The 72,089-nt window shown below is 44.9% G+C and overlaps 1 protein-coding gene across 1 annotated transcript; it reads right to left on the reverse strand.

Annotated features, from left to right (window-relative positions):
* Nucleotides 1-47,606: 47,606 nt before the first annotated feature.
* On the reverse strand, nucleotides 47,607-49,106 carry LOC127330852 (gibberellin 3-beta-dioxygenase 1). The gene is made up of 3 exons (XM_051356929.2): nucleotides 48,530-49,106; nucleotides 48,288-48,446; nucleotides 47,607-48,189 (listed from the first exon to the last, which is right to left on the reverse strand). Exons 1-3 carry the CDS (start codon nucleotides 49,072-49,074, stop codon nucleotides 47,715-47,717), a joined length of 1,179 nt encoding a protein of 392 aa, XP_051212889.1. The 5' UTR covers nucleotides 49,075-49,106; the 3' UTR covers nucleotides 47,607-47,714.
* Nucleotides 49,107-72,089: the final 22,983 nt, after the last annotated feature.

The raw sequence follows: 72,089 nt of genomic DNA on the forward strand, positions 1-72,089 counted from the left end.
TTATTCCCCCGGTGAGTCCAATCGTGGTCCGGCCATGGAGAAGAGCGCAGGAGACGCGGCCACAAGGGAGGCGGTTGGGACTGCCGTGGTTCTTTGCCGGAGAGGCAGATCGGCGTTGTTGTGTCGTCAAGGACCCGTTCACGGAACGGCGGCCGGGGAAAGGGGGCCCTTCTGCAAAGTATACTGCGGTGTATACTGCAACTATGGTTTCTGACCATAGTATTTGTGTTGACCAACAATGTATGAGTCACTTATTCCATTTTGTCATTCCATTTGCTTTGGTATTTTCAAAATGCCGATGATTAAAATGTTTGGTCACCGTACACTTGGGGGTGGCGTAAGTGAGCCTGGTAAGATAGCACAAATATCGATCTCTTGTGCATCGGACTTGGTCTCACTTACGCCATCCCTGAATGTTAATATTTGTGTTGACCAACAATGTATGAGGCACTTATTCCATTTTGTCATTCCATTTGCTTTGGTATTTTCAAAATGCCGATGATTAAAATGTTTGGTCACCGTACACTTGGGGGTGGCGTAAGTGAGCCTGGTAAGATAGCACAAATATCAATCTCTTGTGCATCGGACTTGGTCTCACTTACGCCATCCTTGAATGTTAATATTTGTGTTGACCAACAATGTATGAGGCACTTATTCCATTTTGTCATTCCATTTGCTTTGGTATTTTCAAAATACCGATGATTAAAATGTTTGGTCACCGTACACTTGGGGGTGGCGTAAGTGAGCCTGGTAAGATAGCACATATATCAATCTCTTGTGCATCGAACTTGGTCTCACTTACGCCATCCCTGAATGTTAATATTTGTGTTGACCAACAATGTATGAGGCATTTATTCCATTTCTCTTGTGCATCGGACTTGTTGGTCTCACTTTCTTCCATTTTAATCCTAGTAGGAACTGGATGAAGACCCCGATGCAAGCGAGCCTGGTGGATAGAGAGGAGGGAGCAAAGGAGGAACCGGATGAAGACTACTTTGTATCTCGAAATTGTGAAATTTGTATGAATTAAGAGTTGTATGCAAAATATTTGACACTTGCCACTATATATGTAACTCGATCGGGCTCTAAGTACTGTGATGATGATGTATAATGTTGCTATGTTATATGTGTCAATATTATATCTGTCTATCTGTCTATATTATACCTGTATACTATGTACAAAACCTGTATAAAACCGGTATAATACACCAGGGAGCACAAAATCGAGTATACCTGTACATTGTTCTGTGGCGCACCAAAATAGAATTTAGTGGCGCACCTTTTTCTGTGGCGCAGCACGTCCATATGCGCCATAGAACAACTTAATTCCATGGCGCATGGTCAGGTGCGCCACAGAAACCCTATTTTTGTGGCGAAGTTTCTGTGGCGCACCGCCCGTGCGCCATAGAATCAAGATTTCGTGCGCCACTGATGAGGCTTTTCCTACCCTCTCTCTATCGGCGGCTAGCTTCCACCCTCTATGTATGCTAAATACCCAGTTTGCCACCTGATTCAGCAAGTTTGGTTTTTTGTATTATTCTTCACGCGCTAAAAATTATGAACTCTTTTAGTCATTACTTTTCACGCAAAAAATGATAAACCATCACCGATTTCTTGTAGCCATTACTTTTCACGCAAAAACTAGATTTCGGTGAATGCATTATTTGTCACCCCTCTAACAATTATCAACTCTCTTTAGCATTCCTTTTCTTTTAGGGAATATAGTTTGGGATATAGTTTTGGTTACTTGAAACTTCCCAAAAGTGGTATAATTTTGGTATAAACATGAGGCATACATATTTGAGGGATTTCGGTGAATGGATTATTTATCACCCCTCTAACAATTATCAACTATCTTTAGCATTCCTTTTCTTTTAGGGAATATAGTTTGGGATATAGTTTTGGTAATTTGAAACGGCCCAAAAGTGGTATAATTTTGGTATAAACATGAGGCATACATATTTGAGGGATTTTAGTGAATGGATTATTTTTCACACCTCTAACAATTATCAACTTTCTTTAGCATTCGATATAGTTTGGGATATAGTTTTGGTTATTTGAAAACCCAAAAGTGGTATAATTTTGGTATAAACATGAGACATACATATTTGTGGGATTTGGGATAATGCATTATTTGTCACCCCTCTAACAATTATGAACTATCTTTAGCATTCCTATATTCCCTAACACTTTTTTTGGTAATTTCGGTGAATGCACACACTAACTTTGAAAACAACTACAAGTACATGTAACTGGATAATGGATTTGTAACAAGGGATCCCTTGTAACAACTTCTAGCGCCAGATGAGCAATGAAAAGAATCCGGTCGCAATTATACAAGAAAAAAAACAACCAGCCATCAGATTAGCTTGCTTCTTCAACTCGATCAGCTGCCTTAACTGCTTGTTCATTTTCTGCAGTTCTCCCTTCACTTCCACCAGTTCTGCATTTGGAGCATTAGGCATAATCGGAACGGCTCCTCTCTCCACCGCATTCTCTACAGCAAGTCCCCCCCTCCCAAATTGCGCTCCCCAATAGCACCAATTGAAGCCTCTGAACGTACACATCGATCCACTCGAAATGCCTGCATTTCTTCAGGATTTGAAAACAACAACGTGAACCCTAAATCTCAAATTCGAGGGAATAACAAGAAAATCGAGAGAAAACAGAGCAATTGGAGTGAGATATAACCTTATCCCCCTCTCTATATGGAAGCTCTCGCATGCAAAGAACTCACGTCAACGGTTGCCGCTTTCGGCCGTCTTGCAGATCGACCACTTCAGAGGCTCCTGGTGTGGGCAGACATGGCATCTTGTCAAAGGCACGGGTCCATACTGCGGCCATCAAGAGTGGGAGGTTGAAGAGAAACTAGACATCACCCGCCTGCCGGAGAAGGGTTGCCGCTGGCGGAGAAGAAGAACAATGGGGCGCGGGGAAAGAAAGGGGAAGCAATGGCATGGGCAAGGGCGCGGGGCTGGCTCGGGCTCCCATTTTGCAACGTTCACCTGGGCAAGCTGTGGGTCCGGTGTGCTAACGTGGACAAGTTGTGGTCCCACGATGATCTGGATAAGTGGAGACGTGTCCACTTCGGGGCACCAACAGCGGCCGCACTAACGGTCAACTTAATGGGATTCCTCCCGTCCGAGCTTCTTGTGAGGGTTTCAGACAAGGGCTTGGGGAAAACTGAGGAAAAACTAAGCGGTGGGGAAAACTGAGCACAACTAAGGACCCAAGGGCACGGAAATAGAAATCCCTATATTGTTTTCCCATGATCTATTGTATCTATATGTTGATGGTTGAGTAGTGATTTGTTCGTTAATTGTGAGATAGGTTGTGTTGGTTGCATATAAGTATTTGTTATCTTCTATGATGATCTTTTGTACTGATATATGAGTGCACATATATTGGGGGACGCATAAGGTTGTCACCGTTGCAAGTGTTGATAGGATGAGGGACAGCTGGAGCCTAACAGAAACCATGTCCCCATTCTTAGATGCATGTTGTATTAATTCATGGTTAATCAACAATTCCTTTGTTTGCTCATACCTATGGCCTTAGGATCAATCACTAGTGTTGCATTTGCACATGTATATGGCTTCACCTATCTATGGCTCCTCTCTAGAAGAAACAACAAAAAGACTATATTTCTGCTTTCCTAATCATGATAACCACACAAATGAAGTAGGAATTTGCAATAACACTTACTCCCTTGAGTTACTCCACTCCACTTCATCTTACTTTACTTTATTGCACTTTACTTGTATTCCATTTTACTCATTGCATTTTAATTTCAGCATTTAAGTCTTATAGCAAAAACCTCTTCACACACATACACATTATATATCATAGCTTTGCATAGAAGGCCATATAAGTCGGTTATAGGGATTTAGAGAATTGGTTTAACTTGAGCTCCTCGTGGGTTTGACACTCAAATACTTATCGAATTATACTACGGTTATCCCCTACACTTGGGGGTTATCAAAACGCGCCCCTGTTTGTATATGCTAGAGGCAGCTGAGGGGCACGACACACGTGGTATCACCATTAAGTTCGTTGGCAGAGGTGGGTGACGGTCGCTCAGCAGGTGAGGCATCGCCATTAACATGTCGCAGATGATAACCTCCAAGTGCAAGGGATCACCGCAGTACAATTCGATAAGTATTTGAGTGTCGAACCCACGAGGAGCTGATGGTAAACTATCAATTCTCTAAGTCCCTATAATTTACTTATATGACCTTTTATGCAAATCTAGGATCTATGGTGTGTGTGTAGAGGTTTTACTAGAAACTATAAGTGCTGAAATTAAAATACAAAAATTAAAATGCAAGACAAGTAAAGTGCAATAAAGTAAAATGCAATGAGATGAAGGGAAGTGAAGTGGAGTAACTCAAGAGATCAAGTGTTCAGGAAAATTTCTATTTTATTTGTGTGGTTGACACAATTAGTGAAGCTCATTGTAGTCTTTTTAGTGTTTCTTCTAGAGAGGAGCCATAGATAGTTGTAGCCATTGATATGAGCAAATACACCCCTAGTGATTAATCCTAAGGCCATCAAAATGTGCAAACAAGGGAATTATTAAGACATGAAGTTCAACCACCGATGTAAGTTTAAAGGTCCCCATAATTGGACCCCCCGCTAACATGCATCTAAGAATCGGGACAAGGTTTCTGTCACTCCCGCTATCCCTCATCCTATCAATATGCAACGATGATAACCTTATGCATTCCCTTGACAGATGTGTGCACTCATATATCAATACAAAAGATCATCATAGAAGATAAAAAATAATTGTATGCAACCAACAACAAACTATATAACAATTGTCATGAACTATTCACTACTCAAACATCAACATAGAGATACAATAGATCATGGGAAAACAATATATTACATCATAAATCATGTTTGCCAAGATATTACAGAGGGGGATGATGAAGAGTTGATGTAGGTGTTGATGAAGATAACGAAGATGGTGTTGATGCCTTCATTGGAGGGGGGGTGGAGTCCACCGGAGGTGATTCCGGCGTCGGTGTCCTGTTGACTTTCTATTTCTGTGTTTTTGAGATATGCCGCCTTTGCCTCGACGAAACCCCCCGGGGTCATATATATAGTGGGTTTTAGGGCAAAACAAGTCGGTTCACGAAAAGTTGAGTCGAATTGGACGGACGAGGTGCGAACGCCACAGGGGCGCGCTGATGCATGTAAAATGCATACATGAACTTTATCCTTTATCATGTTGTATTCCCACATATTTGCAACATATATGATGATAATACCATGTTTTACATTAATTTATAGGGATTTACCAATGATCTACTTTATTTGGTTTATAACCCTGCAGAACAGGAAAACCCCGTTTCGCGTATTTTTCACTTTCAACGACCTATACAGAGTCAAATTGACCTGGAATTTTTGGAGCATCATTTTTTTTATCTCGAGGAACAGCATGGACCCTGGAATCTGACCTGGAGAGACCTGAGGGCCAAAAGAGACGAGGTGGCCTGGCCTGACTTCCTGGCCACGCACCCATGCTCTTTCATCCGTCGATCACCCGTTTGCCCTGATTCTTTCGCTAATCGACGTATTTTGCCCTAAAAATCACTATATAGATGGCCCCGAAGAGTTCTTAGGAGGAGAGCGCCGCAAAAAGACAGAAACACCAAAACATAGGCTGCTACAGAGAAGATTGAAGGGGGAAACTCCGCCAGGATCACCGCCGAAGGGATCTCCACCTTCTCCAATGTCTTCATCATCATCACCATGATCAAGAGGGAGTAGTCCACCTCTAGACTACGGGTCTGTGGGAGTAGCTTGATTTATTTCTCTCATGTTCTTAGTAGTTCTTAGTGCCATATGAGCTGCCTATCATGATTATGATCATATTTGTAAATCCTATGTGGTGGATCCTTATTCTATAATATTGTTTTATAAGATCTGATCTTATTATATTGTGAGATGTATTGATAGATGCATATTATGTGCCCTATTCTGAAGTTTATTTTCCTATCCAACATCTATGCAAGAGCGTGTGTGGGGTGATGTGTGTGTTAGATGGAGTAGCATGATTTTAGTGATTGGATAGTGACAATATGTTCATGATCTATTATGGCTTTGCCTTTCTTTTGCTACCTCACTCAGGTTAAAGTGAATGCATGTGCTATGTTCATCATGTGACAGCAATGATGATCTTGTTTGTCCAAGGTAGCATATTTAATATTCAAACTTCATGTCAAAATATTTATTGCTATGCTCTGTTAATTCTTAATACAAGATTGCTGAAGTTTCTTTCTTTTGGAGTATAAGAGGATGTGTTGCATCATCTCTATGTTAGGACGTGATGCCCATATTAATTCTGATATTACATATAATATTTTATATACCTTCATATATAATTGATGATTTTTTTGTCCACCACAACTTTAAGAGAGAATAGTCAAGTTAACCCATGAACCCCGGACCACTTTTTATCATACTATTTTCCGCACTATTTTAATCCAGAAATACAAAAATATTTACTTTTCTTATTTGCATTCAAAACATCAAAAATAATCAATCTCTTTAGAGTTTTTACTTAGTTATTTTATCTAGTTTAGGTTCTACTTATTTTATTACTACTTGTGTTATTTATTTACGCGAAACCTTGTGCTTGACAACCACACGGTTGAGTTGGGGACATAAGGCATTTACTTTACTTGCAGGATTGCTTGAAGAAGAGAGAGGAGTACACTCTTGCATCCAGTTCCCCGAGAGTTCGATATAAACCCCCGAATCACCCTTGTAGGGGAAGATACTACATTGATACAACAGTCTACACTTAGAGTCCTAACGTGTCAAGATATTTTTGGCATTGCTACTAGCCATCATCATACGCCCAGAGGAAGGGCGCGCCACCTGTACTCTTTCCCAGCTCTTTGATCCCTTGGGATCCCACTGTAACGCATTTTGATCGTCTCGAAAATTCCCAAGCATGGCCCCTGACCTTGCACTTTTTGAAGTCCCGTAGCTCCTGTAATGTGAAAAACACTAAAAAGTGGTGTTTCCTGCCAAACAGAATTAGAACCGGAGGAGGGGGGATTGTTTATAAAATCCCCTAAAAGATCATAAAACATGGGAATAACATTATATAAGATGCAAATATGTGGTAATATGTGGTAATAAAGTGCAAAGTTCATGTATGCATTTTACATGCATCAACAGACTGCCAAAGTGAGTCTCGTCGCCAATCTTGGCACCGCTAAGAAGACACATCGAGCCAGGGTCGCTGGCAGGCGGATCCGATGAAACGTCCACCCAGACGCGTGCGGTCACGCAGCGCGACCGCGCATCGACCGGATAGACGTATCCAAGGCGTACATTTGGGTTGTGTTTGCGTCTCCGTGGACAACCTGGGTGGAGATGCATTTTTCATCCGCACGGTAAAAAATGGTTGCTCGGCGTCCGTTCGCGTCGAGCCGTTAGAGATGCCCTAACGAGAACCAAATAATGCATGTGATGTGCGCTTCCTCCCACTCATGGTGCACAGGTCACCGGTTACCTAGACGGTATGAACATGACATCGCTCCATAAAGACCCGCTAAGTTAAACCGGAGGTTGTTGCCCTGCCTTAAATTAACTGGCAAAGTGATACAAGGCCAGCTAACAAGAAACAAAAACAACTAGCACACAAAGAAAAGAAAAGGAAATGAAGATCAGCTTGAGCTTCATGTCCATTGTCCAGCCTCGCAGTTCAACCGTAGAGAAAGTGAAGTTGGTGAAGAAGAAGACCATAGAAGGCTCTGTTTTTCCAAGAGCAACTAAGGTACCATCGATGACAGAACCGAAAAGGTCGACTGGCCGACCCGGAGTACACATAGGGTTAGTTTGGTTGCTCACAAATGCGTTTTTCACATGCGTTGGGTTAAGTTTATCTTGTTTGGTGTGACACAAGCTCCCTTGTTCGTGCATCGCACGGTTCTTCAAGCGGCCAAAAATTGCCTCCAAAGGTACGCTCGATTTGGGGGTTCTCGATGGGGCAGACGCTGGCGAGCACAAGATGGAAACATACTTGCTGGCATGGGTAAAAGAGGGGAGAAGTCGGCACACATCGAGAAGGCGCCATAAATCGTCTCACTGCCCTCTCTCCTCTCACTCCCTTTTCTCACCCTCAATCTCTGCTCGTCTTCTCTCCTTCCTCTCGCCGTTGGCTGTTCCACTCAGCCGTCGGTAGATCGATGAACACTACTACAGCCGCGTAGAAGCTGACACTTTAAGCGCTCATCACAGAGGACTTCATCAACTCCGACGCCAGCGCATTTTCGCTCCTTCCAGGGAGTGCTCGTCGAGGTTGTCAATGATTGCAAGTTGTCAAACCACTTTGATGTGCTTCAGACTGTGTAGATCTGTGTTACCCGAGCTTACTGCCATGCCTAATCGTTGCATGCACGCCAGATTTGTATTGTTTTTCTTTTGCCAATTTAGACGGTAAAGCTAGGTTTTGATCGTATAAGTTCAACTCTCCTATTCGTATGATATGTGATTACCAGATCTACATGTTTATACATGGCCGAATGGTATAATTTCACCCCACCATGGCCAAATTGTTTCTAGGGTTAGATCTGTTGAATATTTGGGAGGTTTTACTATACATGCCGATGACCGACATGTAGCACTTCATCATTAAGGGTTGTTCCTTCTCAACCTAGTGGATTGATCATCGACCTTGATTTGATGATCGCCTAGGTTTAGTAGGATAATCTCGTCCATCGATGTTGCGGGAGGGAAGGCATGTTTCTATCGAACCCAGTGCTATGATCAAAAAGCAGCATTTGATTTTGCCCTCGGATCACTAGATCATCTCTCCCTTCCATTTGAAGTTGTAATATGAGGCACCAAACTTTTTCTGAGCCAGATTTGTTTCAATCTCATTGAACTTGATTTTGTGCATTGGCCGATAATTATAGTGCGGCAAAATCCTAGGGTTACGGTAAGTGAACCATGTATATTTGTGCTAACATAAGTGGTTGTATTGTACTAGGTTCAATGACTCATGCCCTAAGATTATTATGGCCACTTCTATGAAATGAGGCCAGCTATTACTTGTGTATCATTGAGTCAATGATTAAAATGTCAATAAGATGATCTGTATCTATCTTGTGTTCTATCCAAGAACATTGCTTGTGCACCAACCTAGTAGACATATATTTATTTCGCTAACTATTGTATGAGGCCCTTGTATGTATCTTTATAGGCCAGTGATTAAAATTTGATCACTAATTGGTTGCCGGATGATCATTTCTAACCTTGAGGAATGTACATTTACTCAAACCTATGCATTGCAGTGGTGTGATGCTGTTGCTGGGGAAGCCCCCATCCTTAATTTTTTAACCACGCTAAGGTTTTTCAGCCATGCAGGAAAACGACAAAAGAGAGGCTACATATTGTGCTAGGGTCGGCACGGTTGATTTGCAGAGAATAATATATTTAGACGGTTTTACATCTTGATATATTTTCGTCCAAAACCACAAATAGTGGTTATTTTACGGGTTTGGCTGATATCTGGATCTGCTAGAGATGTTGTAGCATGGTTTCAACACTCATGTACTAATAATGTGAGACTAAATGTTGCACCCACAACTCTTACTGTAGTAATTTTCTAAGCATTATCATTGTTCTTTAACTTCAAGAAATAATATGCGTTTTTGAAGATTCTAAAAAGTAATATAGCCTCGGCTTGGCCGAAACCAATTACGACTTTATCGGTGTGATCGAAACCAAGTAGTACTGATCAGCCTGCCCAAAGCAGATTAGTCCGAGGCGTTTTGGTCTTTCCGGGCAGAAAAAAACACACGTGTCCGTATGGTAGCTGAGTCATATGTGGACCTTTTACATTTAGTAGGAAATTTTATAAGTTCTCATGGTTCACCAGCAAAATCGTCTAGATATCCTGGGTACGTGTGAGTCGTGAGTCCAGTTATATGTGGAGAGTAAAACAACATTTTTTAAGAAATTGGAAAAGTGGGTACTTTACAATCTAGATTCGTGGTCGACAGCTGAGTGTGAATATTCTGTAATTAGTTGTGTCCGCATCTCATTATTAAATGTCACACATTTGAGTTTTCAAAAAAACGTGAAATAAAACCGTGGACATGGGTTATGTTGTATCTTATGCATATACAAAATTTCGTTTCAGAATATAAACATATGTGACCGGTAGAAAAAACAAAAGACCAAACTGAATAGTATTTCAGAACTATTCACAATCACATATCAGTTGTCTTTTTTTGTGTAGACCAGAAATTCTTAAAAATTTCTGAATGAAACTTTCCAGATGTAATACACAACTTAATGTACATCGCAGATTTTTGTTTGGATTTTTCAAAAACTTGGAAATTTGACATCTGATAATAAGGTGTGGGTGTAAGAGCATCTTCACCTGCGCCCCCGATAGCACCCCCGATAGCATTTTGGTGGCCGGCATGGGAAATGAGCTCACACCGGGCGTCCCAAAAAGTGCCGGCACTTTTTCGAGCTCAATATAAGCGTCGGCAACCCCGTGCCGGCCCCTTCGCGAAAGGGGCGAATCGGGCAAGCTGGCAGGAGATGCGGGAGCAGCAGCAGCGGGAGGATCAAGTCTACGAGCGGCGGCGCTTGGTGAAGATGCAGCTACGGCCACAGAGCTAGGAGGTGGAGCACCGTCAGTGGCGGGAGGAGCTGGAGCAGCTGCTGCGTCAGGAGGCGGCGGCCGCGGATAGAGCGGCATACTTAACATTTGTGGCGGAGAGAGCAGCGGTCGGTCGTCCACCTCCAAAGAGCTGGGTGGCCTGTAGGTAGTTGGCTAGAGATAAAGCAGGTTTCACATGTCATCCGGGCTCGGCTTTGCCCTAAAACATTATTTATTTCTCGATCCTGAATGACATGAAAATGAAACAACAAATAAATATTTATTTTATCTTTAAAAAATTCTAACGGGCAGCCTCTTTGAGAGCACCGGTGTGAAAACAACGTTCCCAAATAGAGGATGCAGTCCCCCCCCCCCCCCCTACGTGGCAGCGCCTATTTTCAGGGGCACCGATGGAGATACTCTAACTTGTTGCAAATGAGAGAAAGCCCTAGAGTTCAAAGAATTAACAAAGTTAGGAGGGAAGGGGGAAGGTGCATAGGTAACGGTGACTCGGACAGATGCATCATGCATCAGCAATTCGTTGGATGGAGGTGTGATGCCATGCTGACCAGGCGTCCATCTTTTTTTTAAACAGAAGGTCGTAGCCCTGCCTTAAATTAATAAGACCGTTGCCGGAAAGAAGATACAAGATGCTGAAAACCAGCTAACAGGAACCGAAAACTACAAGCAAAACAAGAAAAAGGAGTGAAACACAGCTTGAGCTCCGAGACCATTGTCCAGTCTTGTGATCCGACTAGAGAGGCGTCGAAGCTGGTGAAGAACGCCGCCATTGAGGGAAACACACCATCGTCAACCTCCGAGGCCAAGCAAAGCCCAGGCACCATCCGTTTCCATCTCCAAAGAAAGCTCCCTGCTTTCTCGCCCCGGATCGGAGGGCACCGTACCTGTCGGAGGTAGATCGCTCTCCCTGAGCACGCATGGATAATGAGAGTTACCGCCATGAGGAAGACTCCGAGCACTCGCCTCGCCGCCACCCATGAACATCACAGCCACCCGCAGCACAAACCACCAAACCGAACCAAGCTGCCAGGAGTAAGCGAAGACAGTGCAAACCAGCCTCCACCGAGCTCATCCACCCAAACCCACAATCTCAAAACGCCGCCTCCAGCGAGGGAACGGCACCACCCGGGCGCCGCCACCGTCCAAGCTAAAGCTTTGGGTTTTCACCCGAGATAGATAGGCAGGGAGGGAGGGGGTTATCACCTCGATGTCGCCTTCAGGAAGGAGAACGGCGCCATCAGCGTCGTCGACGTCGCGGCCGCCACCGTCGGCCAAGGGTTTCCCCCGGTCTAGAGCCCACATCCGCCCACAATCCGCAGCCACCGGAGGCAGTCCGGGCCGGGGAGGTGCGACGAGCACCGCAAGGAGGGGAAGCCACCGTCTTCAGATCTGGCCAGAGGCCCAACGGGCGACCTCCACACCACGCCCACACCCGCCGCCCCTTCACCGCCCGCACGGCCGAAGGAAGCGGACCGCAGCATCAGCACCGGCCGCCCGCCGATAGGCCGGTGGTGCCCTACCGAGCGCCCAGGGCCGCCGCCCTGGAGTCCTGGCCCCAACCCGGACGACGGAGGCCTTCAAGCCCCGGCCACCACCTCCCAGTGCCGGCGAGGCCACGCCGGAGAGGGGGACGGGGGGATCGGGCCGACCTCGCCCAGCGGTGGAGGCCACCGCCGCGCGGCCGTCGTCCTCCCTACAGCAGCGCCGGGGGGGGCGGAGGAGAGATCCCCGCCACCCCCATCACCGGCGTCGCACGGCCTTGCCGGCGGCCGCCTCCGGGGGCGACGAGGGGAGAGGAGAGGGAGGGGGAAGGCGGCGGCGGCGGGATTAGTGTTTCCCCCCGGTCGCCTGGAGGGGCGACGCGAGGGAGAGGACGGGGCTCGGCCTTGTGACAAATTTTAGATTATGCGGCGTGGAGACTACGCTATCCACCAGGCGTCCATCTCACCAGGATGTCAGCACTTTCTTCCTACCTTGGCAATGTCATCGTCACTTTTACAACATCCGTCAGTACAACTCAACTCGAACACTTAATTAATAAACTGAAGAGTCGCTTTGGGCCCCTTTACCTTGCTATAAGTACTCGCCTGCCAAACCACACATATATCTCATCATCCATCATCTCCTTCCAGCCCTTGGCTTCAGTTCTGACCCAGCCGGCCACCTCTCCCTTCGCTTAAGTTTCCAATCGCTAGCTAATCAATGGATGTCAACAGCGACGCCGAGGTCTGTAATAGTTCTGGCGGCGGCGCAGAGCCGAGGCGGCCGCACTGGAGGCACCGGGACCGCTCAGGTACTGTGGTTTACCTCGTCCACCCAAACCAGTTCCGCGCCGTGGTGCATCAGCTCACCGGCGCCGCTCCTCCGCCCTCGCAACAACCTGTCCACGGCCGGCATATTGGTGGCAACGGAAATACAGATAAGGCGACACCAATGGCAGTGGAAGAGGCAAAGAGCAGGAGCAGCAGCAAAGAGCACCGCACACTTGCTCAGATGCGCCACGAATGCATTGCTTGGGCCGACGAATACTAGCGAAGCTTAGGTATAATATATGATGTGGCTTATTAGCACTAAAGCTGTGCGTAGGTGTAATCCCTGATGCGTAATATATCCTCTTTTACCTGCAAAAAAAAAAAAAAAAAAAAAAAAACAGCTGTGCGTAGGTGTTTGCATGGGGAGTTTTTCATAATCTTGTACAATGAAAATAATTGGATATAATAAGCATACTGAATATGGGAAATATTTCACCTGCGTAGGTGTTTTTTTTTTAAACAGCAGACCATAGCCCTGCGTTAAATTAATAACGCCACAACGGCAAGTACATGGTGCTGAACGAACAGAGGTTTCAAAGCTACAAGCAAGCAAAGAAATAAACAAGGAGTACAGATTGGGCTTCAAGGCCATTGACTGCTGACATGAACAGAGGGTGTAGACTATGCTGTGAAGACGAGCACACCGCCGGAAGAAGATCAGGCCTTTGTCACCTTCCACCGCGACACCGCCGATGTGGAATCCGTTTCCACCTCCGAAGAAGGCCCCTGCCTTCTCGCCCTGGCTCGTAGGGCGCCGCACCATCGAGAGGTAGAGACGCTCACCCGAGAGCACGGATGCACAACATGGGCCAAGTAGCCCGGGAAGAAAGACTAGAGCACGACCACCTCTGCACGCGAGCTTCCACCAACAGCTTCGCCGGCCACCACACCAAACAGCCGGCAAGACACAAGCTTTGGACCAGGTCACCACCGAAGACACGGCAAGAAGATCCACGCCACCGTAGCTCCTCTGTAGCTGCCGCAACAGGCAGACCAAACCGCACACAGGCACCGACCACCTTCCACATACCCAAGGCAGCGCCTCCAAGGAGGAGAACGACGCCAAAGCGCCGCCGCCGCCCAGTCCGAAGGACTTGGGGTTTTCACCCGGGTAAAGGAAAGAGGGGTAAGGGATGTACCTCGACGTAGCCCCCAAGGAGGAAAGCGGCGTCAAAGACGTCGCCGACGCCGCCGGCCGGGGATTTCTCCCGGACAGAGCCCCCGCCCCACCACCCCGAGAGAGCTCCATATCCGGGAGAATCGGAGCCAAGGGAGTGGGATCCACGCGTTGCGGAGGCGCCGTCTTCAGATCTGGCTGAGGTCAAATCGGGGTGACCCCCGCGCTGCAACCGCCGTCCACCATCCCCACGCCGCCCGCGCGACCCAGGAGGATGGTCAGCAGCACCGGCGAGCGCCTCCCGCCGCCAGGATCCGCGCCGCCCTCACCCGACGAGGCCGCCGCCCCAGGTGCCGAAGCGCTCCGCCCGAGAGCAGAGCCGCGAGATCCCTGCCGCCACCTTCCTTGGCAGCACGCGCCGGTTTCCGGCGGTCTCCTCTGGCGGCGGCAAGGGGAAGGAAGGCGGAGGAGGAGGGGCTTGGCGGCTAGGGTTTCGTCGCCGCCCGAGTCGCCCCAGAGCGGAGCGACGCGGGGGCCGAGCGAAGCGTTTCTCCAAAAAGGACTTGCTCCTACAAAAGATTGCAAGTGAAACATTGGCAAGGAGCAAAAGATGCGTGATACGTCAGCCAAGATACTAAATATCAAAGTTCATCCTCCTACAAAACTGCATTTGCATGCCAAACATTAGTAAAAGAATCTACACAAACAGAGTCATGGACACATCCAATGCACAGTTCACACAAATACATGTAAAATGCCAGTTTTGAATAATTCAGATGATCGGAAACAACATGTGCTTGGTTAGTAGGGCCGTGACAACCCCAACCCATCAGGAATTAAACCACGGGTTTAACACTTTGATTTCTTATAAAGGAGAAATTTTTCTTCAGTAGGAGGTGGCATTTTTATCGATAGCGAGGCATTTGTGGTGAGTTCGTCGATTTCAAAATCCGCCGAATCAGTTTTAGGCTCAATTTCTCGCAGATACTCATAGAGGTAACGTATACACGTGGCATTCATAGATATATGTGTTTATTCGTATTTATTAACATTTACATCTGTACTGTGTTTATAAAGAAATTTAGATGAACTCCATGCTGCAAAATTACAGTACATTGTCTGTACTGTGTTTATAAAAAAAAATCAGAAGAACTGCAAATTGCAAAATTACACTATAACGTTAACGAGGCATTTAACAACCTATGTTTGGGAGATCGCTGTCAGGCTAAAAAGAACGTGTTGCTAGATTAAAGTTGGCACCAACGGAAAGGAAATGTGGGAAGGAAGGGATGTTTTGGCTCTTGGATGTGTATGCTCCTTTTATTTTGAAATGTATCTTTGATACATTTTGAATTGTTAAAAGTTTCAAACGTAAAATTCACGTCACGAGGGTAGATTTTGTACACCCAAGCATGGTTGTGGGTATTTCCGTTACTGTCCATTGTGCTTTAAGATTCGGATAAAAAGAGAAGAGAGAAATAAATATTTCCATCTACCATAGCGGGCACAAATCTCGAGAAATAAATGGATGGTGACGGAAACACCCACACATATGCGTGGGTGTACAAAAATATTTCCTTTCACGTGTACACATTCACATGCTATATGTGCACAAAGTCTTTCCATGAAAAAATCGATTTGTCTTTGGGGTGCGTAAAAAGTACAAAATTTTGTGTTGAAAATAATGGTTTTTGTGAGACCTCTCTTGTCTTTTTTTTAAATCGATCATAAAAAATATGTTTTTTGTGGAACTGTACGAACGCACATGGATTGTGGAGATGTACATGCAAAAAAAAAATTGTTAGAATTTTTTACAATTATAAATATTTTTTCTGGGTGGAGGGAGCGTATTTACCATGGAGCCAAATTAAATTGCTAATATGAAAAATAATTTCTAATAGAAAAGGTGAACCCGTCACATGTTTATGAACACGTTTTGTAAAAAAAAGTTGAGGAAAAAGAGTAGAGAGAATCCTCTGTTTCAGCGTAGAACAGAGAAGGCTCCATAGGGAAAATTGCAGACATTCCACAATTTAATTTCCTTGTTCGTACAACAATCCGCGCACGATTATAAATTGTAAAATTGATGAGGCAACTAAAATCAAAGACCCAGAATCATGGCCCCCCAAGAATAAAGTTTGTGAGCAAGATTCAGGATGCATTCGCGATCGTACTGCCGCCGCCGCGTGTGGGCTAGTTTGAGACTTGAGAGCTGGCGCACCAACTGGGTGAGGTGAGAAAGAGGCAACAGCGACGGATTGAATCGAAGGAGAAGTTGCGCACGGGATCGGATTGAGACTAATTCGCGTCCGTTTTCTCGCCAGTGTGATCCCGCCGCACCGCAAGCATGACGAACGTATTGTCACCAAAGATGAGCAGAGCAAACGAAATACCCGGTGCTAATTTTACATGTATTTTTTCGTCAGAAATACACTTCTCGTCGGGCTTCTCGCACAAGCATCGGGGAAACACTACCGTGCTAATTTAACATCGGAGAGTATATAGTACAGTATATATTCTCCCACGATCATAATCGTACGTACGTTGACTCGTAGACGTTGCTCGATCTGCTGCAAGAAGGAAGAGCACAACTAATTTGGTCCCCAGCATACGAGGTGCATGACGTTCTCGGATTTCTCCGCCCTCCTGATCATCTTGGCCTTCTCCGTCGACTCGGTCAGGCCACCGGAGAGCCGCCTGGCTTGCGGACGGTGAGCGGCTCCTGACGCCGGCGGCTTCACAGCACCAGCAGCTGGCATGGCGGGCTTGGACGCCGCAGACGCCGCCGGCTGCAGCCTCGCCCTCATGACTGCCTGCCCCGCTCTCAGCAACGGCCTGCTCGCGTGTCTCAGGCTCATCGGTTGGAAAAATATCAAGGAACTGGATTGGGAACTTCTGAACTAAGTTGTGTGGGCTTCTGCATATATACCTCTGGTCGTATTTATATGGGAGCAAAGGACTGGAGAGCTGTATGAGAGTATCATAGCTCCAAAACCATCAAATATTTCAGCCTGGATTGGTTCGATCGACAATCGACATGTCCGTGTGTTTTCTCTTCCGGTGTGCCGCAGTTGTATATATTGTGCGATGTGGTGCTGGTTCCTCAACGACCAAACCAGTATTCCGTGCACTGGGGAATATGTTGTGCACTAGCTCCATGAGGTGTACTAATGTACTAGGAGGCATAGGATCCATCCGATCATGTATAGAGTGTTTAGATTGATGCGGGTGGACTGCATCCTACTAGGTTCAGTATATTCTGAAACCATCCTTACGAAACTCAGTCTTCTACCTTATGGAGCCTCTCCGTCCAGTTGGAAACAATATCCGGTCCATTTGTACAGATTCTCTAGTCTCTAGGTCCTGATTTTTGCCGTACGATAGCTGTGCGAGGAAAACAAAATCCCATCCGTTTGTATCTGCCACACATGCAGCTGGGCCAAGCATAATCACAGTCTAATAAGTTAGGAGCAGCTTAAGGCAGAGCTTTGGATTGATGGGTCACTGTTAGAATATGAGTCCACGTGGGAGGGACGTTTGTTAAATGTGTAGCTGTCGGAGGGGCTGTGTTTTAAATTTGCAAGCAAGTGTACGCCTAGTACCTCGTTTAAATCCAAAGGGTCTATTTCATATCCGATGGTACACATTGGCTAGTACATTAGTACACTTGATGTAGCTAGTGCACAACATATGCCCCCTGGTTTTCCAGTAACTCAAACGGACAGTTTGTGGGAAGCAGCTAGGTTTGTAAAAAAAATAGTCCGGGCTCCACAAACCGTTTAAGTTGGATATGGCCGACGTATTTTGGACACCATTTATATCAATATCTATAACTAATAATAAGGAAAATGCTTACGATCTGGCGACCGATCGCGCCGCACAAATCGGTCGTTCTCGCTCTTACGCGCGCGCTCTAGTCCAGCCGAGCTAGCTCACTGAGCTACTTTTTTTTCACGCTGCAGCTAAATGGGGTGCTCATATGGCTATATGTTCTCATCTTGCAACTTGCTTTTTTCACGTGTCTTGAACAGTTCCAACTGCTGCTTCTTTTTGTTACTCGTGTACTACTTACTACAGTACTTGCTGCATGCTAGCCCAGGGCCCTAGGGCCTGCAAAAGAAATATGGAATGAGAGGCTTCGATTATGACACTAGCTAGCTATCTACATATATTTTAGTAAGCGGCGACGAAAACAACAGTGATTAATTTTAGTGGCAAAATATAATTAGTTTTTTTGATTTTATGATTTTTGACAATCCGGTGTCTTGTATGTGCTTCGATGCAAACACACGACCGACAAGTGGGAATGGGACGGAGGTCGCGAGAGTTAGTGCCACCGGCCCTCTGACAAGTTGTATTCGTGGTTGCCTAGCAGAGTCGAAGAGTACATGGTTGTGATGGACACCATTTTGCATGCGAATATTACTAATGTTGGATTAGTTAATTTATTTAGGGGGGATAGTTATGGAATATTGTTGTAAATTACTTTCGGATATTGTTATCACCAGAATTTGACCGGATCAGAGGTGGGCCGCGATCAAGATTGGGCTTGAAGAATATACATGGAAGAAATACGTGAACCGGCCTTGTACACGAAGTTTGGGATAGTTTGCCCTTGTATCTGTAAATATAGTAGGATACGTGTCGGTTAGATAGAATTTGGCTCGTGCACGGTTGGGATTATTCCCACGTTAGAAAGTCTACGGACTATAAATATGTATCTAGGGTTATCGAGAAAAACAACAATCACGTTCACCACAAACCAATCTAGGCGCATCGCCAACCCCTTTGTTTCGAGGGTTTCTTCCGGGTAAGCATCATGCTGCCTAGATCGCATCTTGCGATCTAGGCAGTACACGTTTATTCGTCGTTCATGCGTTGCTCGTGCTGAAGCCTTGTTGATGGCGAGCAACGTAGTTATCGTAGATGTGTTAGGGTTAGCATTATTTTACCACGATACATGCTTTCGTCTATGCAAGCCTTAGACGTCTAGCCGCCCTTACACCTATCTTAGGTGTAGGGCGGCACCTTGCTTGATCCATGTTTAGTAGATCCGATCCGTTATGATTGCTCCTTGTTCTTCAAGGATTAGTTTAATATCTGCATAGTTAGGCCTTGCAAACGGGTTGAAGGATCCAGTAGCACGTAGGGTGTAGTTTGCTAGCCCTAGATGAGATGTTCCGGGGATCAACTTCATGTTGATTTTTAGGCCTTGTCTAGGGTTGGTTTATTATCACCGTGCGTGGCTGCCAGGCTCAATCACGCGTAGGATGTTCCGATTATGCGGTGAAAACCCTAAATCGTCGTAGGTCGTTTTAGCTACATATCGATCAAGCATGACCACCATGTGATCGTAGACCTCATACGAACCATGGGTGGATCGGCTCCTTGAGCCGATTCACAGGACAACCTAAGAGCCGATCGAGGCTCGTATTTAATTTTTACGTGTATGCCATGCAGGAAACTAAGCGAAGCAAATCCATCACCTTCCTGATCAGGTATAGATCAGGTGGCACGCCCTTGCACCAGCATCGGGACGTGTGTACCAGAAGCTTTGCGGGCCGTCGCTCGGAGGGACCAGGGCCAGCCGCAGCCCTAGGTTGTTCCCGGCTCTTCGTGTTGCCAGCCGTTGCTCGCCGGTGGGTTTCGGACGCCAACACATTCTGGCACGCCCGGTGGGACAGTCTTCAACATCAACTGCATCGCCATCTACATCTGAGATGGCGGAAGGCACTCCAGTCACGTACGAGGATCTGACCGAGGAGCTCAAGAAGAAGTATGACGAGGTCAAAGCCATCCTCGAAGCCGACCTCATCGGCTCTTTCCAGAGGACCCGCTCACACGGCATCAGGTGGAAAGGGTTCTCGCCTGAAGGCGCGCTCGATGGAGTGGACCTGTCTACCCCTTCAGAAGAACGCACCAGGTCTCTGCGTCTAGAGAATAATTTCATGGTAGCGCATTCGCTACACCACCATTCTGAGAACCTGGTGAACACTTTGGAGCGTGTCGCCCTTCGGGTGATCCAGGAAATCATGAGGCATCAGTGCTCTCCATCCGGACCTGCTCTAGGGACTCACCAAGGAGAGATACCACTCCAGTCCCGACCCCCGCTGCCGTTCACGTTGGCAGCACCAGAAGTGCCGAGCTCACCGGCATTCGTCGTCCACAATATCGGTGGTGACCCTAGTGATTACCAGTTCTTGTATGAGGCGCCTAAGGAGATCCCTCACGGATACACGTGCACATACGTGCCAGATTGCAGTAGCTGGGCACTCACGAACCAGACTACAACAGCAGGGACTTCTGGGACAGCAGGAGGAGCTTCTGGATCAGAACTTGAGAAGCAGACGTGGCTGGCTAAGTACGCCACTCCGACGAACCTCCAGAACTCAACTCCTGCATCTGGCTCAGATCGTGAGAAACAGACGTGGCTAGCCAAGTATGCCACGCCAACAAACCTCCAAAGCTCAACTCCTGCAGCTAGCTCAGAGCTTGAGAAGCAAGCGTGGCTGGCTAAGTACGCCACTATAGCGAATCTTCAGAGCTCGACTCCTGCAGCCAGCACCGCGGATCAGATCAGTACAATCTTGAGAGACCAGTTCGGCATGGTGCCGAAAAGGAGGGCAATCGGCTATTCCAAGCCGTACCCCAACGAGTACGATTTGATCCCACTACCACCCAAATATCGGCTCCCTGAGTTCTCCAAGTTTAGTGGGTCAGATGGCTCCAGTTCAATCGAGCATGTGAGCCAATATTTGGCGCAGCTGGGCACGATCTCAGCATCAGATGAACTACGTGTGAGGTTCTTTGCACAGTCCCTCACAGGATCGGCTTTCGGGTGGTACACCTCGCTGCCACCAGATTCAATCCAGGCTTGGAAGCAGATGGAAGAGCAGTTCCACATGCAATATCATTCAGAGGCTTCCGAGGCTGGCATTGCCGATCTAGCACAAGTACGTCAGAAGCGCGGAGAAACAGTGTCAGAGTACATCCAGCGCTTCAGGACCGTTAGGAACCGATGCTATTCGGCTCGTTTGACAGAAAAAGAAGCAGTCGAGTTGGCGGTGGTGGGTCTCGCATCGCCGATCAAGGATATGGATTCCCAAGCCGACTACCCTTCACTGGCGCATATGGTTCAGAAACTATCATTATATGAACAGCGCCACCCAGACTTGTACCAGGACAAATTCAAGCGTGCAGTAGTCCTGGTTGAGGCCGATGAAGATGAAGGCTCTGCGGGAGATCAAGAGGTAGCAGTGGCTGAATGGACTCGGGGGGCAAGCCCCGTGTCCTGCAAGTGGGTTAAGCCACAAGGGCCTCCAAGAGGGTTTGACTTCGACATGACCAAAGCTGAGCAAATTTTCGACCTCTTACTCAAGGAGAAGCAGCTAAAGTTACCCGAAGGCCTAAAAACCCCCACGGCACAGGAGTTGAACGGAAAGCCATATTGCAAATGGCATAACACGTTCACCCATACCACCAACGACTGCAGTGTGTGGCGTCAGCAGATCCAAATGGCGATAGAGCAAGGACGTCTAATCTTTAACCAGTACGCCATGAAAGTCGACACACACCCCTTCCCCGCCGTTAACATGGTGGAGTGCACTTACCCTGGGAGGTGCCAGCCAGGTTTCTCGTTCAGCATTAACATGGTAGGGCCTGGGCACCACTCTGGTAAGGACAGAGACGAGGGCAGCCGCTCTCGTAGCAAGGACAAGGAAGAAGCCGTTCCGCGTGATCGGCTCCGACACGATGGCAAGCGCTACATCACAGAGGGAGAAGTGAAGAATGTGCGATATCAACGACCTCTCTCTGATCATCTCCTCAACAAATATGTGAATCAGTACGACTAACGCCGACGATACAGCGACGATGATGAAAGAGATCGTCTGGCTAACAGGGACGCCAGGAGACATCGTCGGCAGGATCGAGACGAGGAGAGATATGAGCGCCGTACCAAGAACGCGTCAAGAGAGCAAGATGACGTGGACAAGCACTGGGACTGTCCTTTCTTCAAACACTGCTGGGATTCAGGAATGAGCCGATTGCCTACAATCGGCAGCGCGAGAATGTAGACGGAAGAAGAAGAGCACAGAGACGTGTCAGTGTTCAAGCGTCTGGGACCTCTCCCATCTCGGAACAAGCAAGCTGAGTCCGCTCGGGTGGAAGATCTCGAGGAGTTAGAAGATGACGATGAAGAAGAAGAAGATAAGTACCACCGGCCAAGGTGGTGCCCTGATGGACTCAGTCGTTCCCAAAAGCGTAGGGTTCAGCGACTACGTGGCTTGGAGGAAGCCGAAAGGTTATACCTGCACACGTTAAGGAAGGCGCGGCCCGATCTGGCCGCGAAAATTCAGCGAACTCTAGACGAAGAGGGTCGACCACAAAAGATGGAGTGGCGCCCCAAGCAAAGGAAAGCCGATGATGAGACATCGGCTGGTACAAACATGGTGTTCATCCTTCCAGAGGAGTTTTGTGCTCCAGGATTAGACGAAGCACCTGTGGCACAACTTGTCTATGGCCCACGGCCAGTTATCTTCGAGAAGCCACGAGAAAGAAGCTACAGACACCTTAAAGCCCTGTACTTACGGGGTTATATCAATGGGCAACCTGTCAACAAGATGCTGGTGGACACCGGAGCGGCAGTCAACATCATGACATACTCCATGCTACGTCGGTTGGGACGCTCTAGCTCGAATCTGATCAAGACCAACGTTACACTGAGCGATTTCAACGGCCAAGCATCTGAAGCACAAGGTGTTCTGAACGTGGATCTGACCGTAGGGAGGAAAACCATCCCTACGACATTCTTCATCGTCGACAGCAAAAGTACTTATGCTGTCCTGCTAGGCAGAGATTGGATCCACGCCAACTGTTGCATCCCATCTACAATGCACCAATGCTTGATACAGTGGGATGGAGATGAAGTCGAGGTCGTCCACGCAGATGACTCAGCCGAGATTTCAACGGCTGGCATGAACGTTTGGGAGACAGCAGGCCAAGAGCCACTCTCAGGCATCACTTTGGACGACTGCGAGCGCATCGACGTGACAAAAAACGGGGTGAGGCTGGTCTTATCCACCGGCCTGACCGTGTAACAAGAGCAAAAGCTATGGACGTACGTGGCAAGGCCGATCCTTGTGATCGGCCCCAAAAAATAAAAAGTAATGATCTTGTCTCAAGCATGTCACGTAGTCATAGTAAAGCAAGACCACGATGTAAACCTTCATTGAGCAATGCAACCAAAATGGGGGCCGATGCCGGCAATCGGCCCATATTATCCTTACCACACGTTTTCCTTGTGTTCAGTGTCGATCTAACAGGTGACGGAAAACTAGGGTATGGGTTTACATCGGCTTGTGAGCTCGAAGAAATCGGCATTGGTCATGTCCGCAGAGCCGATGTTCAGGTATAATTCTTTGGATAACTGCAGAGCCGATATCTGCAGTAACCTAACAGATTCGGCTCGGGGGGCACCTAATCAGAGGAACATGTGCGATACATGGGCAGTGAAATGTGAGGGGCCGATAGAAAAATCGGCCAGTAAAAAAAAAATTTGCATACAAGTTACAGCCGATGCGCAGACATCGACTTGAGAAATATGGATACCAGTATAGCCGATGCACGGACGTCGACTTTAGAATAATGAAAAAGCCGATGCGTTGCCATCGACTCTAGACAGAACAAGATCAATTGAGCAGGTTAACAGATCAGTTTCAAGCCAGAGCCCATGGCATTTGAGATGAATCTGTGCGATTGAAATTTGAGGATGGCGTGGACGCGGATGAGATCTGTTTGACCGTGCGAGTAGGCAACTGTTGGCCTTAAATTGTGTTTAGGGTGCAAGCCGATGCCCTGCCATCGGCTCTTTGTGCAGCAACTTCGTTTGACAATCGGCGAAATTGACGAGAAAGCAAAGTTAATGGGGAAATATTTTCTTCATTAATAAGAGGATTTCTTACAAGGAAAGAGCCGATTGCTCAAGGGAGGAAGAACAAAAGAAAGGCCTACTGGCCAATCTGCTACTACTACTAGACCTATACTAGTAGACCCTACTCTACGGGCCGTTGCTGCCCTCGTCGTCGGAGCTCTCGTCGGCGCTGCTGCCGGCGAGCTCCTCGTCGCTGCTCCCATAGCTCTCTATGGGAGCCTCCTCCTCTTCGTCATCGTCGTCGTCGTCATCATCCGATCCGGCGCGGAAGCGCTTCGCCGGCGGGTAGTCCTCGAGGGAGTCGTTGTCGTCTTCTTCTTCCTCCTCCTCGGAGGAAGTGTAGCCATCCCAGGAGAACGAGTCGTCCTCGCTCGTCGCTTCCAGCTCCCCATCGGCGAGGAACCGAAGGTCGTCGTCGCCACTGGTCAAGGACTTGTCGTCCTCGGACCAGACGTAGGGCTCGTGGTCCTCCTTGTCCCACTCCGATGCGGCGAGGATGTCGTGCGCCGCCAGCGAGCCCCACTCCGGCGTCGGCTCACGAGATGAGGAAGAATCGGAGAAGACTGACGAGGTGGAGGAGGATGAAGAGGAGAAGGACTGGGAAGAAAGATCCGACGAGGCGGAGGAGGAAGAAGAGGAAGACATGGCTACGGGAGATGGGGAATTTTTTGGGTGCCGATGGCCAGAACAGAGCAAGGGGATGAAGAGGCGAACTGTTCGGCGCGGTTAAATAAAAGGAGATATAGTGGAGATTCAATGCCACAACAGTTTCCGAGGAAGTGGTGCCCAAAGAAAAAAAAACAACAACGGTCAAATCACGCGGACAAGTTGAGAAGGCGAGGCATCATGATGAAGGATACTGCGACGGTTTTGCCCTGCCACGACATGACCCGACGAAGAAAAAGCAGCGTCATTTTGGAATTATCGATTCCAAAACCAGGGGGGCATGTGTTATCACCAGAATTTGACCGGATCAGAGGTGGGCCGCGATCAAGATTGGGCTTGAAGAATATACATAGAAGAAATACGTGAACCGGCCTTGTACACGAAGTTTGGGCTAGTTTGCCCTTGTATCTGTAAATATAGTAGGATACGTGTCGGTTAGATAGAATTTGGCTCGTGCACGGTTGGGATTATTCCCACGTTAGAAAGTCTACGGACTATAAATATGTATCTAGGGTTATCGAGAAAAACAACAATCACGTTCATCACAAACCAATCTAGGCGCATCGCCAACCCCTTTGTTTCGAGGGTTTCTTCCGGGTAAGCATCATGCTGCCTAGATCGCATCTTGCGATCTAGGCAGTACACATTTATTCGTCGTTCATGCGTTGCTCGTGCTGAAGCCTTGTTGATGGCGAGCAACGTAGTTATCGTAGATGTGTTAGGGTTAGCATTATTTTACCACGATACATGCTTTCATCCATGCAACCCTTAGACGTCTAGCCGCCCTTACACCTATCTTAAGTGTAGGGGCGGCACCTTGCTTGATCCATGTTTAGTAGATCCGATCCGTTATGATTGCTCCTTGTTCTTCAAGGATTAGTTTAATATCTGCATAGTTAGGCCTTGCAAACGGGTTGAAGGATCCAGTAGCACGTAGGGTGTAGTTTGCTAGCCCTAGATGAGATGTTCCGGGGATCAACTTCATGTTGGTTTTTAGGCCTATTCTAGGGTTGGTTTATTATCACCGTGCGTGGCTGCCAGGCTCAATCACGCGTAGGATGTTCCGATTATGCGGTGAAAACCCTAAATCGTCGTAGGTCGTTTTAGCTACATATCGATCAAGCAGGACCACCATGTGATCGTAGACCTCATACGAACCATGGGTGGATCGGCTCCTTGAGCCGATTCACAGGACAACCTGAGAGCCGATCGAGGCTCGTATTTAATGTTTACATGTATGCCATGCAGGAAACTAAGCGAAGCAAATCCATCACCTTCCTGATCAGGTATAGATCAGGTGGCACGCCCTTACACCAGCATCGGGACGTGTGTACCAGAAGCTTTGCGGGCCGTCGCTCGGAGGGACCAGGGCCAGCCGCAGCCCTAGGTTGTTCCCGGCTCTTCGTGTTGCCAGCCGTTGCTCGCTAGTGGGTTTCGGACGCCAACAGATATGTTGTGAAAACTTTCAGCCCACGAAGTTTTAACATAGTTGACTATTTTTGTGGACACCCAAAAAAAATGTTAGTTTACGTGGTAATTTTTGTTGTAAATATAATTGTGATTTGTTGTAAAGATATTTTGGCATGAGGATTGCTTTAGTGGAAATTGTTGTTGTACGTTACATTTTTTGTAGACTATTGGTGTAAACACCCAATTTTTTTGTTAGTTTTGTTGTTAATTATTATTGTAAATATGTTGATGATTTGTTGTAAAGATATTTCTGGCTTGGGGATAGAAATTGTTGTTTTTGTCAAAATCGTAGTTGACTATTGTGGTAAACACCCTAAATTTTGTTGATTTTGTTGTTAATTATTGTTGTCAATATATTGGTAATTTGTTGTACATATATATTTTTTGCATAGATAATTATTAGTGCTAAAACTGTTGCTTTTGTATTGATAATCAGTGTTGAATATTATTGTAAAACACTCTACTTTTTGTTAGATTACTTATTTTTGTTATATACTCTAAACATTTTTTTATGTGTAATTAAGTGTGGAGCTAGCTGAGTAGTAGCAAGCATGTAGCAAAGATGGAGCGTACCCAATTACCCATGTGAGCACTACCATGCATGCGCCAGGCATGCAAACAGCTAGCGGCCAGCTTAACTGGCATCACACACACGCATGAATGACAACAATCGCTGCAACACACAGCACACTTGACCAACTAGCAGACAAAAAGCATCTGACGCGTTTGTGGTGAAAGCGACATATCCAAAACCATGATTTTGGGGCATCCGATGCGAAGAACGGACGATGATCCAAGCAACCGATCCAGAGGTGGTATCGGTCACCCGACGCCTAGCACGGCCCTAATCTATACCTATACCTAATAATAAGGGGATTGCTGAGCGTCCCCCGGGGATTAGATTTCTAATCCCCGGGTGGACAGCCGTTGGATTAGCTCGTTTGGACCGTCCAGATCGTGACACGTGTCATAGTATACTGAAAGGACACGGATGTCGCCTAGAGGGGGGGGTGAATAGGCGATTTAAAACTGTTACGAGATGGGCTTAACAAATGTGGAATAAAACTAGCGTTTACTTTGTCAAACCCAAAGCCTATATACTATGGTTCACCTATGTGCACCAACAACTTATGCTAAGCAATACAAGTAACTTGTGTGATAGCAAGATATATAACTTTAAGCACGATGGCTATCACAAAGTAAAGTGCATAAGTAAAGAGCTCGGGTATAGGAATAACCGAAGTGACGCGGAGACAACGATGTATCCCGAAGTTCACACTTTTTGCGAGTGCTACTCTCCGTTGGAGCGGTGTGGAGGACAAGTCACTCCAAATGCACGAGGGCCACCGTATTCTCCTCGAGAATTCCCACCAAAAGGGATGTCCTCGAACCACTATGTAACCTTAGGGAGGTTACCGAACCCGCACAAAGCTTGGGGCTATCTCCACAACTTAATTGGAGGCTCCCAACAAATTGCCACAAAGGCCTTGCCCTTGAAGAATCTCCACAACTTAATTGGAGTCCCCAAGAACACCACTAAGATGCCACAAAGGCATTGCCCTTGAATATTCTCCACAACTTAATTGGAGTCCTCAAGAACACCACAAAGATGCCACAAAGGCCTTGCCCTTGAAGATTCTCCACAACTTAATTGGAGTATCCAAGAACACCACAAAGATGCCACAAAGGCCACTAAGCCGTCTAGGGTCCAAAGACCCAAGAGAAACAACCTTCTTGCTTTCACTTCCACGAATCACCGTGGAGAACTCAAACCGATGTACCAAATGCTCAAGTCCTTCTCTCTCAAATTCCAACAAAGCTATAAAAGCTATTGGGGGAATAAGAGAGAAAGAACAAAGGAACTCACAAAGAACACCAAGATCAAGATCTAGAGAGTTCCACTCACAAAGAGATGGATTTAATTGGTAGAAATGTAGATCTAGATCTCCTCTCTCTTTTCCCTCAAATGGGGGCAAGAATCGTGGAGGGATTGAGAGATAGAGCAAGCTTCTCTAGTTCAACAATGGAGGAGAGAGAGTAAGAGAAGCAACAGCCCAAGGAGGAAGAAGGGGGGTATTTATACCCCCAAGAAAATCCAGCCGTTGGGGAACTTTTGGGGAATTTCCGGTCCAAAGTCCGGCCAAAAATCCGGCCTCATGCCAGGGTATTACTGAGCCGCAACGCCTCAAGTCCTTAGCCAAATTTCAGGGGCCGGATATTTGGCAAATATCCGGCCTAGCAAACTTGTAAAATCAATATCTCAACATTGGTAGCTCCGAATGGAGTGAAACCAATTTTGTTGGAAAGAGGACGACAAGAGCTTACCCAACAAAAATATGGAAACTAGTGGGGGTGATTTTATATTATTTTTAGAGGTGCAACACCTCAACATGAGAAACTGAGAAAATCACCAAACTCGAAAACGCAACAAGTGATCTATGCAAAATCCGTTTTTGATGAACTAGAGCTTGTAATGAGAATAAGCACAAGCTCTAAAACATCACATGGACAAGATCCAAATAACAACCTAGAAAGATGATGAACCAAACTCGAAAACGCAACAAGTGATCTATGCGAAATCCGTTTTCGATGACCTAGAGCTTGTTATGAGAATAAGCACAAGCTCTAAAACATCACATGGATAGGGTCCAAATAAAAACCAAGAAAGATGATGCAAGGATGCAAGGGTTTGAGCTCTCTCCAAACGATACGATCGAGTTACTCACTCGAGAGCCCTTTTGATAGTACGGCAACAAAACTATAAACCGGTCTCCAACTACACTATGAGACCGGTGAGAAAGAAACCCTATCAAGAGCAAACCTTATACTTGTGCATTCCACTTGAGCTCGATGATGACGATCTTGACCTCAACAAGATGGAACGCCTTTCTTGATTGTGCCTTCTTGACGAAGTCTTGAGGATTGCTCCCCCATAAACCACCATGGGAGAGCTTCTTCTTTGACGCATCTTCGCATATCCATGACCACCATGTGGATTGCTCCCCCATAATCCACCATGGGAGAGCTTCTTCTTCGGCGCATCTTCACATATCCATGATCACCATATGGATGGCAAGACTCAAGCAAAGGATCTCTTCGAGATGGCTCATCTTGAACTTGCACTTCATTTCTTCATTCTTCATCATGTTGATGTCTTGAAGTAACTTGAGGGCTCACTTCATCTTCATCTTCAAGACATACTTGACACTTGATATCCTTCATCAATTTATTCTTCTTGCAACCTTGAAGCCAACATATGGTTCAAGCATTGCCTATGGACAACACCTACAAATATAACTCAATGCAAACATTAGTCCATAGGGATTGTCATTAATTACCAAAACCACACATGGGGGATCCATGCACTTTCATATACTTCAGTCCCACTTTTGCTAATATAATGTACCAAAGTAGCAAAAAATGGTTCGTTTGTAGAAAAATCAACCACATTGTAGCAAAAAACGGTTCACCCAAAATACACACAGATCTCGTCGGAGACCTCGCCGGAGACGATGTAGCAAACGTGTTGTACTATTGTAGCAAAACGATTCTGGTATTGTAGCAAAAACCGACCTCATCGGAGACCTCGCAAAAAAACTCGCCGGAGATGTCACTCGGGAACTCGCCGGAGGCATCGCCGGAAATCTCATTGGAGACATGGTAGCAAAAACAATAAGCTAAAGTAGCAAAAAAACACAAAAATTGTAGCAGCTTTTTTTTCTATTGTAGCAAAACCGATCTCGTCGAAGACTCGCCGGAGACCTCGCCAAAGAATTTGTAACAAAAAATGTATGCTATTATAGAAAAAACCAAGAACAAAAGTAGCAAAAGTGACTTTGTCAGAGCCTCTCGCCGAAAACCTAGGACCATAAATTTTATGCGAATATAGCAAAAACACATAATCAAATAGCAAGAAAAATATAGGTATGTAGCAAACAACTTAGTTTCATCGAAGACATGGTAGCAAACAATTTATACTATATTAGCTCAACTAGAAAAAGAATGTAGCAAAAAAATGTTATTGTAGCTATCATCAAACAAGGGTAGCATCCTGGCCTGTGTATGCAGCTATCACATACAAATAGAAAAAAAGATGGCCAGAGGCCTGGGAGCTGCAAGGTCGAGCACCTACAGAACTCCGGCCATCATTGGACGACAACACTCCGGCGACGAAGTTCAGGCTGGGAGGGGACAGAGTGGCCGCAGCGCGCCGGCGAGGAATACGGTGGCGCCGCCGCCGACTCGTAGTGGGTGCTAGAGAGCGGCGGCGGGATCCTCCTAGAGCATGACAACGGCGGGTGCTAGGGAGTTGTTGAGCGCGACAGCGGGTCGGTGGAGAGCAGCGGCGGCGCGGTCGACCTCGCCCATGGCTGCACAGCGAGCGGCAGCGGCCGCGCCACCATGAGTGCACGGGCAAAAGCGGCGGGCCTGCGCGGCGTCTGTGGGTACCGGCAGCTGCCGCGCGAGCAAAAGCGGCGGCGGCCGCAGCGCCGGCGTGGGTATCAGCAGCGGTTGCGCGTGGAATCGACAAGGGGCGCGGAGGATTCTGGAGAAATTGATACGTTAGCGGAGAGACGGATGAGATAATGTGGGCCCGCAGGGACACGCGTCGCGCACTGCATCCGGAGGAACGAGGACGCTGTTAGAGCAATATACTTCTTGTATTACCAGGGGGCCAAAGGCCACAATATATAGTACATGTACAGGTGCACATATGCAGAAAGCCCCCTAACATATGGGGAAACTACAGTAGACAGATATATACATCTAACACCCCCCCCCCCCCCCGCAAACTCATGGTGGATCCACAACACTGAGTTTGGAGAGTAAGAAATCAATGCTGCGCTCGAGTCTGTGCCTTCGTAAAGAAATCTGCCAACTGCAAATCTGAAGGCACATAATGAACCGCAACAACATCATCCTGTACCTGTGCACGTGTGTAAAAAGCATCAACACCGATATGCTTGGTCAGCTCATGCTTGACCGGATCACGTGCAATACTGATAGCACCTGTCTTGTCGGACCAAAGTGGAGTGGGTGTCGTAACAGAGACCCCAAAATCTGCAAGCAACCACCGTAACCAAGTCACCTCAGCAATCAACAAAGCCATAGCCCGCAACTCAGCCTCAACACTCGAACGGGAAACTGCGACCTGTTTCTTCGTCTTCCAAGCAACAAGCGAACCACCAAGAAACACACAGTAAGCAGAAAGCGAACGACGATCTGTAGGATCACTCGCCCATGTAGCATCCGAATAGCACTGGAGCTGGAGAGAGCTGGAACGGGGAAAGAAAAGGCGACGAGTGATCGTGCCACGAAGATAACGAAGAACACGGAGGAGATGACTATAGTGAACAGTAGTAGGAGCTGAGACAAACTGACTCAGAATATGAACATGATAAGAAATATCAGGACGAGTGACAGCAAGATAAACAAGACTCCCAACAAGATGGCGATAACGGGTGGGATCAGGAAGAGGATCACCATCAGTAGGACGAAGCTTAACATCAAGCTCCATAGGAGTATCGACTGTGCGCTCATCCCCAAGAGCAGCACGAGCAAGAAGATCCTGAATGTACTTTTCCTGAGAGATAGAAAAGCCATTAGAAGTGGAGGAAACCTCAATGCCAAGAAAATAGCGAAGAGGACCAAGATCAGTCATAAGAAACTGATCACGAAGACGAGCCTTGATGAAGGCAATATACTCAGGATCATCACCAGTAATGATCATATCATCAACATAGAGAAGAAGAAGAGTACGTCCACGAGGAGAAGTGTGAACGAAAAGTGCTGGATCATGAAGACTAGGAGAGAAACCAGCAGCAGTCACGACAGAGGCGAAGCGCTCAAACCAGGCACGAGGGGCCTGTTTGAGACCATGGAGAGAACGTCGAAGACGACAAACCATCCCATCGGGAACAGAATACCCAGGAGGAGGCTGCATATAAACCTCCTCACTCAACTCGCCATTAAGAGCATTCTGAACATCAAGCTGGGAGATAGACCAGCGGCGAACAGAAGCAACAGCAAGAAGGGTATGCACAGTAGTCATATGAGCCACAGGGGCAAAAGTCTCATCATATTCACGGCCGTGCTCCTGCTGAAAACCACGAGCCACAAGACGCACTTTATAGCGCTCAAGAGATCCATCAGAGCGAGTCTTAATTTTATAGACCCACTTACACGTGATGGGACGAACACCACAAGGGGGAGAAACAAGATCCGAAGTGCCAGTGCGCTCAAGCGCACCGATCTCCTCAGCCATGGCAAGCTACCATTCAGGATGACGCTCGACATCCCGATAAGAAGTCGGCTCGGAAACGACAGAGGGACCATACTGACTAGGAGAGTAACAAACTGGAGCACGACGCTGACGAACATGCCGGGAAGGGGGAAGCTCATCTGCAGAAGACAAGGCATCAGAAGAAGAGGAAGAAGGGACAGCATCGGAAGGAGACGAAGCCGGAGAACGAGGAGTACTAGGTGGACTAGACGAACGAGCGGATGTCGCCAAAGGGGGCGCATCAGAAGTAGGAGGGAGGGGAGGAGGGACAGCAGGGGGTGCATCCGGAAAAAGAAGAAAAGAGATATCACCCACCGGGTAAGTACCCGAGGTGGGGCGAGGATAGAAGGGACGCATCTCATCAAATGTAACGTCACGAGAGATGCGCATCCGACGACCAATGGGGTCCCAACAGCGATAGCCCTTATGCTCATCACTGTATCCGAGAAAAACACACTCAACAGACTGAGCGGTCAGTTTGGTGCGTTCGCGAGGAGGCATAAGGACATAGCAGACGCAACCAAATGAACGGAGAGTCGAGTAGTCTGGAGAAACACCAGAGAGACGCTCGAGAGGAATGCCACCCTGTAGAGCAGCGGAAGGCTGAATGTTAATGAGGTGGGCCGACGTAGCGACAGCCTCAGCCCAGAAATGTGGCGGAAGAGAAGAGGCAATCATCATAGCATGGGTGGTCTCAAGAAGATGACGATGCTTACGCTCGGCGACGCCATTTTGAGCATGCGCGCCGGGACAAGAAAACTGAGCGAGGGTGCCCTCCTCAGCAAGGACACCACGAAGGTGCTGAGAGATATACTCACCAGCAGAATCAGCATGGAACACGCGAATGGGTGAGGAATACTGAGTGCGGACTGATGACCCACAAGTATAGGGGATCGCAACAGTCTTCGCGAGAAGTAAAACCCAATTTATTGATTCGACACAAGGGGAGCCAAAGAATATTTGTAAGCCTTAACAGCGGAGTTGTCAATTCAGCTGCACCTGGAAACAGACTTGCTCGCAAGAGTTTATCAGTAGTAACAGTTTTATAGCAGTAGCAGTAGTGAAATATCAGCAGCAGTGTAACAAAGACAGCAGTAGTGATTATTGTAAACAGCAGGATTAAAATACTGTAGGCACAGGGATGGATGAACGGGCGCTGCATGGATGAGAGAAATCATGTAACAATCAAAGTAGGGCATTTGCAGATAGTAATAAAACAGTATCCAAGTACTAAACAATCCATAGGCATGTGTTCCATATTTAGTCGTACGTGCTCGCAATGAGAAACTTGCACAACATCTTTTGTCCTACCAGCCGGTGGCAGCCGGGCCTCTAGGGAATCTACTGGAAATTAAGGTACTCCTTTTAATAGAGCACCGGAGCAAATCATTAACACTCCGTGAACACATGTGATCCTCACATCACCGCCTTCCCCTCCGGTTGTCCCAATTTTTGTCACTTTGGGGCCTCGGGTTCCGGACAGCAATATGTGTATACAACTTGCAGGTAAGATCATAAAACAATGAATATCATCATGAAACAATAACATGTTCAGATCTGAGATCATGGCACTCGGGCCCTAGTGACAAGCATTAAGCATAACAAGTTGCAACAATATCATCAAAGTACCAATTACGGACACTAGGCACTATGCCCTACAATCTTATGCTATTACATGACCAATCTCATCAAATCCCTACCATCCCCTTCAGCCTACAGCGGGGGAATTACTCACACATGGATGGGGGAAACATGGCTGGTCGATGGAGAGGCGTCGGTGGTGATGATGGCGATGATCTCCTCCAATTCCCCGTCCCGGCGGAGTGCCAGAACGGAGTTTCTGGTCCCGAGACGGAGTTTCGCGATGGCGGCGGTGTTCTGGATGGCTTCTGGCGATTTCGTCTAACCCCCGTGCGTTTTTAGGTCGAAACCCTTAAGTAGTCCAGAGGGGGGCACCTGGGGCTGCCCGAGGCGCCACCACCACAGGCCGGCGCGGCCCAGGGGCCTGCCGCGCCGCCTGGTGGGGTGGCTACCTCGTGGCCCCCCTCCTTCTGGTCTTCTGGCTCCGTCCCTCTTCTATAAAAATAGGCCCATTGGAATAATCCCCGGGATTTTCCTGAAAGTTGAGTTTCTGCACAAAAACGAGACACCAGGGCAATTCTGCTGAAAACAGCGTTAGTCCGTGTTAGTTGTATCCAAAATACACAAATTAGAGGCAAAACAATAGCAAAAGTGTTCGGGAAAGTAGATACGTTTTGGACGTATCACGGACCATGGCCGCAAAACGCTGATAAATAGAGAGCACCTCACTGCGAGAGCGCATGAAAAACACCCAGGTGTACCGTGAAAAATCATCAATGAATAAGATATAGTATCGATGGCCCCCTTTCGAAGCGAAGGGAGCCAGACCCCAAACATCTGAATGGACTAAATCGAACGGTCGCTGAGAGACAGACACACTAGTAGGATAGGGAAGCTGAATCTGTTTGCCTAACCTACAACCCTGACAGTGTAACGACCCATTGATACGTCTCCGACGTATCGATAATTTCTTATGTTCCATGCCACATTATTGATGATATCTACATGTTTTATGCATACTTTATGTCATATTTATGCGTTTTCCGGAACTAACCTATTGACGAGATGCCGAAGGGCCAGTTCCTGTTTTTTGCTGTTTTTGGTTTCAGAAATCCTAGTAAGGAAATATTCTCGGAATTGAACGAAATCAACGCCCAGAGTCTTAGAATTGGACGAAGCTTCCAGAACACCCGAGATTCGCCAGAGAGGGGCCACAGGGCCACCAGATGATACCCTGGCGCGGCCAAGGGGGGCCCGCTGTAGGGATTTGTTGCATAGAAAACAAAAAATTTCCTACCGCGAGAACGCAATCCAACCCAAGATGCAATCTAGAAGACGGGAGCAACGAGAGGATGATCAAGACTAACCCTTGAAGATTTCCAAAGCCTATAAGAGTAGGCTCTTATTGCTGTGGTAGACGATCACTTGCTGCTTGCAAAAGCGCGTAGAAGATCTTGATTACGGTGCCACGATCGGGCAGCACCTCCGTACTCGGTCACACGTTCGGTGTTGATGAAGACGACGTCCTTCTCCCCGTTCCAGCGGGCAGCGGAAGTAGTAGCTCCTCCTTGAATCCGGCAGCACGACGGTGTGGTGGCGGTGGCGGTGGAGATCTCCGGCGGAGCTTCGCTAAGCGTGCGGGAGAAGAGGAGGAGAGAGGGGGCGGCTAGGGTTTGGGAGAGGGGGTGGCCGGCCACCTATGGGTGCGGCCAAGCTATGGGCTTGTGGTGGTCAGCCCCCTCTCCTATGCCCCTCATTATATAGGTGGAAGCCCCAAGTGTTGGACTACAAGTCTTCGAATAAGACCCGAACCAAAAACCTTCCATGTGTAGGGAAACCTACCCAAGGTGGGAATCCCACTTGGGGTGGGATTCCCCCCTTCCATGAGGGGGGTTGGCCGGCCACCCTTGGGGAGTCCACCTTGGACTCCTCCCCTTTAGGGTTGGCTGGCCATGCAAGGTGGAGTCCCTCCGGGACTCTACTTTCCATGGTGATTTCTTCCTGACTTTTCTAGAACCTTCTAGAACCTGCCATAAATGCACCGGATCATTTCCAAACTTGGAATATGACTTCCTATATATGAATCTTATTCTCCGGACCATTCCGGAACTCCTCGTGATGTCCGGGATCTCATCCGGGACTCCGAACAAATATTCGAACTCCATTCCATATTCAAGTTCTACCATTTCAACATCAAACCTTAAGTGTGTCACCCTACGGTTCGCGAACTATGCGGACATGGTTGAGTACTCACTCCGACCAATAACCAATAGCGGGATCTGGAGATCCATAATGGCTCCCACATATTCAACGATGACTTCAGTGATCGAATGAACCATTCACATACGATACCAATTCCCTTTGTCACGCGATATTTTACTTGTCCGAGGTTTGATCATCGGTATCACTCTATACCTTGTTCAACCTCGTCTCCTGACAAGTACTCTTTACTCGTACCGTGGTATGTGGTCTCTTTATGAACTTATTCATATGCTTGCAAGACATTAGACGACATTCCACCGAGAGGGCCCAGAGTATATCTGTCCGTCATCGGGATGGACAAATCCCACTGTTGATCCATATGCCTCAACTCATACTTTCCGGATACTTAATCCCACCTTTATAACCACCCATTTACGCAGTGGCATTTGATGTAACCAAAGTACCTTGCCGGTATAAGTGATTTACATGATCTCATGGTCATAAGGACTAGGTAACTATGTATCGTAAGCTTATAGCAAATAACTTAATGACGTGATCTTATGCTACACTTAATTGGGTGTGTCCATTACATCATTCATATAATGATATAACCTTGTTATTAATAACATCCAATGTTCATGATTATGAAACTAATCATCCGTTAATCAACAAGCTAGTTAAGAGGCATACTAGGGACTCTTTGTTGTTTACATATCACACATGTATCAATGTTTCGGTTAATACAATTATAGCATGGTATATAAACATTTATCATAAACATAAAGATATATAATAACCACTTTTATTATTGCCTCTTGGGCATATATCCTTCACCCGCGCCCCCCTGTTGTGTCGTCGCCTCGTTGACCTTCCGACTCCGCCTCTTCGCCTATATAAAGGTCCCTGACCTAAATCTTCGATACGGAAAAACCAAGGTACGAGAAACCTTCCAGAGCCGCCGCCATCGCGAAGCCAAGATCTGGGGGACAGGAGTCTCTGTTCCGGCACGCCGCCGGGATGGGGAAGTGCCCCCGGAAGGCTTCTCCATCGACACCGCTGCCATCTCCACCGCCATCTTCATCACCGCTGCTGTCTCCCATGAGGAGGGAGTAGTTCTCCATCGAGGCTCGGGGCTGTACCGGTAGCTATGTGGTTAATCTCTCTCCTATGTACTTCAATACAATAATATCATGAGCTGCCTTACATGATTGAGATTCATATGATGATGCTTGTAATCTAGATGTCATTATGCTAGTCAAGTGGATTTTACTTATGTGATCTCCGGAGACTCCTTGTCCCACGTGTGTAAAGGTGACAGTGTGTGCACCGTGTGGGTCTCTTAGGCTATATTTCACAGAATACTTATTCATTGTTATGAATGGCATAGTGAAGTGCTTATTTATATCTCTTTATGATTGCAATGTGTTTTGTATCACAATTTATCTGTGTGCTACTCTAGTGATGTTATTAAAGTAGTCTATTCCTCCTGCACGGTGTAATGGTGACAGTGTGTGCATCGTGTAGTACTTGGTGTAGGTTATGATTGTGATCTCTTGTAGATTATGAAGTTAACTATTGCTATGATAGTATTGATGTGATCTATTCCTCCTTTCGTAGCGTGAAGGTGACAGTGTGCATGCTATGTTAGTACTTGGTTTGGTTGTGTTGATCTGTCGTGCACTCTAAGGTTATTTAATATAAACATCGAATATTGTGGAGCTTGTTAACTCCAGCATTGAGGGTTCGTGTAATCCTACACAGTTAGTGGTGTTCATCATCCAACAAGAGAGTGTAGAGTCTAGCATCTATCTATTTATTCTGTTATGTGATCAATGTTGAGAGTGTCCACTAGTGAAAGTATGATCCCTAGGCCTTGTTCCTAAATATCGCTATCGCTGCTTGTTTCTTGTTCTCTTGCATCTGTCTTGTCCGCAATATTACCACCATCAACCACACGCCGATCCACAGGCAGCGAAGCACTTTTCTGGCGCCGTTACTACTGCTCATACTTATTCATACCACCTGTATTTCACTATCTCTTCGCCGAACTAGTGCACCGATTAGGTGTGTTGGGGACACAAGAGACTTCTTGCTTTGTGGTTGCAGGGTTGCATGAGAGGGATATCTTTGACCTCTTCCTCCCTGAGATCGATAAACCTTGGGTGATCCACTTAAGGGAAACTTGCTGCTGTTCTACAAACCTCTGCTCTTGGAGGCCCAACACTGTCTACAAGAATAGAAGCACCCGTAGACATCAAGCACTTTTCTGGCGCCGTTGCCGGGGAGGAAAGGTAAAAGGTACTCACACTCCGGATCTCGGCTACTAAGCTATTTTCCGGCGCCGTTGTAAGTACTCGAAGCTATTTCCTTTAGATCCTGCAATTGCATCTTTTTGTTTCTTGTTTATACTAGTTAGGCATAATGGAAAACAACAAAAATATGAGAGATCTTTATGAACTTTATCTTGAATTAGGACATGACGTGTTTGAAGAGAGAATTAAAAAACCCATGGAACTTTATATGCATGCTAATGGGAATGTTATTAATATGAATGCTTTGAACACTATTGTTGCTAATGCTATGGAAAATTCTAAGCTTGGGGAAGCTGGCTTTGATGAGCATGATCTTTTTAGTCCCCCAAGCATTGAGGAGAAAATTTACTTTGATGATACTTTACCTCCTATTTATGATGATTATAATGATAGTGGTCTTTTGGTGCACTTTGTTATGGAGGATAAATTTGATTATGATTACAATATGCCTCCTATATTTGATGATGAGAATAATAATGATAGCTACTTTGTTGAATTTGCTCCCACTACAACTAATAAAATTGATTATGCTTATGTGGAGAGTAATAATTTTATGCATGAGACTCATGATAAGAATGCTTTATGTGATAGTTATATTGTTGAGTTTGCTCATGATACTACTAAAAGTTATTATGAGAGAGGAAAATATGGTTGTAGAAATTTTCATGTTACTAAAACACCTCTCTATATGCTTAAAATCTTGAAGCTGCACTTGTTTTATCTTTCTATGCTTGTTGCATTATGCTTCATGAATTTGTTTATTTACAAGATTCCTATGCATAGGAAGCATGTTAGACTTAAATGTGTTTTGAATTTGCTTCTTGATGCTCTCTTTTGCTTCAACTCTCATCTTTATGAGTGCATCATTAAAACTGTTGAGCCCATCTTAATGGCTATAAAGAAAGAACTTCTTGGGAGATAACCCATGTGTTTATTTTACTACAGCAACTTTGTTTTATATTTGAGTCTTGGAAGTTGTTACTACTGTAGCAACCTCTCCTTATCTTATTTTGTTGCACTGTTGTGCCAAGTAAAGTCGTTGATAGTAAGGTTCATACTAGATTTGGATTACTGCACAGAAACAGATTTCTTGCTGTAACGAATCTGGGCCTAATTCTCTGTAGGTAACTCATAAAATTATGCCAATTTACGTGAGTGATCCTAAGATATGTACGCAACATTCATTCAATTTGAGAATTTTCATTTGAGCAAGTCTGGTGCCTCTTAGAAATTCGTCTTTACGAACTGTTCTGTTTTGACAGATTCTGCCTTTTATTTCGCATTGCCTATTTTGCTATGCTTGATGGATTTTTCGATTCCATTAACTTTCAGTAGCTTTGTGCAATGTCCAGAAGTGTTAAGAATGATTGTGTCACCTCTGAACATGTAAATTTTAATTGTGCACTAACCCTCTAATGAGTTGTTTTAAGTTTGGTGTGGAGGAAGTTTTCAAGGATCAAGAGAGGAAGATGATACAATATGATCAAGGAGAGTGAAAGCTCTAAGCTTGGGGATGCCCCGGTGGTTCACCCCTGCATATTTCAAGAAGACTCAAGCGTCTAAGCTTGGGGATGCCTAAGGCATCCCCTTCTTCATCGACAACATTATCAGGTTCCTCTAGTGAAACTATATTTTTATTCCATCACATCTTATGCACTTTGCTTGGAGCGTCGGTTTGTTTTTGTTTTTGTTTTGTTTGAATAAAATGGATCCTAGCATTCATTGTGTGGGAGAGAGACACGCTCCGCTGTTGCATATGGACAAATATGTCCTTAGGCTTTACTCATAATATTCATGGCGAAGGTTGAATCTTCTTCGTTAAATTGTTATATGGTTGGAATCGGGAAATGCTACATGTAGTAATTGCTATAATGTCTTGGATAATGTGATACTTGGCAATTGTTGTGCTCATGTTTAAGCTCTTGCATCATATACTTTGCACCTATTAATGAAGAAATACATAGAGCTTGCTAAAATTTGGTTTGCATAATTGGTCTCTCTAAGGTCTAGATAATTTCTAGTAAAGAGTTTGAACAACAAGGAAGACGGTGTAGAGTCTTATAATGTTTACAATATGTCTTTTATGTGAGTTTTGCTGCACCAGTTCATCCTTGTGTTGTTTCAAATAACCTTGCTAGCCTAAGCCTTGTATCGAGAGGGAATACTTCTCATGCATCCAAAATCCTTGAGCCAAACACTATGCCACTTGTGTCCACCATACCTACCTACTACAGGGTATTTCTCCGCCATTCCAAAGTAAATTGCTTGAGTGCTACCTTTAAAATTTCTATCCTCTACCTTTGCAATATATAGCTCATGGGACAAATAGCCTAAAAACTATTGTGGTATTGAATATGTACTTATGCACTTTATCTCTTACTAGCAAAAATACCCGTGCGTTGCACCGGGATCCACTCTTAATCATCCGTGTTGAAATTTCTTCACTTTCACCATCATCCATGGTGGTCATGATTTCTCCTAATCATTATGAACATAACCAAATTTTAAGAAGACTATAGATTACAAGCCCCTCACTGCATCGACTTATAAATATGAATTCAAACAAATTCAAAGCTACTACACATTGAATATTCTACAAACCATTCCACAATTTTGTACATTGTGCCAACTGCATCACCAGTTGTCCGGCAACATGCCACTGCTACCCTTTGGTGCATTAGAAATCAACACTGGGCTACCGCAGGAGTCCGTAGGAGGCTCTCCAGGTGTCCTGCTGGGAGGGAGGAGGAGCAGGTCACGCCGATGCCCAGGTGTGCGTGCTCGCCGGTCTACCAATGTAGCTAGGCACCGAGGCAAATAAATTATGGATTCCAACTTTTGAGCAGACAACAATCTACGATTGAAGATTTAGACAAAATAAGCATATGGTTGAATTACAAAAAAATTCTATCGCCTCGTGGAAAAATGTATAATTAAGAGCAGCAAAAAAAACTTGTTTTTCGAAAAAATAAATCTTCCACCGCATTGAGTAAATTTAAAGTCTGCCAACTCATTGCCTCAATAGCTTATCCCTACATTCGGACCTTTCGGCGGCCACGCTGTTGATTCATTGCCGCTGTGCTACAGCTCCAAGGCAGAGCACATCTCTCCACTACACGCCGCTTCTTATTTCCCCAGATACTGATAGGAAGACGGCACTCCATCCAGTCCAGCCTCCGCACTGGAGGGAATAGGCCCAGGGGAAAGCGCCGCTGCGCCCTCCTCGAGCACCAGCTCCGCCCGGCTCGATGCGTGCATCCCCGCCGCCCGCGCCTTGCCCCGAGCTCCTAGCATCCGGTAGCCAACCGACGACTTGGCCGAGATCTGCTCAGAGATCATTCCCTTCTCTCCCGTCTTGCCATCGGGCAGGAGCCTCCCCCATCTCCCTCGTGCTCGATATATCCGCGCCAGTCCCACCGATTTCCATACCATATCCGAGCTTCCCCTTCTCCCTTCTCTTAGCTCCAGCTCTGAATTTCTATTCGCGTCGGCTGGCTCTCCTCACGCGGTCAATCTGGGCGCTTTTCTCTCTATGCCATTGATCCATTAGGTCATGTAATTGCTGCTGATGATTGGAATTTCTGAGCGTATATAAACCATATGAAATCGCCATAAAGAATCGATGTGGGACTATTCAACAGGAAATATGAGTACTTTTTCTCGGCCGGGAACCACCCTAGTTATTTTAAAAGCCCAGATCTAATAGCTAAATCAAAGCCCAGGAGCACTCCTTTCGTCTGCGGCGGCTGCATCGGGCGTGAGCCAGGGAGAGTAGATCGATTCTCGAGAGGAGAAAAAATAAATACCGAACCGGTACGGTGGCACTTTGATGTATTATACGATTTGGTGGGAGGGTAAAACGGGGCCAAAAAAAGCATTGATGAAAATTTTGGCAGAAACCTTAGCTCCTTTATTATTAGGTATAGATTAAGTTGCTTGTTGTGCGATAACCATGTTCCTGGGGACGCCATCAACTACTCTTTGTTGAATATCATGTGAGTTGCTATGCATGTCCGTCTTGTCTGAAGTAAGGGCGATTTACCATGAGTTGAATGGTTTGAGCATGCATACTGTTAGAGAAGAACATTGGGACGCTAACTAAAGCCATGATCCATGGTGGAAGTTTCAGTTTTGGACAAATATCCTCAATCTCATATGAGAAAATTAATTGTTGCTGAATGCTTGTGCATTAAAGAGGAGTCCATTATCTGTTGTCTATGTTGTCCCGGTATGGATGTCTAAGTTGAGAATAATCAATAGCGAGAAATCCAATGCGAGCTTTCTCCTTAGACCTTTGTACAGGTGGCATAGAGTTACCCCTTTGTGACACTTGGTTAAAACATATGCATTGCAATGATAATCCAGGTAATCCGAGCTAATTAGGACAAGGTACGGGCACTATTAGTATACTATGCATGAAGCTTGCAACTTGTAAGATATAATTTACATAACACATATGCTTTATTACTACCGTTGACAAAATTGTTTCTTGTTTTCAAAATCAATGCTCTAGCACAAATATAGCAATCAATGCTTCCCTCTGCGAAGGGCCATTCTTTTACTTTTATGTTGTGTCAGTTCACCTATTTCTCTCCATCTCAAGAAGCAAACACTTGTGTGAACTGTGCATTGATTCCTACATACTTGCATATTGCACTTATTATATTACTTTGCATTGACAACTATCCATGAGATATACATGTTACAAGTTGAAAGCAACCGCTGAAACTTAATCTTTCTTTGTGTTACTTCAATACCTTTACTTTGAATTATTGCTTTATGAGTTAACACTTATGCAAGACTTATTGATGCTTGTCTTGAAAGTACTATTCATGAAAAGTCTTTGCTATATGATTCATTTGTTTACTCATTGCATTACCATTGTCTTGGATCGCTGCATTCATTACATGTGCTTTACAATAGTATGATCAAGGTTATGATGGCATGTCACTCAAGAAATTATCTTTGTTATCGTTTACCTACTCGGGACGAGCAGGAACTAAGCCTTGGGATGCTGATACGTCTCCGACGTATCGATAATTTCTTATGTTCCATGCCACATTATTGATGATACTACATGTTTTATGCATACTTTATGTCATATTTATGCGTTTTCCGGAACTAACCTATTTACGAGATGCCGAAGGGCCAGTTCCTGTTTTCTTCTGTTTTTGGTTTCAGAAATCCTAGTAAGGAAATATTCTCGGAATTGGACGAAATCAACGCCCAGAGTCTTAGAATTGGACGAAGCTTCCAGAACACCCGAGAGTCGCCAGAGAGGGGCCACAGGGCCACCAGATGACACCCTGGCGCGGCCAAGGGGGGGGGCGCGCCCCCCGTTGTGTCGTCGCCTCGTTGACCTTCCGACTCCGCCTCTTTGCCTATATAAAGGTCCCTGACCTAAATCTTCGATACGGAAAAACCACGGTACGAGAAACCTTCCAGAGCCGCCGCCATCGCGAAGCCAAGATCTGGGGGACAAGAGTCTCTGTTCCGGCACGCCGCCGGGACGGGGAAGTGCCCCCGGAAGGCTTCTCCATCGACACCGCTGCCATCTCCACCGCCATCTTCATCACCGCTGATGTCTCCCATGAGGAGGGAGTAGTTCTCCATCGAGGCTCGGGGCTGTACCGTTAGCTATGTGGTTAATCTCTCTTCTAAGTATTTCAATACAATAATCTCATGAGCTGCCTTACATGATTGAGATTCATATGATGATGCTTGTAATCTAGATGTCATTATGCTAGTCAAGTGGATTTTACTTATGTGATCTCCGGAGACTCCTTGTCCCACGTGTGTAAAGGTGACAGTGTGTGCACCGTGTTGGTCTCTTAGGCTATATTTCACAAAATACTTATTCACTGTTATGAATGGCATAGTGAAGTGCTTATTTATATCTCTTTATGATTGCAATGTGTTTTGTATCACAATTTATCTGTGTGCTACTCTAGTGATGTTATTAAAGTAGTCTATTCCTCCTGCACGGTGTAATGGTGACAGTGTGTGCATCGTGTAGTACTTGGCGTAGGTTATGATTGTGATCTCTTGTAGATTATGAAGTTAACTATTGCTATGATAGTATTGATGTGATCTATTTCTCCTTTCGTAGCGTGAAGGTGATAGTGTGCATGCTATGTTAGTACTTGGTTTGGTTGTGTTGATCTGTCGTGCACTCTAAGGTTATTTAATATGAACATCGAATATTGTGGAGCTTGTTAACTCCGGCATTGAGGGTTCGTGTAATCCTACACAGTTAGTGGTGTTCATCATCCAACAAGAGAGTGTAGAGTCTAGCATCTATCTATTTATTCTGTTATGTGATCAATGTTGAGAGTGTCCACTAGTGAAAGTATGATCCCTAGGCCTTGTTCCTAAATACTGCTATCGCTGCTTGTTTACTGTTCTACTGCATCTGTACTGTCCGCAATATTACCACCATCAACCACACGCCAGTCCTGGGCAGCGAAGCACTTTTCTGGCGCCGTTACTACTACTCATACTTATTCATACCACCTGTATTTCACTATCTCTTCGCCGAACTAGTGCACCTATTATGTGTGTTGGGGACACAAGAGACTTCTTGCTTTGTGGTTGCAGGGTTGCATGAGAGGGATATCTTTGACCTCTTCCTCCCTGAGATCGATAAACCTTGGGTGATCCACTTAAGGGAAACTTGCTGCTGTTCTACAAACCTCTGCTCTTGGAGGCCCAACACTATCTACAAGAATAGAAGCACCCGTAGACATCACCCATCTCCAGAGACAGACCCCAGAAGGCCACGATGAACCAAAGACGACAGGCGAGAGTCACAAAGGTGACCAAGATGATGATGCCACTGCTGAAAAGAGCCGGTGATAGAGGCAACTACCGGAGGACAACTGGAAGATGAAGTGGCAGCGGAAGGAACACGAAGCCAATCTAGCTCCCAAAGCCCCGGAGACTGACGGCTACGAGGGCCAGCTCCAACCAGGGCCTGTGTGCGACGATCTTGAACCGCACAAGACTCAGCGTCAAGAATGACGCGACAACCAGAATCGGTGAGCTGGCTAGCAGAGAAAAGGTTCATCTGAAGGCGAGGAACATGAGAAACATCAGGGACAGAGAAAGAGGGAGTAGAAAGGGTGCCTGTACTAGAAACAGGAATAGAGGTACCATCAGCCGTGACAACACGGACAGGAGAAATAAGAGACCGAAGAGCAGACAGAATAGAAGACTCAGAGGTCATATGAAAGGAAGCTCCAGAATCCAGATACCACGGGGACATACCTGACTGTGTAGAAAGTGGTGGTCGCGCAGTGCCAGAAGAGCCAGTCACAGAACCAGCAGCGCCCAGCGAGGAAGAGTCTGGAGTAGCGAGCAGACCACGAAGACCCCTGAGAATGTCCTGATCAGAGAGTGCAACTGCAGAAGATCTTGAAGAGCCAGCCTGCTGACGATCCTGGAACTGTTGACGTAAACTGGGATCCCGCGTCCAGCAGGTGGAGGAAGTGTGGCCAACCTTGCCACAGTAGGTGCAATGAGGACGAGGGCGGAGACTCGGACCGCGAGGCTGCTGACGTAAACTGGAATCCCAAACATCAAGCAGGAAGTGAAGCTGCGCTATCTCATGCGCAGAGAGGGGCGCGACTGGAGAGGTCGACGTACAATCAGGTGCCGACGAGGAGCTATCATCCACACGCACAGAGGCCACCAAAGGGGGCGACGAAGAGCAACACGCCGATGAAGACAGAGTCGGCAAAGCGCGGTCATAACCACGTGAAGAGGCCGCGAAAGTCGATGTAGAGTGGCATGCCGACGCAGACGGAGTCGACGAAGCGCGGCCATAACCACGGGAAGAGGCCGCAAAAGTCGATGTAGAGCGACGGGCCGACGTAGACGAAGTCGGCGAAGCGCGGGCAGAGCCGCATGAAGAGGCCGCAAAATTCGATGTAGAGTGGCAAGCCGACGTAGACGGAGTCGGTGAAGCGTGGCCATAACCACGTGAAGATGCCGCGAAAGTCGATGTAGAGCGGCAGGTCGACGTAGACAAAGTCGGCGAAGGGCGGCCATAACCGCGGGAAGAGGCCGCGAAGGTCGACGAAGAGCGGCAAGCCGACATACACGGTGTCGACGGACAAGCACCAAGGACCGAAGAAAGGCCCGAGTAAGACGGGAGCGGCGGAAGAATCACCCGTAATAAATGATAGAGCTGACATTTTTTTTGTGTTTTTTTTTGTAAGAGACGGAGTCAGATCAACCGGGCGGCTGCAGCCTGGCGGGCGACGGCCAGAGACGGGCGGCAGCCGGGCGGGACGGGCGACGGGCGGCGGCGGCGGCCGGGCAGCGGCCGGGAGACTGCCCGGGCGGCGAACGGTGGTGGAACGGCGGTGGGCGGCGGGACGGACGGGACGGCAGCAGCGTGCGCCGCCGATCGAGCCAGGGCCAGCGGCGCGTGCGGGAGAAAGCAATTGACTGGCAGCCGCGCGCAGAGAAAAAGAAATCAAGGAGAGGAGCAGCCTGCGCGGGGCAGAAGAAAGAAAATTGAGGAAGGAGCTGGCAGCTACGCGTGCGATCTGAAAGCAATCGATCTATCAAACAATCGATCGGGGTGGACAGCGGCGGGCGACGACCGGGAAAAGGCAGCGGCGGCGGCCGGGTCGCGGCGCCAAGATGCCGGGGCGGGCGGCGGCGGCGGCTGCGATGGAGGAGGAGGAGCTAACCTAAAGCTCTGATACCATGTTAGAGCAATATACTTGTTGTATTACCAGGGGTCAAAGGCAACAATATATAGTACATGTACAGGTGCACATATGCAGAAAGCCCCCTAACATATGGGGAAACTACAATAGACAGATATATATATATCTAACAGACGCGATCGTCCGGCGGAACCTCAGCGTTTTCCTAATCCGGATGGCATGCTGTGTAGATTCAGAAACTAGAGTGCCCAATCTGAACTATCCAATAGTTGTGCAAAAGTCCAGAAGCCAAAGTCCATGTTATGTTTTCATAAATGTAACAAAAGCGCCAGTAGCCGAGAATCATACACATCGGGATCATAATTCTGAGTAGCCGAGAATCATACACATCGGGATCATAATTCTGCTGCATGACCAGTTTATATCTTATTCTCATAATAAGGAAGTAAATAGAGGAGGGAGCAGTTCATTGTCTCTGTTTATTTTTCAATAAAAGAAACGATCAATTATTCATGTCTTGGGCAAGCTCTGCATCTTCTTTATCCTCGGTCACCCGCAGCATTGCGAGAGCCGACGCCTCCTTACCGAACGTCTTCTCCCTTACCACCATGTACTCAGCCCACGTCACGGCAGGGAACACAGCTTTGCTCCCCTGAAGAATCGCTGCGTCGAGCGGAGCCACCTTCATGTCTTTCGGCGGCCCGAGAAAGTAAGGCACTGAGACGCGCTCGCGATCCTGGTTCACGACGGCCCGGTGAAGCACGCTGTGGAAGCGGCCGTTGGTGAGGACGTGGAAGAGGTCGCCGATGACGACGGCGAGCGCCCCGGGCAGGGCAGGCACGGTGACCCACCGCTCAGGCCCACGCCGGAGCAGCTGCAGCCCCGGCACCAGGCTCTGCATGATGAACGCGAAGAAGCCCGAATCTGTGTGCGCCGCGAGCCCGATCGCGCGCTCCGGTTCTGGGCACTTGGGGTACCTGCAACATATTACAAGTAACACAGCGTTAGTGACATTATTACCTGTGCGTCCCTGAAATAAAGGTTGTTAATTAAGCCTAGGTATTGTGGCACAAACATGTTCAGGTGCATGGTGGCCGTCAGCGTGTCACGGATCTGGCGTTCCACCTCGCCACCGGCAATCTGGTCAGCGCTAAGCCCTAACGCCTTGTAGAACATGTCCAGCACCTTGACACCGAGGGCCCTCATCTCCTTGTGGAACTCTTCCATCACATCGCTGGGCACAACGCGCGTATATCACGTCATCAGTAATGCACCTGCACTCACGGATATGCATGGATATAGACAACTAATCCTTACCAGAAGCGAAGGTAGTCGTCACCGCCGTCAGGCCAGATCCGTCGGAACTCCGAGCGGACGTCGGCGGCCGAGAAAGTGTATCCCTCCGACCACATCAGCTTGGAGAAGTAGAGCGCATAGGGTGGCACGCCGTAGCCGTTCTTGAAGCCTTCACCACGCGCGGCTCGCTCCTTCTCCGAAGCCGGGCGCGCGAACAGGCGCTTGATCTGCTCCTCGACGCGTGCGAGGAGCTCGATCGGCACGCCATGTCCCACGAGAAGGAACCCACCCCACTCCTCTGCAGCCCGCGCCACGGCGGCGATGGCACCATCTGTGGCGTCGGCCATGTCAACCACAGGCACCGCATCGGGCCCTGCCGACTCGGGCACCACGGGATAGTCCTTCTGCTCCGTCCACACGTGCGACTCCGGAACGCACTTCACCGCGAGGAAGTCGAAGGTGGCGGGGGCATTCTGGACGGATGCCATGGTCGTTTTGGAGGCTCGATTCCGATGATAGCACGGGTTTTCAGTTGCATATAAAAGCCCAGAGCTAAGCATTTCCATGTGAGGCTAGCATGCTTGCCCCACAATCTATTTCACCTTTTGGCTCATAAAAGTGGAAATCCACGTCACCAGTATATATTTACAAAGATAGCAGTCTTATCTTTTAAGTATTCTGTATTGTTTAGAGAAGACAATAAAACATGTGATACTACATTATCTTTTCGTGTTATCTCTACTTAATGCTCCGGATAGAATAATTTCTGCACGATTAATTTATTTTCCTCAATTAATACATAAAAGTATAGAGCGTAAGTATTTCCATGTGAGGCTAGCATACTTGCCCCACAATGTATTTCACCTTTTTGTTCTTAAAAGTGGAAATCCACGTCACCCGTATTTACAAAGATAGCATTCATATCTTTTGGATATTATTTATCTAGACAATAAAACATGTGGTACAACAAGCTTTCTAAATAATCTTATATTTAGGAACGACAGTAATATTTTTTTCTTATATCTTAATTAATGGTGCGGATAGGATAAATATATCCACCATTAATCTATTCCTCGAAATAAATAGTATATAAATGCACGGAGTCTAAACATTTACATGTGAGGCTAGAATGGTTGCCCCACAATGTATTTCACTTATTTTTTATTAAAAGTAGAAATCCATGTCACCACTATTTACAAAGATAGCAATCTTATCTTTTAGATACTGTGCATTAATTGTTTAAAGAAGGCAATAAAACATGTGATACCATATATTATGTTCTAGTGGTATTTCTCAATTAATGGCGTGGATAGGATAATTTTTGCACCACTAATTTATTCTCCTCAAATGATATATAAAAGCACCGAGTGTAAGCATCTCAATGCTTGCCCCACAATGTATTCCACCATTTTATTCATAAAAGTAGAATTTCACATTGATGGCACGCGAAAACAATCACTTTATCTCCACGTAAACGCTAAGAAATTGGCAACATCAGCGTCCAAATCCGCCACCCCATCCCATCCTGGTTTTGATTAATTTCTCAATCAGTGTTATCCATAGTGTTTTTCCCCAGATACGCATTCTGGAGATCCGTCGGCTGCACTGGGAATGAGGAATTGGACCGCAATGTCCTCCTCTACGGATTTCGGCGCGCCGTCCCTGGATCCCGCCGGATCCGCTGTTGCTGGAGTGGTACAAATCGGGGGGAAGCTCTCCCGTTAAAAATCCGTCCCTCTAACGCCCCACCCCCTGCGCTCCTCAGGTCGCCCAAGCCCGCAAGCTTCAGTCTTTAAGAAGAGCGCAGCTTCGTCGATTTCCAGCCCTCCACTGTGTGTGCGTGTGTCGATTCCGCGTCAAGCTCCAGCCCTCTGCCGCCCATTGACTCGATTTGAGGTGCCGGCGCAATGGAGGTTCCGGCGCGGCGGCAGTTTTGACTTCCCCCTCCGTCCCGCTCGACGGATCTGGGGCGGCAGGGAAGGTGGTGTTGGGGAGGAGACGAGGTCGGGGTGCTTCCATGCGCGTGCGGGATGGGGTTGGGGAAGATGGGGTTGGGGATATCCGGTATAATTACTAATTAAGCTGCCCACAGTAATACTAGGCATTAAGCTGCTATAGTAATAGGCGGGATGGAATAATGGGGTTTGACCAAAATGGACATGTGTCATACGAGGAAGGGGTGCGTAGTTACCCATGTGAGTACCGGGTTTCATCCGTATGAAGCAAATATCTTCTTGGAACATAATAAGTGCTAACCAATGCTACGATGTGCAAATTTCCTTTTTTCAGAGATATACGTATTTAGGTGAAAATCAGGGGTAATTAATGAAAATATACAAGCTGGACATGTCACCAAGCACTACTAGCAAACGACATGTAGCACTTACTAGGAAATGACCTATAGCCACATGTGTACCGCCGGCACCAAATAAGTGATGCCTACATACCGTTGGCGTACCTATACTTTGGGACGCCGGGGCTAAGTCTTGCCCAGGTCAGAGCCTTGCCCCCCCTCCCCCCCCCCCCCCCACACACACACACGTACAACCGACGTTCCAATATAGTGGTATGTGATGGCAACAACTCCGTGTGTACGAATTTATTGGGATTCCAAATGCAGAGTGTTGTAGCAAGTTTCTTTTTCCCACAAGGGTGACTCGAGGGTTTACATCGAACTCTTGGGGAATTGGTACGGGGTTTTTCTTCTTCTCCTCTTATAGGAACCTACAAAGCAAAAGTTCTTTTCTTGTGTCCCCAACTCCACCGTGTGGTTGTAAAGCACAAGGTTTCGTATTAATAATATGAAATACAAATACAAATAAAGTAAAGTAAATCAAGTGAACGAAGCAAGCAAGATAAAGTCAATGAAACGATGGTTTTTTGGGTTTTGTGTTTGCAAGTGAAGAAAATATTTTTGTATTTTAGAATAAAAAATGTAAAGGGTTATAGTTGTGTTGGAAAGGTATTTCTTACACTATAAGAAACAGGGATTTTTTCTGCTAAACAGTGTTGTGCGAGAATTTTCTACTCCATGTGTTCTAAAAGCTTTCTAGCATCTAAAATGGGTTCTACTTGGTACTTATTGATGACCTAAAAAAATACACTAAAAAGGAATCTTTTGCTATAGCAATCATGCATAAAAATAAATAACTGTGTTGCCTCCCGAAAAGCGTTTCTTATTAGCCATATAGCTAGGCTTTACTTACTTGATTCAACTGATATGGAGATCATGTGGTAGCTTGTACCTTGGTGCTACCTCCTTTCTTGAAAATTGTTCCATACATTTCTTATGTGGGAACTAAAACTTCAAATTTCCTTCCTTTGAGTCAATGATTGCACCTGTAGTTCTCAAAAAAGGTCTTCCAAGAATTATAAAACTAGCGGTTTTGCTCCCCATGTCCATGATAACAAAGTCAAAATGCACAAAATTCATATGTACCTCAACCTTAATATCATTTAGTTTTCCTAAAGCATGTTTCGTTGAGTCATTAGCAAGCAAAAGATATATTGAACATTTTTCCATGGTTTTAAATTCTACTAGATTATGTAGTTGTTTTGATAACACAGAGACACTAGATCCTAAATCTAAAATCGTATGATGGGTCTCGTTGCCAATAATGATTAATATTTTGGGGAGCCAAGCATCCCCAAGCTTTGTTGGTTTCATGGCTTCATTATTACATCTTTCTATCTTTTCTTTGATGGCATAGTTTGCTATCTAGGAGCCAAAACATGCATGATGAATATTAAGGGATGGGTCATTAGAAAACTTTTGTAGGATATTGATAAGTTCATACAATCTGCATTTATCAAAGTAAAGTAGAGGTTCTTTTGTTTCACTGAGCATTAACTTCTTCTACTTGTTTAACATTTGTGATAATTGATGTTTCAAGCATGGTGGTTTCTTTTTCTCTTTCTTCCATGTTTGCAATCAAAAGGTTGACACTAATTTTTATGTGTTTTTGTGTTTTTAAAATAAAAACTAAAAAGACTAAAAAAAAGACAAAAAATATTACTTTGAAAATATAAAGGACAAGTAAAACCTCGCAGTGGTGCAACCTCCCCAAACTTAGGTGTTTGCACAAATTTGGTGTTGACCAGATGTGCTCACTCCAACTTGATGAAGATGAAAATCATCATGTCACTCTTGAAACTCCTTCTCGCAGTTGTAGTGGGAGTTGACTTATGATTCACCATGCAGCAACCACTATGATGTAGCCTTCCAATTCCTCGGCAACGGCGCCGTAACATGTTCTTGATGGAAACAAGTCCATGTGTACTAGCTCCTTGGGACTCGAAGTGCAGAGTGTTGTAGCAATCTTCTTTTCCCCAAAAGGGTGACTCGAGGGTTTATATCGAACTCTCTCACAATTGGTAAGGGGTTGTTTCTTCTTCTCCTCTTCTAGCAACATACAAATCAAAGTTTTGGTCTTGTGTCCCCAAATCCTCTGTGTGGTTGTTAAGCACGAGGTTTCATATTAGCAATATGAAATATAAATATAAATAAAGTAAAGTAAAGCAAGTAAACTAAGCAAGCAAGATAAAGGCAATGAAAGTATGGTTGTTTTGGGGTTTTGTGTGTTTGCAGGTGAAGAAAGTATTTTTTACTTTTAAAATAAAAAATTTAAAGTGTTATATTTGTGTTGGAAAGGTGTTTATTATGGTTTAAAATGGACCGGGATTCATGGTTTCACTTGTCTACTCTCTTTTTGGGTTGTAGTGGACACAAACAGTTCATCAAAGACATAATATTGGTGGAACTTCAACATGTGTTTGATAAGCATTCATATGGGCATCACGCCCTAACATAGAGATAATGCAACACATCTCTCTCATACTCCTCAAGAAAGAGAAAACTCCAAGCAATCTTGAATTAAGAATCAACAGAATATAGCCTGAAGTAATTTGACATAATGTTTGAATCACAAATATGCTACCTTGACCAAACAAGATTATCAAGATATCACATGATAATTATAGCACATGAATTCACTTTATCCCTAGTGATGCAGCAAAAGGAAGGTAAATACCATAGTAGACCTTGAATTTGTTGTCACTATTCAATCACTACCACCATGCTACTCCATCTAATACACACTTCTCCCCACACATGCTCTTGCATACAAGTTGGATTAGAACAAGTACTTAAGAACATGGTACATGATATGCATCTATCAATACATGTTACACATAATAGGTTACATCTCATTTATCAAATCATAGAATAAAGATCAACCACATAGGAATTACATATATAACCATAATCATGTTGGGCAGCCCATATGGTACTATATCTATAAAGAACCAGAGAGAAATAGATCAAGCTACTACCAAAAACCCATAGTCCATAGGTGGACTGCTCCCTCTTCATCATGGTGATAATAGAGGAGACATTGGAGAAGGTAGAGATCCCTCCGATAATGGCTCGGTTGGAGTTTCCCCTTCCAATCTTTGTTGGTTCTGGCTCTATCTCGGTGTTTTTGCGGCGCTCTTCTCGATGAATCCTAGCTAGAGGGGTACTTTATATAGATGTTTTTAGGTCATACGAAGTCCGTGGGCGAAAGAATCAAGTGAATTGGATGACCGAGGAGCGAAAGAGCATGGGGGCGTGCCCACCCCAACTGGGTGAGCCACCTTGGCTCTTTTGGACCTCCTAGGCCTTCTCGTGAGGTCCAAGTGCTCCAGCTGCTCCTCATGACGAAATATTGACATCCCGAGAATTATAGATCTGTTTGACTTTGTTTAGGTTCCTAAAAACTAAAAATACACAAAACATAGTTTTCGTGTCATGTAGGGTTATAACCAAAATAAAGGGTATCATTGGTAAATCAACAAAAATCAATATAAAACAAGGCTATAACATCATATATGTTGCAAATATGTGGGAATATGTATCAAAAAAATACAAAGTTCATGCATGCATTTTAGATGCATCGGTACGACATCGGTATATTGCTTTCGATGGCTTACCACTCTATTGGTACGCTGGCAGTATTGGGGTATGTGTAGGAAGCTTTTGGTCACCCCCTGGTTTTTAGTTTTGAAAAAAAAAGATTAACTTCAAACTTTAAAATCCTTTGAGATGTAGTTATGTTATAAAATCTAGCAGTTAGGAAAAATTACCAAAAATGAATTTAGACATTTTTCAAAAAGACACTATATTTTGGTAAAATGGCTCTGGGTTTTGCATGAGACATCAGATAGAATAGTTATTCATGTGAACAAACATTTACGATTATTTGCAATTTTTATAGAATCGCAAATTCCAAAGGAACAATACAGTTTTTGGATGTTTTAGATTTGGATGGAAAAAATTCGAAACAACATTTCCTCCTCTTTCTCCCTGCCTCCACCCCTCTTACTCCTTGCCTCCTCCTCTGCAATCCCCAAACCATCACTCCACCATACGCAAACCCGAACGCCGCTGCAGCCAAACCCTAGTGCCACCCCTGTAGGCCAACATCGATGACAAGGTCGAGGAGGGAGCAACAAGGACATGGGCACCGAATGAAATAGAAGGACCACCGATGCTCACCTCCGACCACTTCCCGGAGATGCAGGGAGGAGGTGGGAGGGGTCTGTGGCGACTAGCAGTGGAGGTGTCCGTCAAGCTCCAGCAGCCCGAGCCGCACGTGGTGTCATCAACCTCCAGGCGGGGAGCTCATCGCCGTCGAGGCCTCCATCCAAATCTGTGAGAATGACTCAGAGGGATCCGTCGCTTTTTCCGGAGAGACGCTCAAGGACATACCCTTGACCCAAAAGCGGAGTGGAAGGGTGGGATGTACCATTGAAGTTGGGTGCTGGGGTAGTTACAATAGAGTAGCGTACATTCCGGTGGTGGGTCGAAGATGGCAGGGCTTCGGGGCTGGGAGAGCGTTGCCTCCGATGGCGTTGGCTAGTTTGGCGGCGGGGAAGCACTGGAGTGTTGATAACGCCCTCCGCGTGTGGTCGTGGGAGGCGAGTAGGCGGGCTGCAACTGCGAGGTAAGGACAACGGGAGTAAGAGTGCGTGAAAACTGCTACACACGTGAGGATCAGGGCATCTCGAGCTAGAGAAGTCTAAGAGAGTCATCTTCAACATTGTTCGCAATGTTATAATGTCAGGATATCTTGTATCACCACTCTCTCACTTTTTTTAGTTGGTATATATTAAGGATGGCATGTTGCATAAATTCAGATGCTAGAGTGACGGTGTGTAGAAGTTTCACCAGTCAAAGTCCATGTGAATTTTTAGTAGTAATAATCTAACAAAGGGTCTCTCTAGGGTTTAGCCTAGTGAGAATTAGCTTAGTGATCAGTAGAATGGTGTTAGCGTCTTTTTATAGTTGTTTTTATGATTTTTTTTTCGTTTTTTACAGTTTAGAAAGATAAAGTTAAAATTTGTCTCTCTCATATTCGGTAAAATAAAATCACGCGACAAAAAATGATAACATTTTCATACTTTAAACACTTCAAAAAAATATGTTGTAACATTACTTGCAACTAGAAAATTCTCAGTTGCAACCACACTTGCAGTAGGAGAAAATCTCGGTTGCAATTCTATATGAGAGTGAAAAATCAAATAAAGAAAGTATTCTGCTAAAACTAGACTTTATGAAGGCATTTGACACAATTGATCATACTGCAATGATTAAGATTATGAAATAAATGGGCTTTGATGATAAGTGGTTAAAGTTGGTTGAATTAATATTTACCTTACGGAAATTGGCTGCTCTTCTCAATGGAATGTCTGGTAGACAATTCTTGTGCAATAGAGGTGTCAGGCAAGCTGATCCTCTGTCTCCCCTGATTTTTGTCCTTGCGCCTGACCATCTAAGTCGGCTATCAACAAAGCATTCAGGGATTGCACTATATAAGTTCCTTTTTTTCTCCTGATTTTGGTATGGATTATCCTGTGGTGCAATATGCGATACTTTGATTCTTATGCCTGCTTGTGATCAGCAAGTTAGAACTATGAAGGAAATTTTCCATAAATATGCAAACTCGACAGGTTTACACATCAACTTTGACAAATCTTCTATTATCCCTATTAACCTTTCACATGATGAAACTATCACCATTGCTGATATACTCTGATGTGATGTTGCTTACATGCCTTTTTCCTATCTTGGCCAACCTTTAGGTACCACAAAAAAAATTGTTCACGATCTTATGCCTCTGGTGGATACAATTGAGAGAACAATATATGCTACTTCCTAATGATGTCTTATAGTGGTAGAGTTAATGTGGTGAATTCTCTCCTGACATCAATTGCTATTTTCACTATGTGCTCCATCCATATCAATCCGAAAATTCTGGAGCATGTTGAACAATTAAGAAGGCGGTGTGTATGGAATTTAAAAACTGATTATGGTGTGAAGTGTAATTCCCTAGCTACTTGGGACATGGTATGTGTTCCAAAGAAGAAAGGAGGAATCGAATCTTAAAATTCAGAACGAGGGGCCGCTACTTAAGTACTTGCAAAAATTCTACAATGGAATTCTTATTACTCTATAAAAATCCCACATAGTATGCCTCCATGTGGTTCCTTCTGGTGCATAGATATTTTTAAGATTACTCCTACATTCAGAGGCATTGCTTCATGTAAGATTGGTAGTGGTTCACTTTTTGGAAGGATTTCAGGCTGGCTAAAGTTAATTGTGAGAATTTTCCTAGAGCATTTTCCTACACTAAGCATGAAGACATCTTTGTGAAAGATTCTCTTTCTCCAAACAAGACTCTCAGAAAACTTTCATTTACCTCTCCCCCCTGAAGCACCTGAGGCAGTTTCTTCTATGTAGCTACCAATTCTCCAGATTCCTTGTCCTATCTGTGGGGTACTAATACATACACTTCAAAAATCTTCTACAAATATTGCTTCCTAGAGTTCAATCCTCATATTACCTTTTCATGGTTGTGGAAGTCTAAGTGCATACCAAAGTTAAAGTTTTTCTTCTGGCTTATTCTGCTGGACACGTTAAATACTAGAAATATGTTGAGAAGAAGTTTGCGCTTAACATTGGTTTCAATTGCCTCATCTGCACTAATCCTCCAAAAGATACCATTGTACATATGTTATTTCACTACCCATTTAGTAAATCTTGATGGAATGTCATTAAAATGAATTGGGAGCAATCAGGAGACATGTTGTGCATACTGAAACAAGAGAGAGCCCATTGGCCTGATCCAATATTTATGGAAATATTTATTACTAGAGCCTGGTGCTTATGGAAGGAAAGAAATAATTTTCTCTTTAATGATGTCAAGCGAGATGTGGATTCTTGGAAGATAATGCTGAAGAATAGTTTTGATATGTTAGTTCATAGGACCAAAACAGAGCTGCACAATTTCATCTCACTCTTCTTAGAGACCTTTTGAAAACATTAACGTTCTGATCTAGCCTCTCTGGGCAAAGACCCATCCATTGTATACATGCAACCATGTAATTCTATTCTTTTTGACCTTTTAATATAGAAGGCATTGGGAAATTTTCCTACTGTCAAGTTTCTCAAACAAAGTACTAGGTGAGTTCGCAAACGTATCTATAATTTTTGATGATCCATGCTTGTTTTACACCAATTTCACTATGTTTTACTTACACTTTGTTGCACTTTTATAATTTTTTTGGCACTAACCTATTGACAAGATGCCACAGTGCCAGTTCACTATTTTCTGTTGTTTTGGGTCTCAGAAAAGTTGTACAGGAAATATTCTCGGAATCGGACGAACAAAAGCCGAAGTGCCTATTTTACCGTAACGAAGACGAAGTCCGAAGGGGGGGTCGAAGATGTGCAGCAGGGCAGCCAGACCACACCTAGGCGCGGCCTATCCTGGCCCGTGCCTAGGGGTGGTGTGGGCCACCCCGGCACCCCACCGACCTAAATCCTCCGCCTATTTATACATCTTCTTGGGAAACCCTGGATACCCGAGCCTCCATCCACGAAAAGTTCCATTGCGGCGGCCATTGCAAAACCCATCTAGGGAAGGTTCTGAAGCTCTTCTCGGCACCCTGCCGAAGGGGGAGATCATCACCAGAGTTTTCTACATCGCCATGCCCGCCTCCAAAGTGATGCGTGAGTAGTTCATCTCTGGACTATGGGTACATAGCAGTAGCTAGATGGTTGTCTTCTCCAATTTGTGCCTCATGTTTAGATCTTGTAAGCTGCCTATCATGATCAAGATCATCTTTATGTAATGCTACATGTTGTGTTTGCTGGGATCCGATGAATATTGAATATTACGGTTGAGATTGATGTCATATTTTGTTTGTGATCTTGCATGCTCTCCGTTGCTAGTAGATGCTTTGGCCAAGTAGATGCTTGTGACTCCAAGAGGGAGTATTTATGCTCGATAGCAGGTTCATGCTTCTATTTTTGTGGAAGAGTGACAATAACTTCTAAAATTGCAGATGTGATGTTGCTACTAGGGAGAAAACAACAATGTTTTATCCAAGGGTAATTATATTGTTTACTTTATACACATTGCTTAATATGATTATCTTTTGCTTGCAACTTAATACCGGAAGAGGTGCGGATGCTAATCGGAAGGTGGATTATTAATCATAGATGCAGTTGGATTACGGTCTGTGTATTATGTTGTAATGCCCAAAAGAATCCCATAGAAATCGTCTTGCTATGCATGAAATTTATTCTGTCAATTGCCCAGCTGTAATTTGTTCACCCAACATGCTATTTATCTTTATGGAGAGACACCACTGGTGAACTGTGGACCCCGGTCCTTTTTCTATATACTGATGCAATCATCCTGTTCTGTTTACTTTCTGCAGGCACAGTTTCTTTTCATTCACTGCAAACATCTTTTCCACACCATACGGTTAACTCTTTGATTCAGCAAAACCAGTAAGACTGAAAACCTCACTGTGATTTGGGGCAAAGTACTGGGATTGTCTTGTCTGCAGGTTCAACGTTGTTGCTCACGTCGGTAGTGCGCCTTGCCAATAGTCAGCCAGCAACACCTTCAGAAGTCACTCCTTTCTCCCACTGGTCGATTAAAATTTGGTTTCTTACTGAGGGAAAACTTGTTGTTGTGCTCATCACACCTTCCTCTTGGGGTTTCCCAACCGCTTCCACAACCGCCAAGAAGATTGTCTAGCACCGTGCCTAGAGCACCATCAAGATTCTCTGGCGTCGTTGCCAGGGAGAAAGGGGATTTCTGCAAGGGGAGTCTCTCATTTCCAATCTCTTTACATTTTTTATTGTTTTTCTTAGTTTACTTTATTTTATCTTGTTTGCTACTTTATATCAAAAACACACAAAAATTAGTTGCTATTATAGTTTTTATCTCTGTTGTTCTATTTTTATCTTGCTAAAATGGGTTCTATTGAAAATACCAAGCCGTGTGACTTTACTAGTACAAATAATAATGATTTTATATGCACACCTATTGCTTCACATGCTCCTAAAGCATCTTTCTATAAAATTAAACCTGACATGTTAAATCTTGTTATGAAAGAGCAATTTTCTGGTGTTAGTACTGATGATGTTGCTGCTCACCTTAATAATTTTGTTGAACTTTGTGACATGCAAAAATATAAAAATGTAGAAGGTGACATTATAAAACTGAAATTGTTTCCTTTCTTTTTGAGAGGAAGAGCTAAAGATTGGTTGCTATCTTTTCCTAGAAATAGTATTGATTCTTGGGTTAAATACAAAGATGCTTTTATTGGAAACTATTATCCTCCAGCTAAGATTATATCCTTGCATAGTGACATAATGAAATTTAGACAATTTGGTAATGAACATGTTTCTCAAGCTTGGGAAGGAATGAAATCTATGGTAAATAATTGTCCCACTCATGGATTGACTACTTGCATGATCATTCAAAGATTTTATGTAGGACTGAATTTTTCTTCAAGAAATCTTTTGGATTCAGCTGCTGGAGGTACCTTTATGTCCATTAATTTGGGGGTTGCAAAAAAGCTTCTTGATGATATGATGATAAATTATTCTGAATGGCACACCGAGAGGGCTCCACAAGGTAAGAAGGTAAATTATATTGAAGAAACCTCCTCCTTGAGTCATAAGATTGGTACCATTATGTCTATGCTTGTTAATGCTAAAGAAAATGTTGATCCAAATAATGTTCCTTTAGCTTCTTTGGTTGCTCAAGAAGAGCATGTTGATGTGAACTTCATTAAAAGCAACATTTTTAATAACAATGCTTATAGGAATAATTTTGGTAGCAACAGTTATAGGCCATATCCTTATAATAGTGGTAATACTTATGGCAATACTTATCGTATTTCCTATAGAAACAATACAAGAGCACCCTCTGATCTTGAAGTCATTCTTAAGGATTTTATTAGTAAACAAACTGCTTTCAATAAATATGTTGAGTAAAAATTGATAAAATTGATGTTCTTTCTTTTAAAGTTGATAGCCTTGCTCCTAATGTTGAATTTCTTAAATTGAAAGATATGCCCCTGATGTTAAAGAAAGCAAAACTTTGAATGCCATTCAAGTTAGAATTGACGAAAATGTTAGGATGTAGGCGGAATTGCATGCTAGGTGGGAAAGAGAGGATGAAATTTCTAGAAATAATAACTTGACTAAAGTTTGCACCATTACTACCACTAGTAATACTGAAACTTCAAATGCTAGTAAGTCTCCTACTATTAATGGTAAAATAATTGGCGTAGGAAAAGTCCCTACTCCTTCTACAAAATTTCCTAGCACCGCTGAAACTGTTTCCTATAAGAGCGCTGAAACTTTTCGTAATATGGGAAACAATAGTCGTTTTACCTTTGATGATAATGATTTTGAATTTTATAGTTGAAATATCTCTAAAGTAATAAAGTTTTTACAAGATCTTGCTAGAAGTCCTCATGCCAGTGCTATAAATATGAATTTTATGAAGCATATTACAAATGCTCTCATGCAAATTAAGAGAAGAAAAGTTAAAACATGAAGCTTATATTCCTAGAAAGTTGGAAGATGGTTGGGAGCCCATCATTAAGATGAGAGTATATGACTTTGATTGCAATGCTTTATGTGATCTAGGTGCAAGTATTTTTGTCATCCCTAGAAAAATCTATGATATGCTTGACTTGCCACCATTGGAACTGTTGGAGATATGCCCAAGAGGCAATAATAAAATGGTTATTATTATATATCTTTGTGTTTATGATAATGTTTACATACCATGCTAAAATTGTATTAACCGAAGCATTGATACATGTGTGTTATGTGAACAACAAGGAGTCCCTAGTAAGCCTCTTGTATAACTAGCTTGTTGATTAATAGATGATCATCGTTTCATGATCATGAACATTGGATGTTATTAATAACAAGGTTATATCATTGATGAATGATGTAATGGACACACCCAATTAAGTGTAGCATAAGATCACGTCTTTAAGTTCATTTGCTATAAGCTTTCGATACATAGTTACCTAGTCCTTTCGACCATGAGATCATGTAAATCACTTATGCCAGAAGGGTACTTTGATTACATCAAATGCCACTGCGTAAATGGGTGGTTATAAAGGTGGGATTAGGTATCCGGAAAGTATGAGTTGAGGCATATGGATCAACAGTGGGATTTGTCCATCCCGATGACGGATAGATATACTCTGGGCCCTCTCGGTGGAATGTCATCTAATTAGCTTGCAAGCATATGAATGGTTCATAAGAGACCACATACCACGGTACGAGTAAAGATTACTTGTCATGATACGAGGTTGAACAAGGTATAGAGATACCGATGATCAAACCTCGGACAAGTAAAATATCGCGTGACAAAGGGAATCGGTATCGTATGTGAATGGTTCATTCGATCACTAAGTCATCGTTGAATATGTGGGAACCATTATGGATCTCCAGATCCCGCTATTGGTTATTGGTCGGAGAGAGGTCTCAACCATGTCTGCATAGTTCGCGAACCGTAGGGTGACACACTTAAGGTTTGATGTCGTTTAAGTAGAGATGGAATATGGAATGGAGTTCGAAGTTTTGTTCGGAGTCTTGGATGGGATCCAGGACATCACGAGGAGGTCCGGAATGGTCCGGAGAATAAGATTCATATATAGGAAGTCATATTCCAAGTTTGGAAATGATCCGGTGCATTTATGGAAGGTTCTAGAAAGTTCTAGAAAAGTCCGGAAGAAATCACCATGGAAAGTGGAGTCCCGGAGGGACTTCACCTTGCATGGCCAGCCAAACCCTAAGGGGAGCAGTCCTAGGTGGGCTCCACCATAGGTGGCCGGCCAACCCCCCCAAGGAAGGGGTGGGAGTCCCACCTTGAGTGGGATTCCCCCCTTGAGTAGGTTTCCCACCTATGGGAGGTTTTGTTGTTGGGGTCTTATTCGAAGACTTGGACTACAACTCTTGGGGATTTCCACCTATATAATGAGGAGGAGAGGGAGGGGGCAGCCCACTCTTGGCCGCACCACCTAGGGCCCCCCATGGCCGACGCCCTACCCCTCTCTCTCTCCCCAAACCCTACCGCCCCTCCTCCACATAATACTCCCGCAGCACATAGGTGAAGCCCTGCCGGAGTTCTCCATCGACACCGCCACCACGCCGTCGTGCTGCCGGGATTACTAGGAGGATCTACTACTTCCGCTGCCCGCTGGAACGGGGAAAAGGACGTCGTCTTCATCAACACCGAACGTGTGACCGAGTACGGAGGTGCTGCCCGATTGTGGCACCGTCAAGATCTTCTACGCGCTTTTGAAAGCGGCAAGTGATCATCTTCTGCAACAACGAGATCTAATCTCGTAGGTTTTGGAAATCTTCAAGGGTTAGTCTCGTTCATCCCCTCGTTGCTACCGTCTTCTAGATTGCATCTTGGTTTGGATTGCATTCTCGCGGTAGGAAAATTTTTGTTTTCTATGCTACGAATCCCATCAGTGGTATCAGAGCCGTGTCTATGCATAGATTGGTTGCACGAGTAGAACACAATTGTTTTGTGGGCGTTGATGCTTTGTTTTCTTTAGTTCGAGTACTTTGCATCTTTGTGGCATGGTGGGATGAAGCGGCTCGGGCTGACTTTACATGACCACGTTCATGAGACTTGCTCCACGTTCGACATGCAACTTGTATTGCATAAGTGGCTTTGCGGGTGTCTGTCTCTCCCACCATAGTGAAGATTCAATTTACTCTTTCTATTGACAACACTAGTATCACCGTTGTGGTTCATGTTCGTAGGTAGATTTGATCTTACTCGAAAACCCTAAACCACGTAAAATATGCAAACCAAATTAGAGACGTCTAACTTGTTTTTGCAGGGTTTGGTTATGTGATATGGCCATGATGTGATGATGAATATGTATGAGATGATCATTATTGTATTGTGGCAACCGGCAGGAGCCTTATGGTTGTCTTTAAATTTCATGTTGAATAGTATTTCAAAGTAGTTGTAATAGTTTGCTACATGAGGTGAACAACCATGAAGACGGCGCCATGGACCTTGACGCTACACCGACGATGATGGAGATCATGCCCGTTGATGATGGAGATCATATCCGTGCTTTGGAGATGAAGATCAAAGGCGCAAAGACTAAAGGGCCATATCATATCACATATGAATTGCATGTGATGTTAATCCTTTATGCATCTTATTTTGCTTAGATCGCGACGGTAGCATTATAAGATGATCCCTCACATTAATATCAAGATAATAAAGTGTTCTCCCCTCGTATGCACCGTTGCAACAGTTCGTCGTTTTGAAGCATCTCGTGATGATCGGATGTGATAGACTCAACATTCTCATACCACGGGTGTAAGCCATGTTGCACATGCGGAATACTTGGGTTTGCTTGACGAGCCTAGCATGTACAGACATGGCCTCGGGACAACGGAAACCGAAAGGTTGAACACGAGTCATATGGATGATATGATCAACATGTTGATGTTCACCATTGAAGCTACATCATCTCACGTGATGATCGGTTTTGGTGTAGTGGATTTGGATCATGTACCACTTAACAACTATGAGGAATGTTGTATTAAGTGGGAGTTCATTAGTAATTAAATTAAAACATGAACTAATTATCATAAACATAGTCTGAGTAGTATTTTGAATTAATTTTGTAGTATTGGCATCCGTTTTCTACCATGCGCTAGTCTTATAATTGAGATAGAAATACTATTAAAATCTGACTAGAAACTTTACGGACTGGTACCGTATTGTTAAAGAATCAAGAAATGATTAAGTCCTATTGCAAAATTTTAGTAAAACTCACATTGTTGATTCAAAGAACTATGGTTTCAATTAGTACCTAAAGTTATCTTTTCTCCGTGAAACTTGAAGTTCAAATATGTTTGAAAAGTAAGGAGCTGAAAATTTAGTTTTCAGAAATAATCAAGGTATGAGATATATTTGATATCTAAGACCTTATTGCAAGATAACAGAATATAATTTGGTGAGACTACATAAACTCATAAGTTTTATGGGAATGTATGAAGGTTGAAGACGCAAGGCGTCCCAATCCTCCAACTATTGGGGCACTAACGATATTCGCATATCCATGAAGTGATCGTCCTTAGTATGCACCGTTGCTAAGACTCGTCGTTTCGAAGCATCACGTGATGATCGGGTGTTATAGATTCTACGTGTGCATACAACGGGTGCAAGCCAGATTTGCACATGCGAATACTAAGGTTAAAATTTATGAGCCTAGCATTTACAGACATGGTCTCGGAAAGTCATCATGATATGATGGATAAGATTATGAGTGAAATTGTTCATCATATTACAAAGTTACTAATAGTGAAATCTGAAACACTTGTCATATGATGATCAACTTCAAAGTAAGAACCTCAAGGTTATTGGTATTTGACCAACAAACCTAGAAGTTATTGAAAGTGAAGTGTTTTCTGAGAATGAGGAAAGCTAAAAGAGAAGCTACAAAAGATATTTTGGCAGAAAGAAAGAAAAGACTAGAAAGTCTAACTCATGTGTATATAAATGATATACATGTTATGAGTGTATTCCTAGTTTGGTCACACAATGAAATTCTTGGGTATCTGTACCATATTGGTTGGTATGAAGTGTCATACAAAACAACGCAATACAAGAATACAATGGCCTAAGTGACTAACAAGGAATATGATAGGAATGCACGTCTGGAACAAAAATAAAATGTTATTATGTTCGTCGTTGGCATTCTATCTAGCCCTTAGAATTTATAATAAAGAACTTAATAATTGTTATTTTGTTCTGGTCAAACGAAAACAATGAGTTGTTCAAATTATGACATTACTCCATGTACGATGGATAAGTTATTATAAATCTTAATGGTGAAACACACGTGCATAATACTGACGCTAAAATGCCATAAGGCAAATGATTTGAATTCCACTTATCTGTGGAACTGTTGGAGATATGCCCAAGAGGCAATAATAAAAGTGGTTATTATATATCTTTATGTTTATGATGAATGTTTATATACCATTCTATAATTGTATTAACCGAAACATTGATACATGTGTGATATGTAAACAACAAAGAGTCCCTAGTATGCCTCTTAACTAGCTTGTTGATTAATGGATGATTAGTTTCATAATCATGAACATTGGATGTTATTAATAACAAGGTTATGTCATTGTATGAATGATGTAATGGACACACCCAATTAAGCGTAGCATTAGATCACATCATTAAGTTATTTGCTATAAGCTTTCGATACATAGTTACCTAGTCCTTATGACCATGAGATCATATAAATCACTTATACCGGAAAGGTACTTTGATTACATCAAACGCCACTTCGTAAATGGGTAGTTATAAAGATGGGATTAAGTATCCGGAAAATATGAGTTGAGGCATATGGATCAACAGTGGGATTTGTCCATCCCGATGACGGATAGATATACTTTGGGTCCTCTCAGTGGAATGTCGTCTAATGTCTTGCAAGCATATGAATAAGTTCAAAAGAGACCACATACCACGGTACGAGTAAAGAGTACTTGTCAGGAGACGAGGTTGAACAAGATATAGAGTGATACCGATGATCAAACCTCGGATAAGTAAAATATCGCGTGACAAAGGGAGTTGGTATCATATGTGTATGGTTCATTCAATCACTAAAGTCATCGTTGAATATGTGGGAGCCATTATGGATCTCCAGATCCCGCTATTGGTTATTGGTCGGAGAGAGTTCTCACCCATGTCCACATAGTTCGCGAACCATAGGGTGACACACTTAAGGTTTGATGTTGAAATGGTAGAACTTGAATATGGAATGGAGTTCGAAGTATTGTTCGAAGTCTCGGATGGGATCCCGGACATCACGAGGAGTTCCGGAATGGTCCGGAGAATAAGATTCATATATAGGAAGTCATTTTGATAAGTTTGAAAATGATCCGGTGATTTTACGGAAGGTTCTAGAAGGTTCTAGAAAAGTCCGGAAGGAATCACTAAGGAAGGAGGAGTCCCGGAGGGACTCCACCTCCCCATGGCCGGCTGATACGTCTCCAACGTATCGATAATTTCTTATGTTCCATGCTACTTTATTGATGATATCCACATGTTTTATACATACTTTATGTCATATTTATGCATTTTCCGGCACTAACCTATTAACGAGATGCCGAAGAGCCAGTTGCTGTTTTCTGCTGTTTTTGGTTTCAGAAATCCTAGTAAGGAAATATTCTCGGAATTGGACAAAATCAACGCCCAGGATCTTATTTTTCCACGAAGCTTCCAGAAGTCCGGAGAGGAAACGAAGTGGGGCGACGAGGTGATGCCACACCAGGGCGGCGCGGCCCAAGCCCTGGCCGCGCCGGCCTGTGGTGTGGGCCCCTCGTGGCGCCCCCTGACCTACCCTTCCGCCTACTTAAGCCTTCGTCGAGAATAACTCCAGTACCGAGAGCCACGATACGAAAAACCTTCCAGAGACGCCGCCGCCAATCCCATCTCGGGGGATTCAGGAGATCGCCTCCGGCACCCTGCCGGAGAGGGGAATCATCCCGGAGGACTCTTCACCGCCATGGTTGCCTCCGGAGTGATGAGTGAGTAGTTCACCCCTGGACTATGGGTCCATAGCAGTAGCTAGATGGTCGTCTTCTCCTAATTGTGCTATCATTGTTGGATCTTGTGAGCTGCCTAACATGATCAAGATCATCTATCTGTAATACTACATGTTGTGTTTGTTGGGATCTGATGAATAAGTAAATGCTATGTTATGTTGATTATCAATATCATCTATGTGTTGTTTATGATCTTGCATGCTCTCCGTTGCTAGTAGAGGCTCTGGCCAAGTTTTTGCTTCTAACTCCAAGAGGGAGTATTTATGCTCGATAGTGGGTTCATGTCTCCATTAAATCTGGAGGAGTGACAGAAACCTCTAAGGTTGTGGATGTGTTGTTGCCACTAGGGATAAAACATCAATGCTATGTTTAAGGATATATTCTTTGATTACATTACGCACCATACTTAATGCAATTGTCTATTGTTTGCAACTTAATACTGGAGGGGGTTCGGATGATAACCTGAAGGTGGACTTTTTAGGCATAGATGCATGCTGGATAGCGGTCTATGTACTTTGTCGTAATGCCCAATTAAATCTCACAATACTCATCATAACATGTATGTGCATGGTCATGCCCTCTTTATTTGTCAATTGCCCAACTGTAATTTGTTCACCCAACATGCTTATTCTTATCGGAGAGACACCACTAGTGAACTGTGGACCCCGGTCCATTCTTTTACATCAAATACAATCAACCGCAATACTCGTTCTACTGTTTTCTGCAACAATCATCATCCACACTATACATCTAATCCTTTGTTACAGCAAGCCGGTGAGATTGACAACCTCACCGTTACGTTGGGACAAAGTACTTTGGTTGTGTTGTGCAGGTTCCACGTTGGCGCCGGAATCCCTGGTGTTGCGCCGCACTACACTCCGCCGCCATCAACCTTCAACGTGCTTCTTGGCTCCTACTGGTTCGATAAACCTTGGTTTCTTACTGAGGGAAAACTTGCCGCTGTACGCATCATACCTTCCTCTTGGGGTTCCCAACGGACGCGTGCTGTACGCGTATCACCGGCCAACCCTAGAGGGGGGAGTCCAAGGTGGACTCCACCTAAGGGGGCCGGCCACCCCCCCCCCCCCACATGGAAGGGGGGAATCCCACTTGAGGTGGGAGTCCCACCTTGGGTAGGTTTCCCTACTACATGGAAGGTTCTTGTGTTGGGGTCTTATTCGAAGACTTGTAGTCCAACACTTGGGGATCCACCTATATAATGAGGGGCATAGGGGAGGGGGCCGGCCACCACAAGCCCTCAAGGAGGCTGCACCCCATAGTGGTCGGCCACCCCTCTCCCAAACCCTAGCCGCCCCCTCTCTCCTCCACCTCTCCCGCACGCTTAGCGAAGCTCTGCCAGAGTTCTCCATCGCCACCGCCACCACGCCGTCGTGCTGCCGGATTCAAGGAGGAGCTACTACTTCCGCTGCCCGCTAGAACGGGGAGAAGGACATCGTCTTCATCAACACCGAACGTGTGACCGAGTACGGAGGTGCTGCCCGATCGTGGCACCGTGATCAAGATCTTCTACGCGCTTTTGCAAGCGGCAAGTGATCGTCTACCGCAGCAACAAGAGCCTCATCTTGTAGGCTTTGGAAATCTTACCACATATGAATTGCATGTGATGTTAATCCTTTTATGCATCTTATTTTGCTTAGATCGCGACGGTAGAATTATAAGATGATCCCTCACTAAAATATCAAGATAATAAAGTGTTCATCCTTAGTAGCACTGTTGCCAAGACTTTTCGTTTCGAAGCATCTCGTGATGATCGGGTGTGATAGAATCAACAAGTGCATACAACGGGTGCAAGCCAGTTTTGCACATGCAGATACTAAGGTGGCCTTGACGAGCCTAGCATGTACAGACATGGTCTCGGAACACGTGATACCGAAAGGTAGAGCATGAATCATATGATTGATATGATGAACACTTTGAGTGTTCGCCATTGAAATTACATCTTGTCTCGTGATGATCGGACTTAGGTGTGGTGGATTTGGTTCGTGTGATCAATAAGACAATGCGAGGGATATTGTTTTGAGTGGGAGTTCACACAGAATTTTAATTATGTTGAATTAAAATTTGAACTCAATTTGTCATAAACTTAGTCTAAACTATTGCAAATATACGTTGTAGATATGGCGTCCCCAATCAATTTTAACCAGTTCCTAGAGAAAGAAAAGCTTAAGAGAAACGGTAGCAACTTCACCGACTGGTTCCGTCATGTGAGGATCTTCCTCGCTGGCGGAAATCTGCAATATGTGCTTGATGCACCGCTAGGTGACCCTCCTGCAGAAACTGAAACCGATGAAGTAAAGAATGTTTACGCGACTCGGAAAGCTCGATACTCTCAAGTTCAGTGTGCCATCCTATGCAGTCTGGAAGCCGATCTTCAAAAATGTTTTGAGCACCACGATCCTCATGAGTTGGTCAATGAGCTGAAAGCTATATTTGAAACTCATGCGGCCGTGGAATGCTATGAAGCATCGAAACACTTCTTGGTTTGCATGATGGAAGAAGGCAGCTCCGTTAGTGAGCACATGCTCGTTATGACCGGGCATGCGAAGAAACTCGATGACTTGGGAATAGTGATTCTTAACATCGGGGATTAATCGTGTCCTTCAATCACTGCCACCAAGTTACAAGAACTTTGTGATGAACTACAATATGCAGAACATGAACAAAGAGTTACCTGAACTCTTTGGCATGCTAAAAGCTGCTAAGATTGAGATCAAGAAAGAGCATCAAGTGTTGATGGTCAACAAGACCACCAGTTTCAAGAAACAGGGCAAGTCTACAGGAAAATTCAAGAAGGGTGGCAAGAAAGCTGCCACGCCTCCTATGAAACCTAAGAACGGCCCTAAGCCTGATGTTGAGTGCTATTACTGCAAGAAGAAGGGACACTGGAAGCGTAATTGCTCCAAGTATCTGGCTGATCTGAAGAGCAGCCTTGTTAAGAAGAAGAAAGAAGGTATATCTGATATACATGTTATAGATGTTTATCTCACTGGTTCTCGTACTAGTACCTGGGTATTTGATACTGGTTCGGTTGCTCATATTTGTAACTCAAAACAGGAACTAAAGAATAAACGAAGACTACTGAAAGATGAAGTGACGATGCGCGTTGGAAACGGATCCAAAGTCGATGTGATCGCTGTCGGCACACTTCCTCTACATCTACCTTCGGGATTAGTTTTAAGCCTAAATAATTGTTATTTTGTACACGCGTTGAGCATGAACATTATATCTGGATCTTGTTTAATGCAAGACAATTATTCATTCAAGTCTGAAAATAATGGTTGTTCTATTTTTATGAATAATATCTTTTATGGTCGAGCACCTGAAAAGAATGGCTTATTTCTGTTAGATCTCGATAGTAGTGATACACATATACATAACATTGATGCTAAGCGAATTAAATTGAATAATAATTCTACTTATATGTGGCACTGTCGTCTTGGTCATATTGGAGTGAAACGCATGAAGAAACTCCATACTGATGGATTACTTGAATCAATTGACTTTGAGTCACTTGATAGAGGCGAAGCATGTCTAATGGGAAAAATGACTAAGACTCCATTTTCTGGTATGATGGAGCGAGCTACCGACTTATTGGAAATCATACACACCGATGTGTGCGGACCAATGAGTGTAGCTTCGCGTGGTGGTTATCGTTATGTTCTAACCTTCACAGATGATCTGAGTAGATATGGGTATATCTATTTCATGAAACATAAATCCGAAACTTTCGAGAAGTTTAAGGAATTCCAAAGTGAAGTAGAAAATCAACGTAACAAGAAGATTAAATTTCTACGATCTGATCGCGGAGGTGAATATCTGAGTTATGAGTTTGGCATGCATTTAAAGAAATGCGGAATACTTTCACAATTGACACCGCCGGGAACACCTCAACAAAACGGTGTGTCCGAACGTCGTAATCGAACTCTCTTAGATATGGTTCGTTCTATGATGTCTCTTACTGATTTACCGTTATCGTTTTGGAGTTATGCATTAGAGACAGCCGCATTCACTTTAAATAGAGCACCATCAAAATCCGTTGAAATGACACCGTATGAATTATGGTTTAATAAGAAACCTAAGCTGTCGTTCCTTAAAGTTTGGGGTTGCGAAGCCTATGTAAAGAAGTTACAACCGGACAAGCTAGAACCCAAAGCGGAAAAATGCGTCTTCATAGGATACCCTAAGGAAACTATAGGGTACACTTTCTATCACAGATCCGAAGGCAAAATCTTTGTTGCTAAGAACGGAACCTTTCTTGAGAAAGAATTTCTCACTAAAGAAGTGACTGGAAGAAAAGTAGAACTCGATGAGATTGATGAATCTTTACTCGTTGATCAGAGTAGCGCAGTACTGGAAACTGTTCCTGTGCCACCTACACCGGCAACAGAGGAAGCTAATGATAATGATCATGAAACTTCGAACGAGGAAACTTCTAAACCTCGCGGATCGACAAGGGAACGTACCACTCCTAATTGGTATGATCCTTGTCTAAATGTCATGATTGTGGACAACAATGATGATGACCCTGCGACGTATGAAGAAGCGATGATGAGCCCAGATTCCAACAGATGGCAAGAAGCCATGAAATCC

Source organism: Lolium perenne, chromosome 2 (assembly GCF_019359855.2).
Source record: "Lolium perenne isolate Kyuss_39 chromosome 2, Kyuss_2.0, whole genome shotgun sequence".
NCBI lineage: Eukaryota > Viridiplantae > Streptophyta > Magnoliopsida > Poales > Poaceae > Lolium > Lolium perenne.

What these genes read in the sequence shown, in the direction of transcription:
- LOC127330852 (XM_051356929.2), bottom strand. Translation starts at nt 49,074, where the DNA reads ATGGAAATGCTTAGCTCTGGGCTTTTATATGCAACTGAAAACCCGTGC. An exon ending in GACGACTACCTTCGCTTCTG is followed by an intron (nt 48,447 to 48,529) that starts GTAAGGATTAGT and finishes CGTTGTGCCCAG; the next exon opens with CGATGTGATGGAAGAGTTCC. An exon ending in GCCACCATGCACCTGAACAT is followed by an intron (nt 48,190 to 48,287) that starts GTTTGTGCCACA and finishes AATATGTTGCAG; the next exon opens with GTACCCCAAGTGCCCAGAAC.